At 45.8% G+C, this 57,095-nt stretch overlaps 1 protein-coding gene across 3 annotated transcripts; it reads left to right on the top strand.

The window, feature by feature from the left end:
• The first annotated feature begins 12,194 nt into the window (after nt 1–12,194).
• On the top strand, nt 12,195–56,329 carry LOC146009808 (uncharacterized). Of its 3 annotated transcripts, none has more exons than XM_083150296.1 (7): nt 12,195–12,308; nt 17,244–17,396; nt 19,835–20,026; nt 21,771–21,849; nt 23,416–23,513; nt 23,637–24,204; nt 54,583–56,329. In XM_083150296.1, the coding sequence occupies exons 2-7, from the start codon at nt 17,292–17,294 to the stop codon at nt 55,983–55,985; spliced, it is 2,445 nt and encodes an 814-aa protein (XP_083006422.1). In that variant the 5' UTR covers nt 12,195–12,308; nt 17,244–17,291; the 3' UTR covers nt 55,986–56,329. The 3 variants fall into 3 exon arrangements, with proteins under 3 accessions (XP_083006422.1, XP_083006420.1, XP_083006421.1); XM_083150294.1 differs by having other exon boundaries at nt 54,580–56,328; XM_083150295.1 differs by lacking the exon at nt 12,195–12,308 and having other exon boundaries at nt 17,116–17,396; nt 54,580–56,328.
• Nucleotides 56,330–57,095: the final 766 nt, after the last annotated feature.

Here is a 57,095-nt window from a genome sequence, read left to right as displayed (position 1 = left end):
ATCCCCAGCATCTAAGCTGCACCTGCCCTCAGCTTCCAGGCCGCAACCGCCCCTGGTGTCTAAGCCGCATCTGCTACCAGCTCCAAGGCTGCTTCTGCGCTCGGCTTCCAGGCCGCAACCATCCCCAGCATCTAAGATGCACCTGCCCTCAGCTTCCAGGCCGCAACCGTCCCTGGTGTCTAAGCCGCATCTGCTACCAGCTCCAAGGCTGCTTCTGCGCTCGGCTTCCAGGCCGCAACCATCCCCAGCATCTAAGCTGCACCTGCCCTCAGCTTCCATGCTGCAACTGCCCCTGGTGTCTAAGCTGCTCCTGCTACCAGCTCCCAGGCTGCTTCTGCCCTCTGCTTCCAGGCCGCAACCATCTCCAGCATCTAAGCTGCACCTGCCCTCAGCTTCCAGGCTGCAACCGCCCCCGGTGTCTAAGCTGCTCCTGCTACCAGCTCCCAGGCTGCTTCTGCCCTCTGCTTCCAGGCCACAACCATCTCCAGCATCTAAGCTGCACCTGCCCTCAGCTTCCAGGCTGCAACCGCCCCTGGTGTCTAAGCTGCTCCTGCTACCAGCTCCCAGGCTGCATCTGCCCTCAGATTCCAGGCCGCAACCATCCCCAGCATCTAAGCCACATCTGCTACCAGCTTCCAGGCTGCTTCTGCCCTTGGTTCCCTGGCCATACAGTATCTTTTACCAGCTCTCAAACTGCATATGCCCTCGACTCCCTGGCCGCATTGCTCCCCGGGCCGCATCAAGCTTCTAAAGGGGTGTACACACGGGCTGTTGCTGGGAGATTTTCACTAAGCAATTTTGCTTAGTGAAAATCTCCCCGTCACTGCCGGAGATAAGCCGACGGCCATTCCCAGCAGCAGCCCGTGCGTACAGCCAAATAGACACCGCAGCATCTAGCAGGAATATTCTTGCCTGCAGTGTCTCTTCAGCCAGGCGATAGTGGCGCTGCGTGGTCGCACATCACTATTGCCAGTTGTGTACACATGGGGCAATTTAGATGATGGTGCAGCTGAATCAACCATAAAAAAGTGTCCTCTGTATAAGTCCTGTCACATTCAGCTTTATATAGCAATTGTCGGGGAAAGAGCTAAATAAAATATCTTTGGCATCTTCATGAAGCAATGGGGATAACAGGTTTCCTTCTCAGAAGACCAAATCCGCCATAAACTGCAATTCTTCATTGCACCAACTATCATGCGGCTGGGGCTTACCGCGAAGCCGGCCGTCAGCAGTTCTTCCAGGACCTAATAGGCATCTTCTTACTTCTTAAGGAATTTACAATATTTTCATGGCAACCTCTCAGCCCAATCTCATTCAGAATACCCAGCACCATTGCCATGTCGGCTTGCTTGCCGTTTTGGTCCCACCAAGCCTTGAACAGCTGGTAAGTCTGCTCTAAAGAATGTTTGTGATTGTCCCTAATAATTTCTATTTTGTTCCCATTCAGACATAGATGTCTCATGAGTCAGACAATGTCGCCGGGGCGCACGTTCTCATCGACCTTGTAGATGAACATGCCGCGCTCTCTTCGCCTACCTTGTCTTCACAATCTTCAGTCGCCGCCTGGCTGGGAATCTTTATAACCGCCGTGACTGCTCCCGGCTACTTGTGCAGTAGGTTCTGCTACCTGAGCCGCGATGCATTCCGGCTGCGCAGGTTTATCATGTGCGTGTGTCACAAGCTGTTCCTGCTCTGTGGCTTGATCTCCAGGGACCGCTCCTGTATATTAATGGCGTAGTCAGTGTGTGTAGAGGAGTCTGCAGCATCGAGTGAAGTCTTACTCCCATTGTCCAGTCTTTTCCCTGGATTACTGCCGGAAGATAAGGCTGAGAGACACAACAATGTATCTCTACTGAGAGTCAGCACGGACATCAGTGTATCCTCGACGCTGAAAGAGTAAAAGCAGAACCCCAAAAAATAGGAATGATTGCAGCTAAAGCTCCAACTATGATGAGTACCCGGAACGGATCTCTTCCGTTGTTCTCATCCCTGGATCGGATCCAGTCTGATGACCCGGAGAAGGTGCTGGTTCAGTCTGCTCCGTATCCTCAGAGTTTACTGGCGGTCGTCTCTGTCTGGGGGACGTCTTCGCACATGGTGTCTGTGGTGGCGGTACAGTGTTCTCTACGTACAGCGTGTGCAGGCCTCGGTCAGACAGTAGTAGCCGCTCTTGCACTGACACACTGCATCCTTTATTATTGTACACTCCTGTACTAGGACTTGGTCTTTCCTTCAACCTCAGCATACGATACCTTGTTCCAGTCCATTGCTTCCGGCGGTAAAATCCTTCCCTGGAGTGCAAGGCTGACAAATTCCATGTGTGTGGTTCACGGTGCAGTGCTCAGACACAACAACACAATATAGTAGAAATAACCAGCGCTGTCCTATCTGGGGTACCAAAGGTTTTCTTATGGTTCTATCAAATGTTCCAGAGGGGAACCTTGCCACCACACTGACCTAGTGGAAGTGCCCTATGTGCTCATAAAGGTATCTTTTGATAGCTGTCTGTGCACAGCAGTCTTCTTCTTATGCCAGTAATGGATAGCAAGAAAACGACGGTCCGGCCTGACACTGTGCGTTCCAATGAGCGGAAGCTGACCCTTACAACTTCCGGTCAGTATTCCGGAGAGACGCTGATTAACAACAGCTGTAAACACAGTGCCGTGGTAAAAATCTGGCTTGGATTGGAATTCGGCAGTTTGCACATATTCTATTATGGGGTCTTGTTTAATGAGTTATATTGTAATTTATTTTGCAGATATATGAATGGGGTTTTGTTAGATAGGAGGGATTTATGCTGTATTAGAGAGGAAGTATTTGGATTCATGTTCTTACAGAGAGAGATTCTCCATGTTTTATGTTTAGCCAATTTATACACAGGTATAAATACCTGGATAAATCACACACCCTCTACACCTTGAAAAAGGGCACCGAGGTGCCAGAAACATGTTGGTGAGTGAGGGGGACACCTGTTGATGTGCGAGACTTCTTTTGATTTTTACCATCTGTTTTCAAACCACCTTCCACCTAATCCGGATGGGAGAAGGTTGGCTAGTCTCCACATTCAGGTGTAGCTTTTTTTAGATGTTTTTTTATCATTTTTATCTATTTTATGTACCGTTCTGTGATGTCTTCTGGAATAAATATATTTTTGCACAAGTCTTCTGCCTGACCTGGAAAATCCTTGAAACAAATCCATCACTGGAAGTGTACAAAGATACCTTTTGAGGCATATAGGGCCTCTGTTGGAGGTGAGTCCTTTATTTAAGGGGACGTGGTGCGGATGATTGAGTGATATCCTAAGAGAGCGCAAAGATTGACATTTTGTGGCCAAAGAAACCTTTACAGAAAAATAGGGCCTGTGTTCAAGGTCAGTATTGTTCTAAGTAACCTTGGGCATTATTCTGCTCGGAGCGGCCAAACGTGCGTACGTTCGCCATTACCGCACGCTAGCCGTACGCGGCCGTTAGGGTTAAGTCCACCCACAAATCAGCCGCTTACGTACGGGCAGAAATAACGTAGAAGGGGAGTGCCGTACAAATGAGCGTACGGCAACGTACGCGGCCGGCCCAGCCCTTACACTCCGACAACTGGCGTACAACTGAGCGTACGGCACCGTCTACGGCCGTCTTTCCTCCGTCTCCCCACCGACTTCTTGCGGAGATCTGAGCGTACGCCAGTTTGCACGGACGGGTCCCTATTGTTTTCAATGGAAAACTCAGCTTATGTCACCGCTCGTGAGAGTGAGCGTACGTCCGTGCACGCTGGCATACCCTTCACATATATGGACCTGCAAATCTTGCCTCTCAACTACTAATCTGACAATTGATTAATTAATCTATTTGTTATTCAATTATTGTTTTCTATTAACTCAATTGTCTACCTTAATAAAGACCTAATAAAACTACATTTTAACCCACATTACATGTATATTTGTGATGTTCTAATGTGGCATTTTAATCACTATCTATGTGTCCCCATATTGCTGTTATTTTTACATCAAGTAATGTTGGTGTTTCTGTATATGTACTAAATTATGTCCATAATTACTTTGTCCACAATGTGTAACATGTATACCTACCCTGATGTTATGTGTGATGTTGTAATCGAACAACATTAAAAATTCATGCATTTTTACTATGTGTTATTTTATTCAAAAACACACACATTCACACATCAATCATTACCCCTCACCTCAAATTACAAGTATAACTTACAGTACACATCTGTATGTACCTACCCTTACAAGCCCTCTAACATATTTCTGATTAAAAACAAAGGCAATTTCGAACTGTACATAAACGTTTATTTGGCACAAAAATAATAAGGGGGGGGGGGGGGGATAAAAAAAAATTAAATTCGGGCCTCCAGAAGGCCAAACAGGATCTGGAGGTACAGGAGGGTGAGGACAATCTCCCGCATTAGGGCTGCCACCTCCTCCTGCTGCTGTCCAGTGTCTGTAGGGAAGGGATAAAAATAAAAAATTAATATATAACATACACAAATGTTTGTTGTATTTGTACCTAAAAATAAGTTGAGAGTTATGTGTGAAGGCCACATACATTTTTAAACTACATTGAAGATGGGTCTGCTGTAAACACAGTACTACAAAATAATATACTTAATTAACTGCAGGGGATATATATATATATATATATATATACACACACACACACACCACATGAAAAGCCTGTGTTTGTCCCTCTGCCCCTTACTCTGGTGGAGACCTCACAGTCCTAGTGCTGCCTCTGATTAAAATCCCTCCCATGACTAAGCTGCTGCTGCTGTTCTCCATGGACCTGAGAAGCATGTAATGAGCTCCACCAATCAGAGCTCAGCACAAACTTCTCAGCCTCTGTCCTCTGGTGCAAAGTGTCATGGGACTTAGTCAACTCCCAGAAATGCACTGCACACTTGTGCAATCAGTGTGCCTTGGCTCCCGATGCTCAGCACCATAAATCATTGTCACATTGGCAGATAGGTGAAGCTGCAGCACTACCCCACCCATGCACAAAACATTTAGCTAAAAAAGAAAAAAAACAACTTACACATTTTTTTGGTCAAAAATACATGACAACCACAGGGGGCCCCTAGCTAGAGGGGGGCCCAGGGGCACTGACCCCTTGTGCCTCCATTATAATCCGGCCCTGTGTTGCACATCATGCTGGGAACTGGAGTTACCCAACACCTGGAGCCACATAACTACCACACCACTAATGTCGGATATCTCATTGGATGTACTGTTATGTCAATTATTCAAGGGGTGAGGCATGGCCACACTCAAAAAAACCACCAAGGGGACCCTTGTTCCTGGAGAAGGACAGGACACACCTCATGGTCGCCCTGCAGTGATATGTTGCAACTAATGTTGATGTTGGATACACATATGTGGTTGTTGTGATTGTTGATGTGTAGAAATGTGTAGGTAAACATTAGACAAATTATTTACTTACGGCTACTTGAGCCATCCTCGTCACCGCTGGTTGGCTGTGCGGTGGTTGGGGGGGTCTGGAGCAACGACAATGATGGTCCCGGAGTCTGGACCACGGTAGTGGCTGTTACTGGGGAGTGGAGAGGTTTGGGGGTGGGTGGTGGAGAGGTATAGGGGGGTTGGAAATGGGGTGGGGAGGGGGGGGGGTGGGGGTTGGGGAGGTGGTGGGGGTGGGGGTTGTGGAGGGGGAAGGGGATGGGGAAATTGTGTGGGTCCAAACAGCACCCTGTGTCTCTTCCTCTTCCTCCTCCTCCTCTTCCTCCTCCTCCTCTTTCTTCTCCTCCTCTTCCTCCTCCTCCTCTTCCTCCTCCTCCTCTTTCTTCTCCTCCTCTTCCTCTTCCTCCTCCTCCTCTTTCTTCTCCTCCTCTTCCTCTTCATCCTCCTCCTCCTCCTCCTCTTCCTCCTCTTCCTCTTCCTCCTCCTCTGGCTGCTCTGGGGCTGCCTGGTCCCGGCGTGCCTGCTCCCGGGCTTCTCTGGCGGCTCTTGCCCGTGCTGCAATGTTCATGTTGATGGCATAGAAATCGAAGATTGGGATTCATAAAAAAGGGGGAAAGAAAAATTCACATTAGTCATGCTCATAACCTTCCAAATGATCATTGCTGTGATATTTCAGACATTTATCATGCTAACTATTTGATATCCTACACCAAAAAACTGAGCAACTACTTAAACCCCCCCCTATACCCCCCATATACACCCATATACACCCCCCTATACCCCCCATATACACCCCATATACACCCATATACACCCCCCTATACCCCCCATATACACCCATATACACCCCCCTATACCCCCCATATACACCCCATATACACCCATATACACCCCCATATACACCCCATATACACCCATATACACCCCCCTATACCCCCCATATACACCCCCCTATACACCCCATATACACCCATATACACCCCCATACTCAGCAACCTATTTTTAAAAAAAAGTACACACAACATTGCTAAAAAACGCAGACATACTAGTAATCAAAACTTACATCGGGCAATATGGCGGCGAAGGCTGCACAGTAGAACGGGCTGCCGCCGGCGCAGGTCTGACCAGCGCCGCTCAACCTGCCCCAGGCTTCTGCGGACGCCGGTCGTGGAAAATATCAGGCGGCGGGCAGCATTATACGCCCGCCGCTTGTCCGCATTCGAAACATATGGGCCCCTGGGCCCCAGGTGACGGTCCATGACGTGGACCAGGGCCAACAGCTCAGAGTTCGAGAATGGCCTAGCTCTGTTTGCTGTCATGGTGGCAATGGCGCAGTTATTAATTGCAGGTACATATATCACTTTTGGTGCTTGCTGATTGGTTGAAAAAATTGTTTGTTTGGTATTAACTTTATTAATCCCTCTTACATTAACAAACTGGATGCGAATAGAAACTTACGCGGACCGTTCCGATATACACACCACAACCAACAGCATGCATTCAATGTATAGAGAGGAACTGTATATATACAGTGTGCGGAAAATAATACACGCACCCCGTCTACTCATAACTACGCTACTTAAAGGGGGCTCAATACACCGATTGCCATGAAGAGAAAAGTACTGTATATATAGTATGCGGAAATTAATACACGCAACCGTCTACTTAGAACTACGCTGCTTAAAGGGCCACAATGCAACATGTTGCTGTATGACAATTGCATAGACATTACATATGCAAGGCAAGCATTATAACGTGATGTTTTGAAATGTGACTCACAAAGCATACACGAACTCCAACAGATACCAGCTGACAACACTCATCATTGGAATGACAGGTGCACACATTTCACGATGTAGCCCACAATGCTCCACAACCTGTGTATATACATATACGGGTGATTGATCAGGTGCATTGAGACCTGCGTAATTTAAGCGGCAATTATCGGCGGGAAATATCGGCGTAAATTTGCATCTACCTTGCGGGGAAAAATATACGCCCCCTTGTTCGTGGCGGGAGATTAACATATAAATATTCAGTCAGATGCAGCCCACAATTGCTGCAAACATGTCTGACTCTGACGATTCAGCAGCAGAGGACGCTCTGCAGAGAGCACAAGCAGAATCCCTGCTTGAAGCATTACAGAAGAGGGAACAGGAGCGGAGAAGGAGGGCCCAAGAGAGGAGTCGCCTGCAAGATCAAGCGGGCCCCTCAGTAACAGGCCCTGGTGAACCTCCACCAGCTCCACAAGGGCCAAGCAACCAGCCAGAACAAGAGGTTGCATCTCTCCAAACAGGTGTGACCCAGCAGGTGCATGGTGAGAGAACTGGGGCCACCAGAAAACGTGCTGCAACATCTAGGGTGATGACTGAGCAGGATACCACCACCAGAAGGAGAAACCCTGCATTTGTAGAGGCCGAAATGCGAATTCTAGTGCCCAGGGCACGCGAATGGATTGAATTGGCAACCAGGAAGCCGGGTGCCAGTGCAAGGAGAAACCTTTGGGACAAGATCACAGAGGAAGTGAACCAGGTGTCACCAGTGGTCAGAACTTGGGACGCGGTGAAGAAAAGGTTAGTGTGTTTGTCAGGTCAATTTTTCAGCAGTCTCCAGCAGGAACTGAGGCCCTTATTCTAGTTCACTCTTTCTGCCCAAATATTTCTTAGATGGACAAAACCATGTGCACTGCAGGTGAGGCAGGTGTTACTTGTGCAGAGATAATCAGATTTGGGTGGGGTTTTACACCTGCCTCACCTGCAGTGCACATGGTTTTGTCCATCAAAGAAATATTTGGCCACACATGGCAAAAAAACATAAGATCACCCACACTAGGAAATGTCACGTAGCTAGGGGTACCACATAGTCCCTTTAATTCCGGACACATATTAATTACACAGGTTCTGTGGCTGGCTGACTTCAAGACTCCACTTCACCTAATTTTAAACTGCCACAGAACCTGTGGAAGTAACATGTGTCCGGAATTAAAGGGACTAGGTGGTAACCCTACACGTAGCACAGTGGTGCACATATCTCATGGTGATATTTGTATTTTTAAACTTGTAGGTGGACTGACTTCAAAAGTGCCCTGAAGAGGAAGATGACTGACCGGTACAACCACAGCATGTCCACCGGGAGCGGTCCTATGCCTGACCATTTGGAGTATACCCCCCTGGAGCTGGACTCCTGTGACGTCATCGATGTGGGGGAGATCAGGGGGATCTCCAATATGGACAGTGAGCTCCCGGCGGAGGTCTTTGCTGCTGCTTTTGATGGTAAGTCACAGTAATGCATTGTATTTAGAAAGATATTTTTTATTGCGTATGTGATGGTGACATTGTTTTCAATTCTTATCCTAGCAGAAGCAGAAAGTCAGGATGTACCGGCAGCATCTTCCTCTGCAGAGCCACAGGTGGAGCAGGTGGTCCAGCCTCCACCAAGACGTCGCCCCCAGCCCCAGCCACAGGAGACATTGAGTGAGAGCCTGTTGGTGACGCTGGACAGGATCGAGCAGCAAGGGGTGGATGCTGCGATCCGTCAGCAGCAGGTGGCGGATTTTCTGGCGGAGTGGAAGGCCACAAACCAGCTGCAGGTTGAGGCGTTGAACCGCATTAATGAAACTCTGGCGGCTGGCATGCTAAGCATTGGCCAACACCTCGGCCGCCAGAATGAACTTCTTGCGGAGCAGCTGTCCACCGCCAGGTCCCTAAGGGACAATCCCCCATCTGCTGCCCCACCCCAAGCTGCTCCCCAACCTTCCACCTCGGCTGACCCTCCTGTGTCGACTAGGGGAAGACGCCGAAAGCCAGCTGAGCCAAAGGCCCCTGTCCCCAAGGCCCCATCTAAAAGGGGCAAAAAAGGGCCCAAATGAGACCTGGTTCACTTCCTCTGTGGTTGGAGGCCAAAGGTTTAAATTGCACTGGACATCCGCTTCCTGAGTTGCCCATCGATACATTTGCGTGCCATGGGCATGAAAGTTCGTATTTTGACCTCTACAAATGCAGGATATTTTTTTTTGGTGGTGTGTATCTTGCTTAGTATTCACCCTGGTTGTTGCAGTACGTATTCTGGTGTCCCCATTTCTTTCACCATTGCATTTGCAGGGTAACACATGTTTGGAGATATGCAACCTCTTGTTCTGGCTGTTTTATTATTTGTGTGTCTATTTTATTTGTTTATTTGATTTCTCACATTAAAGTGTCAAGCTGTGATGCTGAACAGCAAATAAATTTATTTTACAAATTAAAACAAAATTGTGGTATGTGTCATTTCTTGTGTGAAACAAATACTACATTTATGTGTACTTACTGACCAGGGTATTTTTGAACATTTGTTGAAGTGTGGTCGAAGTTTCCCATGTGTAACCCTCTCCATGGCCATTCCCATGTTCCTATCCAACTTTTCCCTGCTAATTAGTTTGTGTCAGCACATGTGCAGAGCAACTTAATAGGTGAGAAAGCAGTTTGTGTGCAGGTGAGGTAGCTCCTACAGTAGTAGGTAAAAGCAGGTCCAGAACAATGCTTTCCTCATGGAGTGGGTGAGGCAGACAAATAAGGGTGAAAAGGTAAATTTGTGTAGGAATGCATATGTGTCCTCCCTAAAAAAAGATGTGTGAATGGGCCAAACATGATAAATTAGCTTGTGAACAAACATGCATAACTTTTAAAATATATATGATTTGACAGTGTCATAAGCAGATGTAGGAATCCTTTGTTAGAGAGATGAGAGTGCAATAATGTGATTGGTGGCATCTTACATCCAGAGTGTAGTGAAATCCAAATCATAGCAGATGAGATAGTGGTACAGGTCATAATTTTGGGTACTATACAAAGATTGTGTGGAAAATAGTGGTCATGGGCTTCAAACATTGCTGAAACATCCTTTGTAGGTGTTAGATGTGGTTTATGTTATTGTATCCTAAATACAAAACCTATGTTAGTATTAGAGCGAACACGTTGACACATGTCGACTTGTTTAGATTGAGTGTGCTACTGCGTAAAGTCTATGAAAGCACGTAGTGAATGTGTCTGTTTAGCAAATACCTACCTTAGCGTATAAAAAGATTCTTACCTTAAATTAAACAAACCTTTAAATGTCGAGAAGTATAGAAAGATAAGCTTCCAATGTGTTTGCGTGCTGCATGTGTGGCTTGCAGGCAGTGAAATCATGGTTTGGAGTTAATAGACTGCAGCATTGCTTATTACATTCAGGTGTATGTGTTTGAGTAGTAATCAGCGTTAATTAGCCAACTCAGGCGCACGCTGGCATGCGGTATCTGTAGGGGTGGTTTTAGCTGGCGGTTGGCGGCCGCCTGTTTGGTGTCCGAAACGAACGGTGCCTTAGTCGATCGTGCGGTAGTAGCACCGCTCATTTTTGGTGCACACCCCCGTGTACGCCCATATTTACGCCCATTTTCCCTCATTATTTCGGCCGCTCCCATCAACACGCCCCTATGCCGCCCCATTACCCGTACGCTCGCGTACAGGTTTTTCGCACGTTGAGACACCGGCCGTAAGCGTTGTGGAGTGTTCGCGCCGGCGCATTAGCGTATCTGCACATGCGCAGATCGTAAAAAACCCCGGGACGTACGCGTACGGCCCGGACGCTCCAACCAGAATAAGGCCCCTTATCACAGAGCCAAGGGAGAAGAGGGAAGGGCCGTCGTTTTCTTGCTATCCATTACTGGCATAAGAAGAAGACAGATGTGCACAGACGGCTATTAAAAGATACCTTTATGTGCACATAGGGCACTTCCACTAGGTCAGTGTGGTGGCAAGAGTCCCCTCTGGAACATTTGATAGAACCATAAGAAAACCTTTGGTACCCCAGATAGGACAGCGCTGGTTATTTCTACTATACTGTATTGTGTTGTATATTGTTTCGGAGTCTGGTAGTCTCCTAAGTAGAAGTTCCAGCTGCAGTCAATTTGTGGCGCAGTTGTTGTTTGGTGGAACATATATTTTTTGCATTCAGTGCTCAGACACAGCCTGCAGCAATTCCCTTTTAGCGGGTACTCGTCTTCATAGCAATCCATGTTCCGCAGCGTTCTGTTGTGGGCGACATGGTTATCCGGTTCCTCTGGGATATAAAGTCCAACCAGAACCGTCACAGCCGCCAGCACGCACACACCCCCGGCTGCATGCCCAGAGACCTCAGTACAGTCAGGGGCGGGCACCGGAAGCCGCTACTAGTGTAATATTCCATGATATACGTCTGCTGGCTCCGGGGACTGCGGGGTTCTGATGCGCGATGTGCCCAGCCCGCACCGTCACCTGACACAGTAACCGTGTAACACTGAATGTTCAGCCTCGTGTAGGAAACCATGTTATTACCAGGCCTGGCCATCCTGTTGGGAACTACACATCCCAGCATGCTTTGCCACAGTTCTAGTGTTACAAACTAGCAATATGGTGGCAATGCATGCTGGGACTTACAGTACTTACAGTATTCAGACAAATGGTAATTATGGATCCCTCACAGCTATCTGTTCTATTATACATATATATATATATATATATATATATATATATATATATATATATATATATATATATAATGCTGTTACTATACAGAGAGGCGAGGTAATTGCGTCACAAGGCAAACAGGAAATGTAATCACCAGGCAATGACGTCACGTACACAATGGTATCACCACCGTGACCTGGAGGAGCGGGGACTGCAGCCTGTGTCCCCTCCTCATCATTATTATATCCCCTCACCCGGAGGCCGCCATACTCCACTTCCGGCCTGTGCGGTCCAAGTAACTTCCGGGATGTGCGTTCCAGGATACTTCCGGTCTGTGTGACCAACCACCGGAAGTATCATGACGTCACCTGTAGAGTGCGCTTTCTTTGTGGATTTTTAGGAACCGGTACCAGCTACAGGTAATAGACGAGGATCAGCATGTAGTGTCCTACTATACAGGGGAGCAGCATGTGGTGTCCTACTGTACAGGGGGAGCGGCCTGTGGTGTCCTACTATACAGGGGGAGCAGCATGTGGTGTCCTACTATACAGGGGAGCAGCATGTGGTGTCCTACTGTACAGGGGGAGCGGCCTGTGGTGTCCTACTATACAGGGGGAGCAGCATGTGGTGTCCTACTATACAGGGGAGCAGCATGTGGTGTCCTACTGTACAGGGGGAGCGGCCTGTGGTGTCCTACTATACAGGGGGAGCAGCATGTGGTGTCCTACTATACAGGGGAGCAGCATGTAGTGTCCTACTATACAGGGGAGCAGCATGTGGTGTCCTACTGTACAGGGGGAGCGGCCTGTGGTGTCCTACTATACAGGGGGAGCAGCATGTGGTGTCCTACTATACAGGGGGAGCGGCCTGTGGTGTCCTACTCTACAGGGGGGGAGCAGCCTGTGGTGTCATACTATACGGGGGAGCAGCATGTAGTGTCCTACTATACAGGGGAGCAGCATGTGGTGTCCTACTGTACAGGGGAGCGGCCTGTGGTGTCCTGCTGTACAGGGGGAGCAGCATGTGGTGTTCTACTATACAGGGGGAGCAGCATGTGGTGTTCTACTATACAGGGGGAGCAGCATGTGGTGTCCTACTATACAGGGGGAGCGGCCTGTGGTGTCCTACTATACAGGGGGAGCAGCTTGTACTAGTGTCCTACTGTACAGGGGGAGCGGCATGTGGTGTCCTACTGTACAGGGGGAGCAGCCTGTGGTGTCCTACTATACAGGGGGAGCAGCATGTGGTGTCCTACTATACAGGGGGAGCGGCCTGTGGTGTCCTACTATACAGGGGGAGCAGCTTGTACTAGTGTCCTACTGTACAGGGGGAGCGGCATGTACTAGTGTCCTACTGTACAGGGGGAGCGGCATGTACTAGTGTCCTACTGTACAGGGGGAGCGGCATGTACTAGTGTCCTACTGTACAGGGGGAGCGGCATGTGGTGTCCTACTATACAGGGGAGCCGCATGTGGTTTCCTAGTGTACAGGGGGAGCAGCATGTAGTGTCCTACTGTACAGGGGGAGCAGCATATAGTGTCCTACTGTACAGGGGGAGCAGCATATAGTGTCCTACTGTACAGGGGGACCAGCATGTGGTGTCCTACTATACAAGGGGAACAGCTTCTGGTTTCCTCCTATACAGGTGGAGCAGCCTGGGGTGTCCTACTATACAGGAGGAATAGCATGTAGTGTCCTACTGTACAGGGGGAGTGGCCTGTGGTGTCCTACTGTACAGGGGGAGCAGCATGTGGTGTCCTACTGTACAGGGGGAGCAGCATGTGGTGTCCTACTATACAGGGGGAGCAGCATGTGGTGTCCTACTATACAGGGGGAGCGGCCTGTGGTGTCCTACTGTACAGGGGGAGCGGCATGTACTAGTGTCCTACTGTACAGGGGGAGCAGCATGTGGTATCCTACTATACAGGGGGAACAGCATGTAGTGTCCTACTATACAGGGGGAGCAGGCTGTGGTATCCTGTTATTAATATACAGGGGGAGCAGCCTGTGGTGCCCTGTTATTATTGTTGTTGTTATTATAATACAGTGGGAGCAGCCTGCAGTGTCCTCCTGTTATTATACAGGGCGAGCAGCCTGTGGTGTCTTGTTGTTATTATTATACACTGGGAGTAGACTGTGGTGTGCTGTTGTTATTATTATTATTATTATTATACAGGGGGAGCAGCCTGTGGTGTCCTGTTATTATTATACAGGGGGATCAGACTGTGGTGTCCTGTTATTATTATACTGGGAGAGCATCCTGTGGTGTCCTGTTGTTGTTGTTGTTATTATACAGGAGGAGCAGCCTGTGGTGTCCTGTTGTTGTTATTATTATTATTATTATACAGGAGGAGCAGCCTGTGGTGTCCTATTATTTTTACACAGGGGGAGCAGCCTGTGGTGTCCTGTTATTATTATTATTATACAGGGAGAGCAGCCTGTGGTGTCTTGTTGTTGTTGTTGTTGTTATTATTATTATTATACAGGGGGAGCAGCCTGTGGTGTCTTGTTGTTGTTGTTGTTATTATACAGGAGGAGCAGCCTGCGGTGTCCTGTTACTATTGTTATACAGGGGGAGCAGCCTGTGGTGTCCTGTCATTATTATTATTCAGTGGAAGTGGCCAGTTGTGTCCTGTCATTATTAACCCCTTCCTGACAGAGCTAGTTTTTGCGTTCCTGACAGAGCCATTTTTTTCAAATCTGACATGTCTCACTTAAGTGGGGATAACTTTTTTTTGCTTTTACTTATCCCAGTGATTTTGAGATTGTTTTTTCGTGACACATTGTACTTCAAATTAGTGGTAAATTTGGGTCGATACAGTCTGTGTTTTTTTGTGAAAAATACCAAAATGTCGTGAAAAAATGGAAAATTTAGCGATTTGCAAAATGTTAAATTTTCTGCTTGTGAGACAAATAATCATACCACTCAAAATAGTTAATAACTAACATAGACCATATGTCTACTTTATGTTTCCATCATTATTTCAACTTCCTTTTAATTTTTTTGGACACTAGGAGGCTTACAATATGAATAGCAAATTCTCAAATTTTCAAGAAAATTTCAAACACTGATTTTTTTAGGGACCAGTTCAGTTCTGATGTGACTTTGAGGGACTTGTATGTGAGACACCCCCATAAATGATGCCATTTCAAAAACTGCACCCCTCACAGTATTCAAAACAGCATTTTGGAAGTTTGTTAACCCTTTAGGTGTTTCACAGGAATTAAAACAAAGTGTAGGTGAAATTTCAAAATTTCATTTTTTTTGCAGAGTTTCAATTTTAATACATTTTTCTAACGAATACAGTAGATTTTACTAGAGAAATGTGACTAAAAATTGATTCCCCCAATTCTTTTGTTTTCATAAATATCCTATATGTGGCCCTAGTGTGCACGGTGACCAAACCACAGGCTTCATAATAGAAGGAGCACCTACTTGATTTTGGAGCCTCCTTTTTATGAGATTATTTTTTAGGCACCATGTAGGTTTCTAGGCACCATAAGATGCTAAAAGTTAGGAACCCCCCCACAAGTGACCCCATTTTGCAAACTACACCCTTCAGGGAATTCATCTAGGGGTATAGTGTACATTTCAAACCCCCAGGGGTTTCACCAATTGTGGTACAACTGGGCAGTGAAAATAAAAAAAATTAATTTTTCATTTTCACAGCTCAGTTGTATCAAAATTGGTGAAACCCCGGGGGGTTTGAAATGTACACTATACCCCTTGATGAATTCCCTGAAGGGTGTAGTTTGCAAAATGGGGTCACTTGTGGGGGGGTTCCACTGTATGGGTGTTTCGGGGGTCATTCAACCAGAATCTGTGCTGCAAAATCCAAAAATCACTCCTTCCCTTCTGAGTCCAGCCATGCACCCAACTGGTATTTTTTGGTCACACATGAGGCATTGCCGTACTCGGGAGAAATTGGGGCACAGATTTTGGGGTGCTTTGTCTCCTTCATTCCTTGTGAAAATGAAAAATTTTGAGCCAGATCTGCATTTTTGTGTAAAAAAATGTAATTTTTTACACAAAAATGCAGTTCTGGCTCAAAATTTTTTATTTTCACAAGGAATGAAGGAGACAAAGCACCCCAAAATCTGTGCCCCAATTTCTCCCGAGTACGGCAATGCCTCACGTGTGACCAAAAAATACCAGTTGGGTGCATGGCAGGACTCAGAAGGGAAGGAGTGATTTTTGGTGGCGGAATGAATGGTGGGTGCTATGTCGCATTAGCAAGACCCCCGAAGCACCAATACAGTGGAACCCCCCCACAAGTGACCCCATTTTAGTCACCAGCTTTGGGAGGGGGGCTGGCGCTGCGGCTGGCGGGGGGGTGGGAGGGGTGCTGGCGCTGCGGCAGCCGGGTGGGTGGGAGGGAGGGGGGCTGCCGGGTGGGAGGGGGGGGGGGGGGGGGGGCTGGCGATCGGTGGGGTATATACACACACACACACACACACACACACACACACATATATATATATATATATATATATATATATATATGTGTGTATATATGTATATATATATATATTTATATATATACATATATATACACACACACATATATATATATATATATATATGTGTGTGTGTATGTGTATATATATATATATATATATATATATATATATATACATATATTTTCAGTGCATATATTTTATTGTACACCTTTTTCAGCAGCTTGATGCTGCTGCTGCTGCTGCGGGGGGGAGGGGGGAGGAGGGCAGCGCTGCGTGCGCTCCAGACGCTCCGGGGGAGCCGTTGGAGCCGCTGCTGCTGCCGGGTGAGTGCCCGGCGGGTGCGAGGGGTGGGCTGCACATCGGTGGTGATCGGTGCTGTACCTGACAGCACCGATCACCACCGATCCCTGTGTTACCGAGCGGCTTAGCCGCCGGTAACACAGGAAACGCTGTGAATGGCTGTTCAGATTTGAACAGCCAATCACAGCGATCGCCGACCGGGGGGGGCACCCCTGCCCCCCCTGGGCGGCGAGGGGGGATGTCTGCTGTCAGGGACAGCAGACATCACCTAACTGTCACTGCGTCTCTAGACGCAGTGACAGTTAGAAGTCATGACGTACATGTACGTCAAATGTCGGGAAGTACTTCCCGACCATGACGTACATGTACGTCAAATGTCGGGAAGGGGTTAATATACAGGGGGAGCAGCATGTGGTGTCCAGGCCATGAGCACAGTAACCTATTACCAATACAGCATTGTGTGACTGGCACTGGGGTGTCTTATGTGTGACCAGGGCTGTGTGACATGGGGGATAGAGGAGGACTCAGTGCTTCATATCTATGTTACATGTGTGCTCTGTGCTGTGTATTATAATTATTATACTTACTCCTAGACCACTGAGCTGTGAGGATCCAGAGAGTTTACTACACGTCACGTGAGGATGAGACGCGTCACTGATTCCCTGAGGATGGAGACGGACGGGAGTCACATGTCTGAGAGGATACTAAGTCTCACCCTGGAGATCATCTACCTGCTGACCGGGGAGGTGACAGTGACATCACTTATTTCTATAGTAATAATACAGGAACGTGACCGGGGAGGTGACAGTGACATCACTTATATCTATAGTAATAATACAGGGACGTGACCGGGGAGGTGACAGTGACATCACTTATATCTATAGTAATAATACAGGGATGTGACCGTGACATCACTTATATCTATAGTAATAATACAGGGATGTGACCGGGCAGGTGACAGTGACATCACTTATATCTATAGTAATAATACAGGGACGTGACCGGGGAGGTGACAGTGACATCACTTATATCTATAGTAATAATACAGGGAGGTGACCGGGGAGGTGACAGTGACATCACTTATATCTATAGTAATAATACAGGGACATGACAGGGGAGGTGACAGTGACATCACTTATATCTATAGTAATATTACAGGGACGTGACAGTGACATCACTTATATCTATAGTAATAATACAGGGATGTGACCGGGGAGGTGACAGTGACATCACTTATATCTATAGTAATAATACAGGGACGTGACCGGGGAGGTGACAGTGACATCACTTATATCTATAGTAATAATACAGGGACGTGACAGTGACATCACTTATATCTATAGTAATAATACAGGGACGTGACCGGGGAGGTGACAGTGACATCACATATATCTATAGTAATAATACAGGGACGTGACTGGGGAGGTGACAGTGACGTCACTTATATCTATAGTAATAATACAGGGACGTGACCGGGGAGGTGACAGTGACATCACTTATATCTATAGTAATAATACAGGGACGTGACTGGGGAGGTGACAGTGACGTCACTTATATCTATAGTAATAATACAGGGACGTGACCGGGGAGGTGACAGTGACATCACTTATACCTATAGTAATAATACAGGGACGTGACCGATGAGGTGACAGTGACATCACTTATATCTATAGTAGTAATACAATGATGTAACCGGGGAGGTGACAGTGACATCACTTATCTCTATAGTAATAATACAGGGACGTGACCGGGGAGGGGGCAGTGACATCACTTATATCTATAGTAATAATACAGGGATGTGACCGGGGAGGTGACAGTGACATCACTTATATCTATAGTAATACAGGGATGTGACCGGGGAGGTGACAGTGACATCACTTATATCTATAGTAATAATACAATGATGTAACCGGGGAGGTGACAGTGACATCACTTATCTCTATAGTAATAATACAGGGAGGTGACCGGGGAGGTGACAGTGACATCACTTATATCTATAGTAATAACACAGGGATGTGACCGGGGAGGTGACAGTGACATCACTTATATCTATAGTAATAATACAGGGACATGACCGGGGAGGGGGCAGTGACATCACTTATATCTATAGTAATAATACAGGGACATGACCGGGGAGGGGGCAGTGACATCACTTATATCTATAGTAATAATACAGGGATGTGACCGGGGAGGTGACAGTGACATCATTTATATCTATAGTAATACAGGGACGTGACCAGGGAGGTGACAGTGACATCACTTATATCTATAGTAATAATACAGGGAGGTGACCGGGGAGGTGACCGTGACATCACTTATATCTATAGTAATAATACAGGGAGGTGACAGTGACATCACTTATATCTATAGTAATACAGGGATGTTACCGGGGAGGTGACAGTGACATCACTTATATCTATAGTAATAATACAGGGACGTGACCGGGTAGGTGACGGTGACATCACTTATATCTATAGTAATAATACAGGGAGGTGACCGGGGAGGTGACAGTGACATCACTTATATCTATAGTAATAATACAGGGACTTGACCGGGGAGGTGACAGTGACATCACTTATATATATATAGTAATAATACAGGGATGTGACCGGGGAGGTGACAATGACATCACTTATATCTATAGTAATAATACAGGGAGGTGACAGTGACATCACTTATATCTATAGTAATAATACAGGGAGGTGACATCACTTATATCTATAGTAATAATACAGGGACGTGTCCGGGGAGGTGACATCACTTATATCTATAGTAATAATACAGGGAGGTGACCAAGGAGGTGACAGTGACATCACTTATATCTATTGTAATAATACAGGGACGTGACCGAGGAGGTGACAGTGACATCACTTATATCTATAGTAATAATACAGGGAGGTGACCGGTGAGGTGACAGTGACATCACTTATATCTATAGTAATAATACAGGGAGGTGACCGGGGAGGTGACAGTGACATCACTTATATCTATAGTAATAATACAGTGACGTGCCGGAGAGGTGCCAGTGACATCACTTATATCTATTGTAATAATACAGGGAGGTGACCGGGGAGGTGACAGTGACATCACTTATATCTATAGTAATAATACAGGGACGTAACCGGGAGGTGAGGGGGATCTGGGATTGTATATAATGATATTTGATGTCTCCCCCAATACACAGGATTACACAGTAGTGAAGAAGACATCCGGTGAGTGTGAGACACCCAGCAGCCATCCCCGTGTGTCAGGAGGACTGAGCAGGACCCAGAGCCCCATCACGGTGCCTCCACCTCACTCACTGATACATGAGAGGCACAATGACCAGAAGATCCTGGAACTCACCAACAAGATCATTCAGCTGCTGACTGGAGAGGTGACTGCTGGGAATGGGACATTATACAGTAACACCGGGGGATGTGACCGGAGAGGTGACTGCTGGGAATGGGACGTTATACAGTAACACCGGGGGATGTGACCGGAGAGGTGACTGCTGGGAATGGGACGTTATACAGTAACAACGGGGGATGTGACCGGAGAGGTGACTGCTGGGAATGGGACGTTATACAGTAACACTGGGGGTTGTGACCGGAGAGGTGACTGCTGGGAATGGGTGTTATACAGTAACACCGGGGGATGTGACCGGAGAGGTGACTGCTGGGAATGGGACGTTACACAGTAACACCGGGGGTGTGACCGGAGAGGTGACTGCTGGGAATGGGACGTTATACAGTAACACCGGGGAGGTGACTGCTGGGAATGGGACGTTATACAGTAACACCAGGGGATGAGACCGGAGAGGTGACTGCTGGGAATGGGTGTTATACAGTAACACCGGGGGATGTGACCGGAGAGGTGACTGCTGGGAATGGGACGTTATACAGTAACACCGGGGAGGTGACTGCTGGGAATGGGACGTTATACAGTAACACCAGGGGATGAGACCGGAGAGGTGACTGCTGGGAATGGGACGTTATACAGTAACACCGGGGGATGTGACCGGAGAGGTGACTGCTGGGAATGGGATGTTATACAGTAACACCGGGGATGTGACCGGAGAGGTGACTGCTGGGAATGGGACGTTATACAGTAACAGCGGAAATGTGACCGGAGAGGTGACTGCTGGGAATGGGACGTTATACAGTAACACCGGGGGATGTGACCGGAGAGGTGACTGCTGGGAATGGGACGTTATACAGTAACACCGGGGGATGTGACCGGAGAGGTGACTGCTGGGAATGGGACGTTATACAGTAACACCGGGGGATGTGACCGGAGAGGTGACTGCTGGGAATGGGACATTATACAGTAACACCGGGGGATGGGACAGGAGAGGTGACTGCTGGGAATGGGACATTATACAGTAACACCGGGGGATGTGACCGGAGAGGTGACTGCTGGGAATGGGACGTTATACAGTAACACCGGGGGATGTGACCGGAGAGGTGACTGCTGGGAATGGGACATTATACAGTAACACCGGGGGATGGGACAGGAGAGGTGACTGCTGGGAATGGGACGTTATACAGTAACACCGGGGGATGTGACCGGAGAGGTGACTGCTGGGAATGGGACGTTCTACAGTAACACCGGGGGATGTGACCGGAGAGGTGACTGCTGGGAATGGGACGTTATACATTAACACCGGGGGGTTGTGACCGGAGAGGTGACAGCTGGGAATGGGACATTATACAGTAACACCGGGGGATGGGACAGGAGAGGTGACTGCTGGGAATGGGACGTTATACAGTAACACCGGGGGATGTGACCGGAGAGGTGACTGCTGGGAATGGGACCTTATACAGTAACACCGGGGGGATGTGACCGGAGAGGTGACTGCTGGGAATGGGACGTTATACAGTAACACCGGGGGATGTGAACGGAGAGGTGACTGCTGGGAATGGGACGTTATACAGTAACACCGGGGATGTGACCGGAGAGGTGACTGCTGGGAATGGGACGTTATACAGTATCACCGGGGGATGTGACCGGAGAGGTGACTGCTGGGAATGGGACGTTATACAGTAACACCGGGGGATATGTCTGGGTGATGACTGTATCATTGTGTGTGTCAGGTGCCTATAAGGTGTCAGGATGTCACTGTCTATCTCTCCATGCAGGAGGGGGAGTATATAGAGGAACACAGGGGTCTGTACAAGGACGTGATGATGGAGAATCACCGGCCCCTCACATCACTGAGTAAGAAGAGACATTTATTGTACAGGGGAGAGCAGGTATGGGGGTCCCCTATATACACCCAGTATCTGATAATCACATATATACCATGTCCTCAGTCACTGTGTGTCTCCTACAGATGGGCCCAGTAACAGGAATACCCCAGAGAGATGTCCCCATCCTCTGTATTCCCAGGATAATCACATATATACCATGTCCTCAGTCACTGTGTGTCTCCTACAGATGGCGCCAGTAACAGGAATACCCCAGAGAGATGTCCCCGTCCTCTGTATTCCCAGGATAATCACATATATACAAAGTCCTCAGTCACTGCGTGTCTCCTACAGATGGGCACAGTAACAGGAATACCCCAGAGAGATGTCCCCGTCCTCTGTATTCCCAGGATAATCACATATATACAATGTCCTCAGTCATTGTGTGTCTCCTACAGATGGGCCAGTAACAGGAATACCCCAGAGAGATGTCCCCGTCCTCTGTATTCCCAGGATAATCACATATATACCATGTCCTCAGTCACTGCGTGTCTCCTACAGATGGGGCCAGTAACAGGAATACCCCAGATAGATGTCCCCGTCCTCTGTATTCCCAGGATAATCACATATATATCATGTCCTCAGTCACTGCGTGTCTCCTACAGATGGGCCCAGTAACAGGAATACCCCAGAGAGATGTCCCCGTCCTCTGTATTCCCAGGATAATCACATATATACCATGTACTAAGTCACTGCGTGTCTCCTACAGATGGGCCCAGTAACAGAGATACCCCAGAGAGATGTCCCCGTCCTCTGTATTCCCAGGATAATCACATATATACAATGTCCTCAGTCATTGTGTGTCTCCTACAGATGGGCCAGTAACAGGAATACCCCAGAGAGATGTCCCCATCCTCTGTATTCCCAGGATAATCACATATATACAATGTACTCAGTCACTGCGTGTCTCCTACAGATGGGCACAGTAACAGAGATACCCCAGAGAGATGTCCCCGTCCTCTGTATACCCAGGATAATCACATATATACCATGTCCTCAGTCACTGCGTGTCTCCTACAGATGGGCCCAGTAACAGGAATACCCCAGAGAGATGTCCCCGTCCTCTGTATTCCCAGGATAATCACATATATACCATGTACTCAGTCACTGTGTGTCTCCTACAGATGGCCCAGTAACAGGAATACCCCAGAGATGTCCCCGTCCTCTGTATTCCCAGGATAATCACATATATACCATGTACTCAGTCACTGCGTGTCTCCTACAGATAGGCCCAGTAACAGAAATACCCCAGAGAGATGTCCCCGTCCTCTGTATTCCCAGGATAATCACATATATACCATGTCCTCAGTCACTGCGTGTCTCCTACAGATGGGCCCAGTAACAGGAATACCCCAGAGAGATGTCCCCATCCTCTGTATTCCCAGGATAATCACATATATACCATGTACTCAGTCACTGCGTGTCTCCTACAGATGGGCCCAGTAACAGAGATACCCCAGAGAGATGTCCCCATCCTCTGTATTCCCAGGATAATCACAAATATACCATGTACTCAGTCACTGCGTGTCTCCTACAGATGGGCCCAGTAACAGGAATACCCCAGAGAGATGTCCCTGTCCTCTGTATTCCCAGGATTTTACAGAGGAGAATCACAGGACCGCACAGGAGGATCAGGTAGGTGGGATTTAGGGTGTCGCCAATATACCACAGTGACTGTGACTATATGATCTGTACAGAAGCTGTGTGTCTTATACACTGATATTATACTGTTTAATGTTATTGTCTTCATTTATCAAGATAGAAGATACAGAGGGAGAAGAAGAGACTTATGTGACCGATATGAAGGCAGAAGATACAGAGGGAGAAGAAGAGACGTATGTGACTGATATGAAGACAGAAGATACAGAGGGAGAAGAAGAGACGTATGTGACTGATATGAAGGCAGAAGATACAGAGGGAGAAGAAGAGACGTATGTGAATGATATGAAGGCAGAAGATACAGAGGGAGAAGAAGAGACATATGTGACTGATATGAAGGCAGAAGATACAGAGGGAGAAGAAGAGACTTATGTGACTGATATGAAGGCAGAAGATACAGAGGGAGAAGAAGAGACGTATGTGACTGATATGAAGGAAGAAGATACAGAGGGAGAAGAAGAGACGTATGTGACTGATATGAAGGCAGAAGACACAGAGGGAGGAGAAAAGACATATGTGACTGATATGAAGGCAGAAGGTACAGAGGGAGAAGAAGAGACGTATGTGACTGATATGAAGGCAGAAGACACAGAGGGAGGAGAAAAGACTTATATAAGGAGGGATCAGCAGTGTAAGGAGGAGGAAATCCCTACAGATATCAGCACAGGTGAGTAATAAATACATATTACAGAAAATAATCAACTTTTCTCCTTGCTCAGTCACTACAGCAATCTCTTATCCTACACCCTCCTATGTAAGTACAGACTAATGAGGGAAATGTATCTGCCCAGTGGGGTTGTCAGGAGCCATCAGCCTCTATTATACTCCTGGTCTCACCCTCACTTCATGTCACTGTGTGTTACCAGCCCAGAGATCTGACCAGTCTCCTCCCCGCACTCTCTGGTGTATCTCATACATCAGCAGCCATCAGCCCCTATTATACTCCTGCTCTCCCCCTCACATCATGTCACTGTGTGTTACCAGCCCAGAGATCTGACCAGTCTCCTCCCCGCACTCTCTGGTGTATCTCCTACATCAGGTGCCATCAGCCCCTATTATACTCCTGCTCTCCCCCTCACATCATGTCACTGTGTGTTACCAGCCCAGAGATCTGACCAGTCTCCTCCCCGCACTCTCTGGTGTATCTCATACATCAGCAGCCATCAGCCCCTATTATACCCCTGCTCTCCCCTCACATCATGTCACTGTGTGCTACCAGCCCAGAGATCTGACCAGTCTCCTCCCCACACTCTCTGGTGTATCTCATACATCAGGAGCCATCAGCCCCTATTATACTCCTGCTCTCCCCCTCACATCATGTCACTGTGTGTTACCAGCCCAGAGATCTGACCAGTCTCCTCCCCGCACTCTCTGGTGTATCTCATACATCAGCAGCCATCAGCCCCTATTATACTCCTGCTCTCCCCCTCACATCATGTCACTGTGTGTTACCAGCCCAGAGATCTGACCAGTCTCCTCCCCACACTCTCTGGTGTATCTCATACATCAGCAGCCATCAGCCCCTATTATACTCCTGCTCTCCCCCTCACATCATGTCACTGTGTTACCAGCCCAGAGATCTGACCAGTCTCCTCCCGCACTCTCTGGTGTATCTCATACATCAGGAGCCATCAGCCCCTATTATACTCCTGCTCTCCCCTCACATCATGTCACTGTGTGTTACCAGCCCAGAGATCTGACCAGTCTCCTCCCCACACTCTCTGGTATATCTCATACATCAGCAGCCATCAGCCCCTATTATACTTCTGCTCTCCCCTCACATCATGTCACTGTATGTTACCAGCCCAGAGATCTGACCAGTCTCCTCCCCGCACTCTCTGGTGTATCTCATACATCAGGAGCCATCAGCCCCTATTATACTCCTGCTCTCCCCCTCACATCATGTCACTGTGTGTTACCAGCCCAGAGATCTGACCAGTCTCCTCCCCGCACTCTCTGGTGTATCTCATACATCAGGAGCCATCAGCCCCTATTATACTCCTGCTCTCCCCCTCACATCATGTCACTGTTTGTTACCAGTCCAGAGATCTGACCAGTCTCCTCCCCGCACTCTCTGGTGTATCTCATACATCAGGAGCCATCAGCCCCTATTATACTCCTGCTCTCCCCCTCACATCATGTCACTGTGTGTTACCAGCCCAGAGATCTGACCAGTCTCCTCCCCGCGCTCTCTGGTGTATCCCATACATCAGGAGCCATCATCCCCTATTATACTCCTGCTCTCCCCTCACATCATGTCACTGTGTGTTACCAGCCCAGAGATCTGACCAGTCTCCTCCCCGCACTCTCTGGTGTATCTCATACATCAGCAGCCATCAGCCCCTATTATACTCCTGCTCTCCCCCTCACATCATGTCACTGTGTGTTACCAGCCCAGAGATCTGACCAGTCTCCTCCCCGCACTCTCTGGTGTATCTCATACATCAGGAGCCATCAGCCCCTATTATACTCCTGCTCTCCCCCTCACATCATGTCACTGTGTGTTACCATCCCAGAGATCTGACCAGTCTCCTCCCCGCACTCTATGGTGTATCTCATACATCAGGAGCCATCAGCCCCTATTATACTCCTGCTCTCTCCCTCACATCATGTCACTGTGTGTTACCAGCCCAGAGATCTGACCAGTCTCCTCCCCGCACTCTCTGGTGTATCTCATACATCAGCAGACATCAGACCCTATTATACTCCTGCTCTCTCCCTCACATCATGTCACTGTGTGTCACCAGCCCAGAGATCTGACCAGTCTCCTCCCCGCACTCTCTGGTGTATCTCATACATCAGGTGCCATCAGCCCCTATTATACTCCTGCTCTCCCCCTCACATCATGTCACTGTGTGTTACCAGCCCAGAGATCTGACCAGTCTCCTCCCCGCACTCTCTGGTGTATCTCATACATCAGGTGCCATCAGCCCCTATTATACTCCTGCTCCCCCTCACATCATGTCACTGTGTGTTACCAGCCCAGAGATCTGACCAGTCTCTTCCCCGCACTCTCTGGTGTATCTCATACATCAGGAGCTATCAGCCCCTATTATACTCCTGCTCCCCCCCTCACATCATGTCACTGTGTGTTACCAGCCCAGAGATCTGACCAGTCTCCTCCCCGCACTCTCTGATGTATCTCATACATCAGGAGCCATCAGCCCCTATTATACCCCTGCTCTCCCCTCACATCATGTCACTGTGTGTTACCAGCCCAGAGATCTGACCAGTCTCCTCCCCGCACTCTCTGGTGTACTAGGAAATGTAAAAAATATGTATAGGACCCCATAGAACAAGTAAATCTTTTTTTTAAGATTCTGTCATTTCCCTGAGCTGGGTTACCTCTGCTGGGATGGTCTACTCAGGGAATGGTGTCTTCTCGTGCCCTCTGGACAGGTCTGTGGCACTGCACTTCCTCTGGCAGCAGGGAGGAGTCGGGTGATTGTGGTGTTTGCTGCGTGCAGCCATGTTGCTGTTGAGCAGCTGGCCCTATGAGAGACCGATTCTGGGCTTGATGCTCTGCACCAATCACAGTCCTTCTGTAGGTATAAAGCTGGTCTCCCAATTCAGGAAGTTGCCTGAAAAACGATAGGCCTTTCTTTCTCCAGGTTGATGTGTTTAATGTGGGTGTTGGTGCTGTGCTCTCCCAAACCACCGATGATGGGAAACCACATCCTTGTGCGTTCTTATCCTGCTGAGAAGAATTATTCCATTGGTGATCAAGAGCTTTTGGCAATCAAATATCTATCATGGTTATGAGTTTTGTGAACCCAGCGTGTGTGTGAAGTCTGTGCGAGAGGGTGGAAACAGGTGAAGAGACAGAGAGCAATCCCTGACTGGGAATCGAACCCTGGCTTCAGCAGAGAGAGCCGTATCCTGACCATTGGATCACCAGGGAGTTGGTATTGAAAGCAGAATAATGAATGTATAGTTGTATGACTGAATTGTACAGGTTATTAGTGTTCTATGGATGAGACAAGATATTGAATAGGACTGTACCGGACTGGACGACTGGAATGAATAGGAGTGGACTGGTTGGATACAGGATATGACTGTAGGCCAGAATGATTCAACAGGAGTACTGGACCGGATGTCAGGAGGTGCACAGGTGCTGGTAGCTGGAGGTGCACAGGTGCTGGTAGCTGGAGGTGCACAGGTGCTGGTAGCAGAAGGTGCACAGGTGCTGGTAGCAGAAGGTGCACAGGTGCTGGTAGCAGGAGGTGCACAGGTGCTGGTAGCAGGAGGTGCACAGGTGTTGGTAGCAGGAGGTGCACAGGTGCTGGTAGCAGGAGGTGCACAGGTGCTGGTAGCAGGAGGTGCACAGGTGCTGGTAGCAGGAGGTGCACAGGTGCTGGTAGCAGGAGGTGCACAGGTGCTGGAGGTGCACAGGTGCTGGAGGTGCACAGGTGCTGGAGGTGCACAGGTGCTGGAGGTGCACAGGTGCTGGTAGTGCACAGGTGCTGGTAGCTGGAGGTGCACAGGTGCTGGTAGCAGGAGGTGCACAGGTGCTGGTAGCAGGAGGTGCACAGGTGCTGGTAGCAGGAGGTGCACAGGTGCTGGTAGCAGGAGGTGCACAGGTGCTGGTAGCAGGAGGTGCACAGGTGCTGGTAGCTGGAGGTGCACAGGTGCTGGTAGCTGGAGGTGCACAGGTGCTGGTAGCTGGAGGTGCACAGGTGCTGGTAGCTGGAGGTGCACAGGTGCTGGTAGCTGGAGGTGCACAGGTGCTGGTAGCAGGAGGTGCACAGGTGCTGGTAGCTGGAGGTGCACAGGTGCTGGTAGCAGGAGGTGCACAGGTGCTGGTAGCAGGAGGTGCACAGGTGCTGGTAGCTGGAGGTTGATAACGCTTAGATTTGTTTGATAACGATTAGATATGATTGATAACCCAAACTTGTATATATTTACTTTTTCTCTTTCAATGGTCCTGGTGACACAGCTCAACACTGGGATGTAGGAGGGTCCGAAGGAGCCAGGCACCTATCCTAAAGTTTTAGAGGGTAGGCTCCTCCCCTACTGCATCCCTGGACTCTTCAGTTCGTGTTAGGTGCCCACTGGAGTGGGTGCTATTCTAAAGGGCTGCTGGAGCAGCCGAAGAATTAGAGTAGTTAGGGGATTTTTATTGTTTTATTAACTTTCACCCTAGCTAGGTAGGCACAGTGTGAGGATTCTCATAGTGAATCCTCACACTGCTAGCGCAGCAGGAGCTGACAGAAGCGCGTCCTGTCAGCTCACTGTGCACAGGGGAGACACTGTCTGGTCTCCCTGTGCAGCGCTTATAGCCTTTTCTAAAAGGCTGCCTGGGCTCCGGAGTATCCTGAAACCGGCTCCACGTTTAGGTGGGGATCATGGGGGACAGGCGCTCCGTGATGGCGGCGGCCATTTTATGCGGAGCTTACACGCTGAGCTCCTAGATGAGAGGACAGCAGCGTTGTGACAGGCATGTTCCAAGTGATCCCCATTTGAGGGGGAGACACTGGAACTAGGAAATCCTACCTAAGGAGCGGCTTGCTGGGGGTGGTTGGCGCCAAAAGGTCACGGACCCCGCAGCAGCAGGGACCTGTGGTCTCTTCCTTCACTCTGACTTTGGCGCCTTTCAGAACGCTTGCAGCGGAGCTGAGCTGGCTTACTGATCCTGGCAGAGTGACTTGGATTTCCTGGGCATCGCTTCCCCGCAGTTGAAACCAACAGACAGATAAGTGACTGGGTGCATTGCTCTGTATAAACGCTTGTACATTGTTTGCACTGTGTATACTGATAGATATACATTATCACTTGCATCATGTCTGAGCATCAGGCTGTGGTTTTGGGGGAGGGAGCCCTTAATGCACTGAGCGCGTGCAATGTTTGCACACAAAAGTTTGTCCCTGAGCAGATGGCCAAGGGGGGCTTATGTATTACTTGCGCTGATGTGAGACCCATGGGCAGTGAACCCCATAGGGCAGAGCAGATGGAACCTGCGTGGGCCAGGGCCCTAGGCAGGTCAGTAAACGCTTTGGTGCAGCTTCTGGACAGGCAGAGTGATGGGCTGGTAGAATCACAGAGACCTATGCCATCATCTCAGCAGTCGTCTGGCTCCTTGCCTCTTACCCAGGCAGATCCTGCACTTATCCAGGTGATGCAGGATACTGCAAAAGGGATTAACAGGTTCAGTGAAATGCTGGACAAAATGGATGATGTGGCAGGGACCCCTAGAAGGTCTTATGCTTTAACTACTGTGGTAGATGAAGAGGAAGGAGAATATACTGACATCCCCTGGGATCAGGGTGATGATTTGGAAGAGAACTCTGCTGCTGGTATAGAGGATCTCATTGTAGCTGTGAAGCAGGCTTTAAAGCTGTCTGTGGAGGATAAGACTCCTGTTAAAGGTGTTTTTAAGCGACAGCGAAAAGAGGCTGTTACTTTTCCTTCAGATGAGGGGTTACAGGAATTATTAGAAGGGGCTTGGAAGACTCCTGATAAGAGGCTTCAGATGCCTAAGCGATTCCTTACTCTGTACCCCATGCCAGAGTCTCATGCGGAGCTCTGGGAAAAGGTCCCAGTTGTGGACGCTTCAGTGGCACGTTTGTCCAAGGCTACTGTATTGCCAGTACAGGGCGGTGCAGCTTTTAAAGATTCTGTGGATAAAAAGCTGGAGGGAAACCTCAAAGCTATCTTTGAAGGGGTGGGGTTTACCTTACGGCCCCTTATTGCTTCAGCCGGGGTCTCTAAGGCCATGATAGAGTGGGCTGGTGAATTATGCACCATGCTGCAGGCTGACCCTGGAGCATTACTGCTTGCAGAAAAGATTAAGGCAGCGGCAGAATATGCAGTGGAAGCAGAGGAGGAAGCTATTAAAATGGCAACCAGAGTGTCCACAGTCTCCATTAATGCCAGGAGAGTGCTTTGGCTTAAAGCCTGGGAAGCAGACAATGAGTCCAAGAAGGCTCTGGAAACATTAGCCTTCAAAGGAAAGGTACTCTTTGGTACCGAATTAGAGGAGATTATAAAACAGGCCACGGGCGGCAAAAGTACATTCCTGCCGGCCTCCTCAGCAAAGCAGACGTCCAGATTTTCTGCTTTTAAGCCGTCCTTTCGGCCCTCCCCTAGAGGTGGTGCGTCCTTTCGAGGACAGTCTTTCAGGGGAAGGTTTCAGTCCTCTAGAGGCAAGACACAAAAATCAAAATTTGGCTCTTTTCACAAGAAGCCTGCCACAAAAGGAGAGGATAAACCCTCTGCATGACTGTCAGGGGCTTCGCCCGACAGTGACAAAAGTGGGGGGGCGTCTCACACTCTTCAGGGACGCTTGGGCTTCTCTAGGCCAGGATGCCTGGGTGTTAGATATTATAACACAGGGTTACAAAATCCCTTGCAGAGGGCCGCCTCCGAAGAGGTTCATCCCCACATCCTTACCAAAGGAGGCACGGCTGCGTACAGCTCTTGTGAGAGCAGCTCACTCCCTTTTGGAAAAAGGGGTGGTTACACCAGTCCCCAAGGCAGAGTGGAAGAAAGGCTTTTACTCCACGCTGTTCCTGGTGCCCAAACCAGACGGGTCTTTCAGACCAATACTAAATTTGAAATCCCTAAATGTTCATTTATGGGTAGACCATTTCAAAATGGAGTCCCTACGGTCAGTACTCCTGAGTCTGGACCAGGGAGAATTTTTGGCGTCCATGGATGTCCAGGACGCGTATTTGCACGTTCCTATACACCCGGAGCATCAGACCTTGTTGAGGTTTGCCATAGGAGACCTGCATTTACAATTCCGGGCGTTACCCTTTGGGCTAGCAACCGCGCCAAGGGTATTCACAAAGATAATGTCTGTAATGGCGGCGGTGCTGAGGCTCAGGGGAATCACAGTAATACCCTATTTGGACGATCTCCTGTTCAAAGCAGAGTCAGCAGCCATGCTGCAGAGTCACTTGGCAGAGGCCATCAGTTTTTTGCAGGCTCACGGCTGGATTTTAAATTTGCAAAAATCTCAGTTGGTACCGTCACAAAGGCTCCAATTCTTGGAAGTCATACTGGACACCCATCTTCATCGGGTATTCCTCCCGGAGGTAAAGGCCAGGGATCTGGTCACCCTAGTCCAGGAGATTCTCAGGGCTCAGAGCATTTCAGTATGGAGGTGCCTCAAGCTCCTGGGGAAGATGGTGGCGTCATTCGAGACGCTTCAATTTGCCAGGTTCCACTCTCGGACGTTCCAATGGAACATTTTGTCAGCCTGGTCAGGAAACACTTTGACCATGAAATCCGAGATGATAGTGCTGTCCTCGGACACCCGAGAATCCTTGAAATGGTGGACAGAAGTAGATTCCCTTCAGTGGGGTCGGTCATTACAGACCTGGGACTGGTTGATAGTAACTACCGACGCCAGTCTCAGGGGCTGGGGGGCAATAGTCCTGGATCTCAGGCTTCAGGGCCTGTGGACGACAGAGGAATCAGCGTTACCAATCAACATCTTGGAGCTGAGAGCTGTCTGGAAAGTGATTTCCTTGGCGGGAGACAGGTTACAGAACCTCCCTTTGAGGATTCAGACCGACAATGCCACAGCTGTGGCGTATCTGAATCACCAGGGAGGTACACGCAGCAGATTGGCCATGTGGGAGGTATCTCGAATCTTCCTATGGGCGGAACAGAATGTTCCAGCTGTATCGGCTATATTCATCCCAGGAATAGAGAATATAGAAGCCGACTTCCTGAGCAGGGAGGAGCTCAAGGAAGGGGAATGGAGCTTACACCCTCAGGTGTTTCAACAAATCACTTTGATGTGGGGAACTCCGGATGTGGACCTGATGGCATCCAGGATCAACCGTCAAGTGCCCAGGTTCTATGCCAGAACAAGGGATCCACTAGCGGAGGCAGTGGATGCCATGACTATTCACTGGCAGGGAGATCTCCTTTATGCATTCCCACCAGTACCAATGTTACCGAGACTTCTGAAGAAGATACAAGGGCAGAAGGTTCCAGTGATCTTAGTGGCCCCAGATTGGCCAAGGAGATCCTGGTACTCGAGGCTTCAGAGGTTGTCTGTGGACTCATGGCGTCTACCTCTGAGACCAGACCTTCTAAAACAAGGCCCATTCAATCACCTGGATTCAGATCGATTGATTTTGACGGCCTGGCTATTGAAACCACCATTTTGAAAAGAAAAGGGTTTTCTGAGGCAGTAGTACAGACGATGATAAAAGCCAGAAAAGCTGTATCTTCGGCAAATTATTATAGAGTCTGGAAGACTTACATTCGATGGTGTGAGAGAAGAAAGGCTCATACATCTCATTTTAAGCTATCAAGAATGATGGAATTTTTACAAGATGGTTTTTCATCGGGCCTAAGCCTTCAGTCACTGAAGGTGCAGATTTCGGCCTTGTCCATCTATTTCCAGAAAAAGATAGCCATTTTGCCGGAAATTCAAACCTTTTTACAAGGAGTATCCAGGTTGAAACCTCCATACAAGCAACCAGTAGCACCTTGGGATCTATCACTGGTTTTGGAATGCCTTCAAAAGGCACCTTTTGAACCTTTAAGGTCGGCTGACTTTAAGTTTCTCACATGGAAGCTAGTGTTTTTGTTAGCAGTAGCATCTGCTAAAAGAGTTTCAGAATTGGGAGCTTTGTCATGTAAATCTCCCTTCTTAATTTTTCATGATGACAGGGCTGTTTTAAGAACAGTGCCTCAGTTTTTACCGAAGGTGGTATCTACCTTCCATTTAAATCAGGAGATTGTTCTACCTGTGTTTCAACCCCCAGAGGGTTCTAAGAAAAGGGACAAGTTGAGAACTTTGGATGTTGTGCGTGCCTTACGCATATATGTGGACAGAGTGAAGAGTGTCAGGAAAACTGACACATTGTTGGTATTGTATGACGTACACAAAATTGGTTGGCCTGCATCTAAGCAGACTATTGCTAGGTGGTTGCGGTCTGTGATAGCCTTTGCATACACCAAAGTGGGTAGACCAGTACCGGCCAAAATAAATGCGCATACCACCAGGTCAGTTGCCACCTCTTGGGCGGTTCGACACGGGGCCACAGCTGAGCAGGTTTGCAGAGCTGCCACTTGGTCATCTGTTCACACATTTGCCAAATTCTATAGATTCCATGAGTTCGCGTCGGAGGACGCATCATTCGGGCGAGCAGTGCTGAGAGCTGCAGACCTGAGCGTACCCTCCCAAAGGACCGGCTCTGGAACGTCCCAGTGTTGAGCTGTGTCACCAGGACCATTGAAAGAGAAAAAGGGATTTTTGTAAGAACTTACCGTTCGAATCCCTTTCTCTGATATGGTCCTGGTGACACAGCGATCCCTCCCTTACGCTCAGTAAGTATGCCAGAAGTTTCATGATGTTCATGTTAAAATGGTTAAAAGTTAACAGTTTTCTGTTATAAAATGTGCATATAATATGTGCAGGCGTTTGTACTGAGTTATGTATTCCAGTGGCTTTGAAAGATTGAACTGAAGAGTCCAGGGATGCAGTAGGGGAGGAGCCTACCCTCTAAAACTTTAGGATAGGTGCCTGGCTCCTTCGGACCCTCCTACATCCCAGTGTTGAGCTGTGTCACCAGGACCATATCAGAGAAAGGGATTCGAACGGTAAGTTCTTACAAAAATCCCTTTATTACCTTTAAATATAACGGCAACGCTGAAATGATTGCACACCCACACAACCTTGTTAGAAAATGTATGACAATGCTTTACTTAAAGAATAGCTTCATTACAGGTATTTGCAAATGCAGACTAACACAAGAAACATAAAACTGATTAGCTAATACTTGAACAGTAATTCTAAATCAAATCAAAATGGACACCTTTCAAGGATAGTGATCAGCCATGATTAAACATCCTTCATAATTACCTCCAGCCCCCCGTGCCTGCTTGTTCTTCCTCAACTGCCTTTTCTCCTCCTTCTCAATGCCCAATATTTATACTTTATTCAGCTCAGTTACTTCATTATTCATATGGACTAAAATGTGATTGGACCAGTCAGTATTGAATTAATGATATTATAATGATTCACGTCATTTAAGTCTGGTAACTAGTCAGAGAACTTTCGAGGTCTCTTTGACCTGGAGGCCTTGGGGTCTACACATGCCTACCCCGTTATCTGGTTAGTTCTCATTACTTGTATACAAAACTGTGCAGACTGACTGTCTGCCCTTGTCTTCTGTTCTATCAATACTGCATTCTTAAACCCAGAAAACCAAAACAATTATTCATAAGAAATCGCAGTATTCTGTATTTCTGACAAACACATGCTGCTTAGCGCAAAGGGAAGGCCTCATACGCCATGGCTAGTACCTTGTGCAACAAGCTAACGCCACCTGCAGCAATAATAATGAAAACAGAGTATAATAAAAAAAGAAAGTATAATGTAGGTGCACTGAAGGTCCTTTAATGTTATATAAAATTTAACTTTTAATAATTTTGCAATAAAATTCGGTGAAATTTTAAAAATTAGAAAGAAATAAGATTAAAATAATATGGCCACTGCTCAACTCCGTTCTATATTTGCAGGGTTAGAATCTCCCTGTATGTTCCTTTTTTATCCTGTTAGGATACTAAGTCTCAGATTATTTGTCTGCGATATGTGTTATTTTGTAGTGTATTGTTGCGAAAAACGGGTGACAGTATTTACAGTTTCTGGCAACTGTCAATATTTGCGATAGACAGGTGACAGTGCCTATAGTTTCCAATAACTGTCACTCGGGCTTAAATAACCCTCAATTATGTGGTTTTTTTGTATGTTGTCACAATTTGTTGTGGTTCAGAAGTGTTTTCACTTTTATTATATAACCGTGATATTTCACTAGTGTTGTATAAGTATATGCAGATATAGTTTAGCAGAGCGGTTCAGCGAGAAGACATCTGTCAATATATGTACATTTTGTACTGTCTGATGATTGGACAGTGTGTACTGGTACCATCAATCGTCCAATTGCTGATTTAGATAAAGCTTGTGAATATATACACACCCTCCTATGTTTTAGATTATTGAGGACAAGATATTCTGACTTGTACCAAGGAGAAAACTGTTTTGACTAAGGGAGATAAGATTTGTCTGCTGCTTAATACTTTTCAGCAATTACCCCACTTCAAACAGTGTTCTCATATGTATCTGTCACTGATTATAGGACAGTGCTTTTTTTTAAATTCTCTGAGCTGTTCAAGTTCCACATTAATGACTACTGCTGAATTAGGGGATATCAATTTGTCAGCCCGTTAGTCTTAATTAGCTGTTACCCCATTCAAACAGTGTTAGTGTGAAGCTGTTATATAACCGAGTTATTCAATGCTGTTGAGCTAAGGGACATATAATGTAGCGCTTTATATTTATCAGCTGTTACCCCACTCAAAACAGCATATTTATGTAATTATCACTCCTTTATTGGACAGTGTGTATGAAAACCACCAATTCTCCAATCTGCTTTTGTCAGAATTTGTACACACAAAATCAAGATGTATGAATAGCTTGGATTGCACCTCAGTGTACTGTTGTCAGGGTTTGAACAGTTTATAGCCTCTTCACTTGTGCTGGGCTACTGTTCCATATATAACATTATCACTTTGTGCAATTATCGTGATTTATTGGACAGTGTGTATATATCTAATCTGCCAATCATCCAATCTATGCTATTCCCACATCTCTAGTATGTTTTCATTATGATACCTAGATACAGATTCACTGTGAGAAGTGATAGGTGTATTTATTTCGCTGAAAGAATGTTATAATAAACCTGCTATAAATGCGGTTTTTTATCTGAAATGCCAGCTTCCACCCCCGCTAGTTATAAGGCTTTTAAATAACTGCCGTTTGGATATAATTAGGTTTCTGTCCGTTAATACGGACTTGCAGCGGTTCTTATTGTCCGCACTGTGAGTTCTGCCCACTTCACCACCATTTGGGTCACGGTCGATCGATTTAGCAAAATGGCGCATTTTATACCATTGCGCAAGCTTCCCACGGCCAGGGAGTTAGCCCAATTGTTCATTACTCACATTTTTAGACTTCATGGTCTCCCCAGGGACATAGTTTCGGACAGGGGTTCTCAGTTTGTGGCCAGGTTTTGGAGAAGCTTTTGTTCCAGTTTGGGGATTCAGCTCAGTTTGTCCTCCGGGTATCACCCACAATCCAATGGACAAACCGAAAGGACCAACCAGGCCTTAGAGCAATATTTACGCTGCTTCGTATCCAAGTGTCAGAGCAATTGGGCAGAGCTGGTACCTTTAGCCGAGTTCTCTTATAACAACGCTTACCATGTGTCATCCAATAGGTCGCCTTTTCTCTGTAATTTTGGGTTTCATCCTAAATGTAATTCCTTCGACATTCCCATGAATGCAGCTCAGTCTTCCTCCTCTGCAGTCTTTCTTCTCAGAGAGTCTTGGAAGAAGGTTTGTCTCGCCCTTAAACAGTCCTCTGCACGGTCCAAAGTCTTTTTCGATAGGCACAGGAGGCCATGTTTGTTTAGGATTGGTCAAAAGGTTTAGTTGTCAACTCAGAATATCAAGCTTCGTCAAAAGGTGTCTGAAACTGGGCCCCAAATTCATCGGACCATTCCTCATTACTGAACAAATCAACCCAGTAGCGTTCAGGTTGCAGTTACCCAGGTCTTTGAGAATTAATAATGTCTTCCATTGCTCGCTCTTCAAGCCGGTCTCTACACTTTTTCACCTGAAGCAACGCGGTAGACCAGTCTTTGTCAAAGGCCATAAGGAATTTGCGGTAGAACGCATTTTAGATTCCAAGGTCATTCGGGGGCAGCTTAAGTTTCTGGTTCATTGGCGTGCTTTCGGGGATGAAGAAAGGTCTTGGGTTCCTGACAGGTTGCTACACGCTCCCAGATTAAGGGCGGAATTTTTTAACAGATTTCCTTTGAAGCCTGGCAGTAAGGGTTCGGTGACCCCTCCTCAAGGGGGGGTACTGTCAGGGCTCGCGCGGGTAGCTCCGGCGCTAGCCCGGCGGTTTCACTGCTGCACGTCCCGGCCGTTGCTAGGCAGCTGGGACGTCGTCGCGTCACTGGACTCGGCCGCGTCATCGTGCCGCGACATCCGGCAGACGCTGCCGTGCACCCAGGACCGCTACCTCAGCCTCTTCCCCCACGGCCGCAGCGGTTGCCTAGGCGACGGGGGACGCCAAGCAACCAGGCGGAAGGGGAGGACTCCGGCTCAGCCGCCCGCACAGGTAATCAGCCGCAGCTGCTCACCATTGGCCGGCTGTCTATTTAAACCTTATCACTGGGACACTCAGATGCCGGTTATAGTTCTGACCCTGCGTCCTGAGTGTTCCCGGTTCCTGGCTGTCTTGCTCTATTCCTGCCCGTCTGTGGGTTCCCAGTTGCAGCATCCAGTGTTTCTATCCACCTCCTGGCTACTATCCTGGTGGTAGCCTGCCTTGCCTGCAGCAGTCACATTTCTCAGATAAGTTGGGATTTCTCCCTTACCTTCTTGCTCTGAGATCGTGGTGTGTTTATCAGAATCAGAATCATCTTTATTGGCCAGGTATACTTGCGTATGCTTGGAATTTTTTGTGGTAACAGTGCAGCATCAATCAGGGAACACAAAGGGGGTGGGAAGAGAGGCATAAACATACATCACATACATTTCACATGTATCTAGAAAAGTTCGAGTTAGTATTTGGTATGTTCAATACGGTTTAGTTGGTGGACAGCTATTGGGAAGAAGCCTTTTGTAGTTCTTGTCGTCTTTGCTGGGATGGACCTAAAACGTCTGCCTGACGGAAGGGGTTCAAACAGGTTGTGGCCAGGGTGTAGCTTGTCCACCAAGATCTTTCCTGCACGCTTATTGACCCTGGCTAGGTATAGTTCTTGGACAGTGGGGAGCTCCGCCCCAATGATCTTTTCTGCCATCCTCACCACTCTTTGCAACTTTCGTCTGTCATTCTCGTTTGCTCCTCCGAACCAGATTGTGATCGAGGAGCAAAGGACAGACTCTACTATGGCAGTGTAGAAGATGAGCAGCAGCTCCTGCGGGATGTTGAATTTCTTGAGTTGCCTCAGGAAGAACAACCGCTGCTGAGCCTTCTTGACAGTTGTAATGATGTTGGGACCCCATTTGAGGTCGCAGGAAATCTTTGTTCCTAGGAATTTGAAGGAGTCGACCCTCGACACTACTCTGTCAGATATTATGAGTGGGTGCATGGCATTTGGTTTCCTTCTAAAGTCCACCACCATCTCCACCATTTTGAGGGGGTTGAGGTCAAGGTTGTTTCCGCTACACCATTTAGTTAGCCGATCCACCTCCCGTCTGTATGCCGACTCGTTTCCATCCATGATTAGGCCGATAACCGTTGTGTCGTCTGCAAATTTTATAATTTTTACTGACTGTTCTGCTGAGGTGCAGTCGTTTGTGTAGAGGGAGAAGAGCAGGGGGGAGAGGACACATCCTTGAGGGGCACCGGTGCTAATTGTGCATGTGTTTGAAATGAATGCGCCTGCTTTCACCGCCTGTTTCCTTTCAGTCAGGAAGTCAGTGATCCAGGAGCATGTAGGTTCTGGGACTCCTAGTGAACAGAGTTTTGGCTCCAGGATGTGAGGGATGATAGTGTTGAATGCCGAGCTGAAATCAACAAATAGTATCTTTGCATAGGTGCCTGGACTGTCCAGGTGCTGTAGAATGTGGTGCAGCCCTAGGTTGACTGCATCCTCGACACTTCTGTTTGCTCGGTAGGCAAACTGCAGGGGGTCGAGGTGAGCATTTGTAACAACTCTCAGGTGGTTCAGCACCATACGTTCAAGCACTTTCATGACCACCGATGTTAGTGCAATCGGCCTGTAGTCATTGAGGTCTTTCGCAGTTGAGCTCTTGGGAACCGGGACGATAATTGAGCCTTTGAAGCAGGTGGGGACCTTGCACATTTCTAGTGAAGTGTTGAAAATCCTGGTAAAGATAGGGGTGAGCTGTGTTGCACAGGTCTTGAGGGCAGATGGAGACACTCCGTCTGGGCCTCCAGCTTTCCTAGGGTTGACCCTCTTGAACATTCCTTCTACCTCTGTTTGGTCCACCTGGAGAGTCTGGGGGTGGCAGTTTTGGAAGGAGGGTGGGCAAGCCATTTTGCCCCAGTCAGGGGTAGGACTGATGCAAATAGCTTCCTTCTCGAACCTGCAGTAGAAATCGTTCAGCTCGTTCACTAGTTTCTGGTGCATGGTGGAGGGGGTTCGAGAGATCTTGTAGTTGGTTATAGCTTGCATGCCTCTCCAAGCTGACGCGGGGTCGTTGGTTGACAGGTTGTTTGCCAGCTTGTCTGAGAATCTTTTTTTTGCCAGCTTGATTTCCCTTGTTAGGGAGTTCCCGGGCCTGTTTGTACAGGACAATATCCCCACTGCGATAGGCTTCTTCCTTTGCCCGACGGAGCTTCCTGAGTTGACCGCTGAACCATGGCTTGTTGTTGTTGAAGGTGCGTGCTGTTTTGATTGGCACGCACAGGTCCTCGCAGAAACTGATGTAGGCTGTCACTGTGTCGGTCAGATCGTCTAGGTTTGTAGCGGAGGATTCAAAGACTCCCCAGTCTGTGCATTCGAGACAGGCCTGAAGCTTCATTTTTGCCTCGTTTGTCCAGCTTTTGACTGATTTGACCACTGGTTTAGCTGACCTTAGCTTCTGGGTGTAAGTTGGTAGAAGGTGGACTATGCAATGGTCAGAGAGGCCCAGAGCTGCCCGGGGGATAGCCCGGTAAGTAGACTTGATAGTGGTGTAGCAGTGGTCTAAGGTACGTCCTTCCCTGGTGTGGCATCTGATTTGCTGTCTGTACTTCGGTAGCTCTTGGGACAGGTTGGCACTGTTGAAGTCGCCCATCACTATAAGCAGTGCTTCCGGATGTTTGAGTTCTGTGTCTGTTATCCTGGTGGCCAGTTGGAGTTGGGCTTCTTTCGCATTTCCTTGGGGAGGTATATACACCCCCACCAGGACTATTGAGGCAAATTCCCGGGGGGAGTAGAATGGGTTGCATTTAATGATGAGTGTCTCTAGTTGAGGGCTGCTTGATTTACTCAGAGTTTTTACGTCGGTGCACCACCCTTCATTTATGAAGAAGCAGATACCTCCTCCCTTGGTTTTTCCGGTGAGCTCCTTGTCGGGGTCAGCCCTGAGGAGACCGCGACAAGGATATATATAGGATATATATATATATATATATATATAGCTTAGATTTGATATCGCACCAGCTTCACTCAGAGTAAATGGTGACCGTGCCAGGTCCACAATAGATAAACTCACAGTAATCCAAGAATTGGAAAAACCAGCACCAGTCCAAATAAGAAAAATAATCAATGTAAATTTATTGTCCAAAGACAAACGATAAGATCAGCCATGATCATGTCAAAAAATATTTCATAAACACCCAACAGGCATAATTGAGGCTATACTTAGCATTCTCAGCAAAGTTTTCACAACAGCGTCTCCTCGACGGCCGTTTCGGTGCCTCTGCACCTTCATCAAGAGGGGTGACAACTGGTACATACATGTCACGCTATACTTATAGGGCCCCAGGTGTCAACTCACCTGTGTTGATCAGCGCTAGCTTCCCGCCACAGGGATCCCTGCTCTCCACGCCGCATCTCGCCGCACCATCGGTGACGCCAGACCGGAAATTCCCGTCAGGCGGAACTAATGTGCAGGCAGATATGCAAGGGGAAGACAGTTCAGTTCCCGAGCGCCGGAAGTGCGTCATCGGAACGAGCGTTGCCACGGCAACCAAAATACAACTATCTGTATTGAAAACACCGCTGGAATACCGCATATGCCTAACACTCTGTTGTATCAAAACAACAACCAACACACAAATATCTACGTAAAAAGACATACATACAAAAAGAGTGAGGAAAAAAGTAACATATAAATACAAGAAATACGCTATTAAATGACGGGGCATCAGCTACAATAAATGAATAGTCTGGCAAAAATAGTGCAACATGTCGAAATACACTATCTAATTATAAGAAATGAGCAAGACTAAACTCCTCATTGAGGCCATTAGGTCGCATTGTACATAATTCATAAATCCAAAAGCTTTCCTTTTTCAAAAGGATATTGTGTCGATCGCCACCCCTTCTCAGAGGCGGCACATGTTCGATTGGCATGAACATGAATTCATTGATAGTATGTCCACACTGGACAAAGTGACGAGCCACAGGTGGCGTATTTGTGTCCATTTTTATATACGCCTTCTTGATGGACGATCTATGTGCTCCAATTCGCTCTTTCAACATGCGCAGAGTTTTGCCAACATAAATCATGTTGCATGGACAACGGATGATATATACAACAAATTTCGTTTCACAGTCCATATGATGTTTTATGGTGTATAGCCTGCCTGTTAATGGGTGTGAAAAGTTATCTGACACAATCACGTGTCGACAGTTGACGCATCTCTGGCATTTGTATGCTCCCGCTTGTCTTACCAGCCAATGTCTGGGCTGATCAACTTTAGGACTTATATCCGAGAATGTAATTTGTTGCTTCAGATTCTTGCTTTTCTTAAAGCAAAAGAGTGGTGGACTTTGACAAACACCTCCAAGCACTGGGTCAGTGTTAAGTATGTGCCAATGATTCAAGATTGAGGCCTTGATGGCACTTGAGGCCACAGAGTATGTGCTGGCAAAGTGTAACCTTTCGGTCGATGTTAACTTTGATTTTGGAGTTAATAACTCCTCTCTGCTTAGAGACTTACACTTATTCCTTGCTTCTTGCACATCTCTGGGATCATATTTTCGATCCAGAAAATCTTGGCACATTCTGTCTAGCACCACATCAAGATCATCTGAGCATGAGGTAATACGGACTGCTCTTACAAGTTGCGAATAAGGCAACCCTCGCTTTAGTGGCTGAGGGTGGAAGCTTGTTGCTAAAAGTAGCGTGTTTTTATCGGTGGCTTTTTTGTACAGCGTGGTTTTGAATTCATTATTAACAACTGCGACATTTACATCTAAGTAGTTGATGTTATTCTTACTCATATTCATAGTAAATCGTATGTTGCCAGGAATAGTATTTAAGTATACAAGCAAATCATTAAGCAAATCCTCAGATCCAGTCCAAATAAAAAACAGATCATCGATAAATCTAACGTAACAATTGATAAATTTGGAAAAAACTGAATGGGACAAAATGTGTGTAGTTTCAAATTGGTACATAAACAGGTTGGCATACGATGGGGCCATGTTTGACCCCATCGCAGTACCGCGACGCTGTAGAAAAAAGGTATTATCAAATAAAAAATAATTCTTATTTAAAACCAAACCCATCAGCTGTAACAAAAATTCAATTGGAGGACCAACATATAACGGACTGGACCTGAGGATACTGCGTACTGCACTGATGCCCTCGTCATTAGCAATATTGGTGTATAAACTGGTGACATCCAAGGTCACCAGTATACACTCTTTGATTGGTTGACCAAACTGTCTAAGCTTTAACAGGAAGTCTGTAGTATCTCTCAAAAAGTAGGGACTGGCCTGCACAACCGGCTGTAAAAAGTAATCGATATACTGTGATACCGGTTGGCTCAAAGAACCCATCGATGAAATTATGGGCCGGCCAGGCGGAGCCACCAGTGACTTGTGCACCTTAGGTAAACAATATATCAGAGGAATTACAAGAAAGTCTTGTGTGAGGAAATTGGAAGTAGTTTCATCAAGCCAGGTATTGACCAACCCCATCTGGATCATAGCATCAAATTCTTTCTTATATCTCTGGGTGGGGTCAAAGGTCAATCTGAGATAACAATCAGTATCGGCAAGCTGGCTCTCAATTTCCTTCACATATGCGTGCCTATCCAGTATCACAATGCCCCCACCTTTGTCGGCGGGGCGCACTATGATACTGGTATTCTCACGAAGGGATTTAACCGCCCTAGTCTCCTGTTTGGAGAGATTAGAATATATTTTAGGGGTTTTTTTCAAAATAGGCATAATATCCTGTCTCACCAACCTCATAAATGTCTCTATCGAGGCATTAGGCGAAGGAGGGTCAAAGTCACCTTTCTTTTTAAAAGGTAATGGAGTCACATTGGTAGACGTTTGGGGATGTCTCTGAAAGTAATCTTTCAATCGTAATTGTCTATGAAAGCGAAATAATTCAGTCTCGCAATCAAAGGGTCTCTGTCTGTGCGTCTGCACAAAGGAAAGGCCCCTGTTGAGTACGGACATCTCATCCTCATTGGGCACATATTTAGACAAATTAATGACAACTATTTCTGTTGTCCCTTCCGTCCTCCCCCTCTTATATTTGTGGTGCCTGACCCCCCCTCTCCTGCAGCCCCTTTTGGGACTCTTGTAGGATACCGAGGGCCAGGCTTTCCTCCTAAAAAAGAAGTAGACTTTTTGTTGTGACCCTGATCCGAATCACTCTGTGACGTCTGTGAGTCAATATCAGTAAAATTAACCTCACGTCTTTTTCTATTAGGTACATATTGTTCCCTCCATGGTCTCCTGGTATTTTGGCCAGTAAGCCAGGGGTATACCCTGAGCTCACGATAGTCTTCCTTAACTTTTTTATATTTTGTTTTTTTAAAAGATAACAAATCAGTTTTAAATGTCAAAACAGTCTCCTCTAGTCTGGTCAACCAATCAACAGAGCTATCCGCTTTCAAGGTAGCGGTACCCTCACTCTCACATAATGCAATATCCCTTTTTACAATTTCGATGTCAGCATTGACCTGCTGCACAACTAGAACTAGTAGATCAAAGCTACACTGATTCAGTATTGCACACCAGTTTTTACAAAACTCCTTATTCGAACGACCGAGGGTTGGCTGATTTTTAATCCTGAAGCCTCTCGGTACCAGCCCCTCCTTATGGTATTGCGATAAAGTGCGTCCATGGAGCTCCAGCTCCACCAATCTCTTTTTCAGACGCAGCAAATCAGCATATATCTCGGTAGGGCTGTCAATGTCAAAGGCTAGGTCACTGGTGTCCGCAAATAGAATTTTGTTCACATCTTTGTCTAAAAATCTCTTAGTGCCAGTCAATTCAGTAGCATCGAAATCCATATTGAAGATGACAATAGGGAACCACACAATGTAGAAAAAAATATAGAAAAAAATATTCCAAAGAAAGAATAAAGTCCCAAATTTTCCAATAATCGATAATATCGGCTGTGCAATCATAATAGAATTCGATAGCTTAGATTTGATATCGCACCAGCTTCACTCAGAGTAAATGGTGACCGTGCCAGGTCCACAATAGATAAACTCACAGTAATCCAAGAATTGGAAAAACCAGCACCAGTCCAAATAAGAAAAATAATCAATGTAAATTTATTGTCCAAAGACAAACGATAAGATCAGCCATGATCATGTCAAAAAATATTTCATAAACACCCAACAGGCATAATTGAGGCTATACTTAGCATTCTCAGCAAAGTTTTCACAACAGCGTCTCCTCGACGGCCGTTTCGGTGCCTCTGCACCTTCATCAAGAGGGGTGACAACTGGTACATACATGTCACGCTATACTTATAGGGCCCCAGGTGTCAACTCACCTGTGTTGATCAGCGCTAGCTTCCCGCCACAGGGATCCCTGCTCTCCACGCCGCATCTCGCCACACCATCGGTGACGCCAGACCGGAAATTCCCGTCAGGCGGAACTAATGTGCAGGCAGATTTGCAAGGGGAAGACAGTTCAGTTCCCGAGCGCCGGAAGTGCGTCATCGGAACGAGCGTTGCCACGGCAACCAAAATACAACTATCTGTATTGAAAACACCGCTGGAATACCGCATATGCCTAACACTCTGTTGTATCAAAACAACAACCAACACACAAATATCTACGTAAAAAGACATACATACAAAAAGAGTGAGGAAAAAAGTAACATATAAATATATATATATATATATATTGTGTCATCTTCATAGTGTATTGTTACACCCGAATCCCACGATACTACCCCGTGGGGTCCGCACTCATTTTCTTATATTGTGTCACCTTAAGTGTATTGTTACACCGGTACCCCCCTGGGTTCACAAGCATTCTTTTCTTATTGTGTCAACTTATGTGTATTGTTACATCCACTGGTAATCGCATTACCCCAGAAGTTTCCTAGTCACGGGGTGTTCCTCACCCCCGCCCTTAGGGCTGGGTTGTCCTCGCCGGTTAGTTCAGTTAGCTTTACCCTTGTTCTCTCCTGGCCTCGGCGGACGGGTTGTCCATACTTAAGGCCTGCCTGTAGCGGAGTGGGGCGGACCTAATTCGCCCTTCAGCCGAGATGGGCCCAGGTGAAGCCTAGCTCTGCACCCGTCCGTCGATTCCAGGTGGAGGCAACGGAGTTAGGGTCGGCGAGGACACCCGTGTCCCTAACAATCTCACTATTATACTAACACTCTGATATCTCACTATTATACAGACACTCTGATATCTCACTATTATACTGACACTCTGATATCTCACTATTATACTGACACTCTGATATCTCACTATTATACTGACACTCTGATATCTCACTATTATACTGACACTCTGATATCTCACTATTATACTGACACTCTGATATCTCACTATTATACAGACACTCTGATATCTCACTATTATACTAACACTCTGATATCTCACTATTATACTAACACTCTGATATCTCACTATTATACCAGCACTCTGATATCTTACTATTATACCGACACTCTGGTATCTCACTATTATACAGACACTCTGATATCTCACTATTATACCAGCACTCTGATATCTCACTATTATACCGACACTCTGATATCTCACTATAATACAGACACTCTGATATCTCACTATTACACTAACACTCTGATATCTCACTATTACACTAACACTCTGATATCTCACTATTATACCAGCACTCTGATATCTCACTATTATACCAGCACTCTGATATCTCACTATTATACCGACACTCTGATAGCTCACTATTATACCGACACTCTGATATCTCACTATTATACAGACACTCTGATATCTCACTATTATACCGACACTCTGGTATCTCACTATTACACTAACACTCTGATATCTCACTATTATACCAGCACTCTGATATCTCACTATTATACCGACACTCTGATATCTCACTATTATACTGACACTCTGGTATCTCACTATTATACTGACACTCTGGTATCTCACTATTATACTGACACTCTGGTATCTCACTATTATACTAACACTCTGATATCTCACTATTATACCAGCACTCTGATATCTCACTATTATACTGACACTGATATCTCACTATTATACTAACACTCTGATATCTCACTATTATACCGACACTGATATCTCACTATTATACTAACACTCTGATATCTCACTATTATACCGACACTGATATCTCACTATATACTAACACTCTGGTATCTCACTATTATACTGACACTCTGGTATCTCACTATTATACTGACACTCTGATATCTCACTATTATACCAGCACTCTGATATCTCACTATTATACTGACACTGATATCTCACTATTATACTGACACTGATATCTCACTATTATACTAACACTCTGATATCTCACTATTATACTGACACTGATATCTCACTATTATACTAACACTCTGATAGCTCACTATTATACTAACACTCTGATATCTCACTATTATACCGACACTCTGGTATCTCACTATTACACTAACACTCTGATATCTCACTATTATTTTAACACTCTGGTATCTCACTATTATACAGACACTCTGATATCTCACTATTATACTGACACTCTGGTATCTCACTATTATACTGACACTGGTATCTCACTATTATACTGACACTCTGATATCTCACTATTATACAGACACTCTGATATCTCACTATTATACGAACACTCTGGTATCTCACTATTATACAGACACTCTGGTATCTCACTATTATACAGACACTCTGATATCTCACTATTATACCGACACTCTGATATCTCACTATTATACCGACACTCTGGTATCTCACTATTATACTGACACTCTGATATCTCACTATTATACTGACACTCTGGTATCTCACTATTATACTGACACTGGTATCTCACTATTATACTGACACTCTGATATCTCACTATTATACAGACACTCTGATATCTCACTATTATACTAACACTCTGGTATCTCACTATTATACAGACACTCTGATATCTCACTATTATACAGACACTCTGATATCTCACTATTATACCGACACTCTGATATCTCACTATTATACTGACACTCTGGTATCTCACTATTATACTGACACTCTGGTATCTCACTATTATACTGACACTCTGATACCTCACTATTATACTGACACTCTGATATCTCACTATTATACTGACACTCTGATATCTCACTATTATACGACATTCTGATATCTCACTATTATACAGACACTGATATCTCACTATTATACCGACACTCTGATATCTCACTGTTATACCGACACTCTGATATCTCACTATTATACCGACACTCTGATATCTCACTATTATACCGACACTCTGATATCTCACTATTATACCGACACTCTGATATCTCACTATTATACCGACACTCTGATATCTCACTATTATACTGACACTCTGATATCTCACTATTATACTGACACTGATATCTCACTATAATACAGACACTCTGATATCTCACTATAATACAGACACTCTGATATCTCACTATAATACAGACACTCTGATATCTCACTATAATACAGACACTCTGATATCTCACTATTATACTGACACTGATATCTCACTATTATACTGACACTTTGATATCTCACTATTATACCGACACTCTGATATCTCACTATTATACCGACACTCTGATATCTCACTAATATACCGACACTCTGATATCTCACTATTATACCAACACTCTGGTATCTCACTATTACACTAACACTCTGATATCTCACTATTATACCAGCACTCTGATATCTCACTATTATACCGACACTCTGATATCTCACTATTACACTAACACTCTGATATCTCACTATTATACCGACACTGATATCTCACTATTATACTAACACTCTGATATCTCACTATTATACCGACACTGATATCTCACTATTATACTAACACTCTGGTATCTCACTATTATACTGACACTCTGATATCTCACTAATCTCACTATTATACCGACACTGATATCTCACTATTATACTAACACTCTGGTATCTCACTATTATACCGACACTCTGATATCTCACTATTATACCAGCACTCTGATATCTCACTATTATACCGACACTCTGGTATCTCACTATTATACAGACACTCTGATATCTCACTATTATACTAACACTCTGATATCTCACTATTATACTAACACTCTGATATCTCACTATTATACCAGCACTCTGATATCTCACTATTATACAGACACTCTGATATCTCACTATAATACAGACACTCTGATATCTCACTATTACACTAACACTCTGATATCTCACTATTACACTAACACTCTGATATCTCACTATTATACCAGCACTCTGATATCTCACTATTATACCGACACTCTGATATCTCACTATTATACCGACACTCTGATATCTCACTATTATACCGACACTCTGGTATCTCACTATTACACTAACACTCTGATATCTCACTATTATACCAGCACTCTGATATCTCACTATTATACCGACACTCTGATATCTCACTATTATACCGACACTCTGGTATCTCACTATTACACTAACACTCTGATATCTCACTATTATTTTAACACTCTGGTATCTCACTATTATACTGACACTCTGATATCTCACTATTATACCGACACTCTGATATCTCACTATTATACTAACACTCTGATATCTCACTATTATACCAGCACTCTGATATCTCACTATTATACTGACACTGTGATATCTCACTATTATACCAGCACTCTGATATCTCACTATAATACAGACACTCTGATATCTCACTATTATACTGACACTCTGGTATCTCACTATTATACTGACACTCTGATATCTCACTATTATACTGACACTCTGATATCTCACTATTATACAGACACTCTGATATCTCACTATTATACTAACACTCTGGTATCTCACTATTATACAGACACTCTGATATCTCACTATTATACCGACACTCTGATATCTCACTATTATACCGACACTCTGGTATCTCACTATTATACTGACACTCTGGTATCTCACTATTATACTGACACTCTGGTATCTCACTATTATACTGACACTCTGATATCTCACTATTATACTGACACTCTGATATCTCACTATTATACTAACACTCTGATATCTCACTATTATACGACACTCTGATATCTCACTATTATACAGACACTGATATCTCACTATTATACCGACACTCTGATATCTCACTATTATACCGACACTCTGATATCTCACTATTATACTGACACTCTGATATCTCACTATTATACCGACACTCTGATATCTCACTATTATACCGACACTCTGATATCTCACTATTATACTGACACTCTGATATCTCACTATTATACTGACACTCTGATATCTCACTATTATACTGACACTCTGATATCTCACTATAATACAGACACTCTGATATCTCACTATTATACTGACACTGATATCTCACTATTATACTGACACTCTGATATCTCACTATTATACTGACACTGATATCTCACTATTATACTGACACTGATATCTCACTATTATACCGACACTCTGATATCTCACTATTATACCGACACTCTGATATCTCACTAATATACCGACACTCTGATATCTCACTATTATACCGACACTCTGGTATCTCACTATTACACTAACACTCTGATATCTCACTATTATACTGACACTCTGGTATCTCACTATTACACTAACACTCTGATATCTCTGCTGTATACTCTCTGTAGTGCGGAGTTATGTTTGTACACTGTATAATATTAGTTATATTATCTCCAGCAGGGGGAGACACAAGCAGGGACTGATGGGAATTGCTGTATACTCTCTGGAGTGCGGAGTTATGTGTGTACACTGTATAATAATAGTTATATTATCTCCAGCAGGGGGAGACACAAGCAGGGACTGATGGGAATTGCTGTATACTCTCTGTAGTGTGGAGTTATGTGTGTACACTGTATAATAATAATAGTTATATTATCTCCAGCAGGGGGAGACACAAGCAGGTACTGCTAGGAATTGCTGTATACTCTCTATAGTGCAAAGTTATGTGTGTACACTGTATAATAATAATAGTTATATTATCTCCAGCAGGGGGAGACACAAGCAGGGACTGATGGGAATTGCTGTATACTCTCTGTAGTGTGGAGTTATGTGTGTACATTGTATAATAATAGTTATATTATCTCCAGCAGGGGGAGACACAAGCAGGGACTGATGGGAATTGCTGTATACTCTCTGTAGTGTGGAGTTATGTGTGTACACTGTATAATAATAATTATATTATCTCCAGCAGGGGGAGACACAAGCAGGGACTGATGGGAATTGCTGTATACTCTCTGTACTGCGGAGTTATGTGTGTACACTGTATAATAATAATAGTTATATTATCTCCAGCAGGGGAGACACAAGCAGGGACTGATGGGAATTGCTGTATACTCTCTGTAGTGCGGAGTTATGTGTGTACACTGTATAATAATAATAGTTATATTATCTCCAGCAGGGGGAGACACAAGCAGGGACTGATGGGAATTGCTGTATACTCTTTGTAGTGCGGAGTTATGTGTGTACACTGTATAATAATAATAGTTATATTATCTCCAGCAGGGGGAGACACAAGCAGGGACTGATGGGAATTGCTGTATACTCTCTGTAGTGCGGAGTTATGTGTGTACGCTGTATAATAATAATAGTTATATTATCTCCAGCAGGGGGAGACACAAGCAGGTACTGATAGGAATTGCTGTATACTCTCTATAGTGCGATGTTATGTGTGTACACTGTATAATAATAGTTATATTATCTCCAGCAGGAGGAAACACAAGCAGGGATTGATGGGAATTGCTGTATACTCTCTGTAGTGAGGAGTTATGTGTGTACATTGTATAATAATAGTTATATTATCTCCAGCAGGGGAGACACAAGCAGGGACTGATGGGAATTGCTGTATACTCTCTGTAGTGCGGAGTTATGTGTGTACACTGTATAATAACAGTTATATTATCTCCAGCAGGGGGAGACACAAGCAGGGACTGATGGGAATTGCTGTATACTCTCTGTAGTGCGGAGTTATGTGTGTACACTGTATAATAATAGTTATTTTATCTCCAGCAGGGGGAGACACAAGCAGGGACTGATGGGAATTGCTGTATACTCTCTGTAGTGCGGAGTTATGTGTGTACACTGTATAATAATAGTTATATTATCTCCAGCAGGAGGAGACACAAGCAGGGACTGATGGGAATTGCTGTATACTCTCTGTAGTGCGGAGTTATGTGTGTACACTGTATAATAATAGTTATTTTATCTCCAGCAGGGGGAGACACAAGCAGGGACTGATGGGAATTGCTGTATACTCTCTGTAGTGCGGAGTTATGTGTGTACACTGTATAATAATAGTTATATTATCTCCAGCAGGGGGAGACACAAGCAGGGACTGATGGGAATTGCTGTATACTCTCTGTAGTGCGGAGTTATGTGTGTACACTGTATAATAATAGTTATATTATCTCCAGCAGGGGGAGACACAAGCAGGGACTGATGGGAATTGCTGTATACTCTCTGTAGTGTGGAGTTATGTGTGTACACTGTATAATAATAATAGTTATATTATCTCCAGCAGGGGGAGACACAAGCAGGTACTGATAGGAATTGCTGTATACTCTCTATAGTGCAAAGTTATGTGTGTACACTGTATAATAATAATAGTTATATTATCTCCAGCAGGGGGAGACACAAGCAGGGACTGATGGGAATTGCTGTATACTCTCTGTAGTGCGGAGTTATGTGTGTACACTGTATAATAATAGTTATTTTATCTCCAGCAGGGGGAGACACAAGCAGGGACTGATGGGAATTGCTGTATACTCTCTGTAGTGTGGAGTTATGTGTGTACATTGTATAATAATAGTTATATTATCTCCAGCAGGGGAGACACAAGCAGGGACTGATGGGAATTGCTGTATACTCTCTGTAGTGTGGAGTTATGTGTGTACACTGTATAATAATAGTTATTTTATCTCCAGCAGGGGGAGACACAAGCAGGGACTGATGGGAATTGCTGTATACTCTCTGTAGTGCGGAGTTATGTGTGTACACTGTATAATAATAGTTATATTATCTCCAGCAGGGGGAGACACAAGCAGGGACTGATGGGAATTGCTGTATACTCTCTGTAGTGCGGAGTTATGTGTGTACACTGTATAATAATAATAGTTATATTATCTCCAGCAGGGGGAGACACAAGCAGGGACTGATGGGAATTGCTGTATACTCTCTGTAGTGCGGAGTTATGTGTGTACACTGTATAATAATAATAGTTATATTATCTCCAGCAGGGGGAGACACAAGCAGGGACTGATGGGAATTGCTGTATACTCTCTGTAGTGCGGAGTTATGTGTGTACGTTGTATAATATTAGTTATATTATCTCCAGCAGGGGGAGACACAAGCAGGGACTGATGAGAATTGCTGTATACTCTCTGTAGTGCGGAGTTATGTGTGTGCACTGTATAATAATAATAGTTATATTATCTCCAGCAGGGGGAGACACAAGCAGGGACTGATGGGAATTGCTGTATACTCTCTGTAGTGCGGAGTTATGTGTGTACACTGTATAATATTAGTTATATTATCTCCAGCAGGGGGAGACACAAGCAGGGACTGATGGGAATTGCTGTATACTCTCTGTAGTGCGGAGTTATGTGTGTACACTGTATAATAATAGTTATATTATCTCCAGCAGGGGAGACACAAGCAGGGACTGATGGGAATTGCTGTATACTCTCTGTAGTGCGGAGTTATGTGTGTACGCTGTATAATAATAATAGTTATATTATCTCCAGCAGGATGAGACACAAGCAGGGACTGATGGGAATTGCTGTATACTCTCTGTAGTGCGGAGTTATGTGTGTACACTGTATAATAATAGTTATATTATCTCCAGCAGGGGAGACACAAGCAGGGACTGATGGGAATTGCTGTATACTCTCTGTAGTGCGGAGTTATGTGTGTACACTGTATAATAATAGTTATATTATCTCCAGCAGGGGGAGACACAAGCAGGGACTGATGGGAATTGCTGTATACCCTCTGTAGTGCGGAGTTATGTGTGTACACTGTATAATAATAATAGTTATATTATCTCCAGCAGGGGGAGACACAAGCAGGGACTGATGGGAATTGCTGTATACCCTTTGTAGTGCGGAATTATGTGTGTACACTGTATAATAATAATAGTTATATTATCTCCAGCAGGGGAGACACAAGCAGGGACTGATGGGAATTGCTGTATACTCTCTGTAATGCGGAGTTATGTGTGTACACTGTATAATAATAATAGTTATATTATCTCCAGCAGGGGGAGACACAAGCAGGGACTGATGGGAATTGCTGTATACTCTCTGTAGTGCGGAGTTATGTGTGTACACTGTATAATAATAGTTATATTATCTCCAGCAGGGGAGACACAAGCAGGGACTGATGGGAATTGCTGTATACCCTCTGTAGTGCGGAGTTATGTGTGTACACTGTATAATAATAATAGTTATATTATCTCCAGCAGGGGGAGACACAAGCAGGGACTGATGGGAATTGCTGTATACTCTCTGTAGTGCGGAGTTATGTGTGTACACTGTATAATAATAATAGTTATATTATCTCCAGCAGGGGAGACACAAACAGAGACTGATGGGAATTGCTGTATACTCTCTGTAGTGCGGAGTTATGTGTGTACACTGTATAATAATAATAGTTATATTATCTCCAGCAGGGGGAGACACAAGCAGGGACTGATGGGAATTGCTGTATACTCTCTGTAGTGCGGAGTTATGTGTGTACACTGTATAATAATAGTTATATTATCTCCAGCAGGGGGAGACACAAGCAGGGACAGATGGGAATTGCTGTATACTCTCTGTAGTGCGGAGTTATGTGTGTACACTGTATAATAAAAGTTATATTATCTCCAGCAGGGGGAGACACAAGCAGAGATGCCCTGGAGGAAGATCGCATCTTGGCTACAGATACTAAACTAGAAAATGACATCACACAGGACTCTCCAGGAGACATCCCCATTACTGTGTATATACCCACAGTACCTGACAGCGCTGATATACCATCTGATCCCTCTAACCGTGATGCCTGTTCTTCTAATACCCACCATGCAGCTCATACATGTGATACACAGTGTCCCTGTTCTGGGGGTGGGAAATGTGTAATATCTAACCTACATGTGGTTACACATCAGAGACGTCACACAGGTGAGCGGCCGTATCACTGCTCTGAGTGTGGGAAATGTTTTACAAAGAAATCACTTCTTGTTATACATCAAACAATCCACACAGGTGAGAAACCATATCCATGTTCTGAATGTGGGAAAAGGTTTGGACGCAAATCAGCTATTTATCAACATCAGCGAACTCACTCAGATGAGAGGCGATTTCCATGTTCTGAGTGTGGGAAATGTTTTAAAATTAAATCACATCTTGTTACACATTATAGAAGTCACACAGGTGAGAGGCCATTTCCATGCTCTGAGTGTGGAAAATGTTTTGCACGGATATCCATTCTTCTTAAACATCAGAGAGGTCACACAGGTGAGAAGCCATTTTCATGCTCTGAGTGTGGGAAATGTTTTACAACCAAATCAAGCCTTGTTACACATCAGAGAAGTCACACAGGTGAGAAACCATTTCCATGCTCTGAGTGTGGGAAATGTTTTAAGAGTAAATCAGATCTTGTTACACATCAGAGAAGTCACACAGGTGAGAGGCCATTTCCATGTTCTGAGTGTGGGAAATGTTTTGCAAAGAAATCAAAACTTGTTAGGCATCAGAGAAGTCACACAGGTGAGAAACCATTTCCATGCACTCAGTGTGAGAAATGTTTTACACAGAAATCACAACTTGATAGACATCAGAGCTCTCACACAGGTGAGAGGCCATTTCCATGCTCTGTGTGTGATAAATGTTTTAAGAGTAAAAAAAGTCTCTTGGAACATCACAGAAGTCACACAGGTGAGAAGCCATTTCCATGCTATGAGTGTGGGAAATGTTTTAAGAGTAAAACAAGTCTTGTTACACATCAGAGATGTCACACAGGTGAGAGGCCATTTCCATGTTCTGAGTGTGAGAAATGTTTTACACTGAAATCACAACTTGATAGACATCAGAGACGTCACACAGGTGAGAGGCCATTTCCATGTTCTGAGTGTGGGAAATGTTTTACACTGAAATCACAACTTGATAGACATCAGAGACGTCACACAGGTGAGAGGCCATTTCCATGTTCTGAGTGTGGGAAATGTTTTAAAGAAAAATCGGATCTTACTAGACATGAGAGCGGTCACTTAGATGAGAGGCCATATCCATGTTAACATAGAAACATAGAATTTGACGGCAGATAAGAACCACTTGGCCCATCTAGTCTGCCCCTTTTTTTAAACATGTTACCTCAAACCATATTTGATCCTTATTTTTTTGTAAGGATATCAATATGCGGTACTTATGAGTTATCCGGGCGCCCGATTTTTTGATTGTATGCCTTAAGTTAAGGCATACAATCAGATGCGATGCGATGCGATATCGCATCGCATCGCATGCGACCATCGGATGCGATGACCCGATTTTTCCATAGGAATCAATGTTAAAATGGACTGAGTCCATTTTAACATGGAATTCAATGGGAAAAAGGGGTCCTTTTCATACCCCTACTATCCAAGTGGGCATGGAGTTGGATATAAACCTGTGGCGAGCGTAGCGAGCCACCGAGCCCGAAGCGTGGCGAGCCCGCGAGGTATTCTATGTCCCCTCGCGGGGCTCGCTACGCTCGCCACGCTTCGGGCTCGGTGGCTCGCTACGCTCGCCACAGGTTTATATCCAACTCCATGCCCACTTGGATAGGTCCATTTTAACATTGATTCCTATGGAAAAATCGGGTCATCGCATCGCATCCGATGGTCGCATGCGATGCGATGCGATGTGCCCGATCCGACCCGATTTAGAAATCGGGCGCCCGGATAACTCATATGTACCCAATATGCTTATCCCAAGCATGTTTAAATTGTACTACTGTATTTGCGTCTACCACCTCTGTTGGGAGGCTATTCCACTTATCTACTACTCTTTCTGTGAAAAAATTCTTCCTCGCATTTCCCCTGAATCTTCCTCCCTCTAGTGTCAGTGCATGTCCTCGTGTTCTGCTGCTCCTCTTCCTGTGAAGAATGTCTCCCACCTGCACAGGGCCGGTGCTGGGGTGTCCGGCGCCCTCCTGCAAACCATAAATTTTGCGCCCTTTCACATTGCCTTTCACATTGCCATTGCAGCAAGCGGCAGCTCGTTTGTCGGAGCGTATGCACTGTCCACCGTCCCCGCTGCCTATGGCAGAAGGACGAGATGGAAGAAGAGGGGAGGATAGATAGAGAAGTTTAGATGAGCGCAAGGCACGGCACTGGCTGCGCAGGCTGTACAGAGACTGGGCAGGGGGT

This window comes from Crinia signifera, chromosome 6 (genome assembly GCF_055691185.1).
Source record: "Crinia signifera chromosome 6, ASM5569118v1, whole genome shotgun sequence".
Classification (NCBI taxonomy): Eukaryota; Metazoa; Chordata; class Amphibia; order Anura; family Myobatrachidae; genus Crinia; species Crinia signifera.
The sequence above is the reverse complement of the archived record's forward strand: the minus strand, read 5'-3'. Positions and strand labels throughout refer to the sequence as shown.

What these genes read in the sequence shown, in the direction of transcription:
- LOC146009808 (XM_083150294.1), top strand. Translation starts at nt 17,292, where the DNA reads ATGAGACGCGTCACTGATTCCCTGAGGATGGAGACGGACGGGAGTCAC. An exon ending in TTCAGCTGCTGACTGGAGAG is followed by an intron (nt 20,027 to 21,770) that starts GTGACTGCTGGG and finishes CTCTCCATGCAG; the next exon opens with GAGGGGGAGTATATAGAGGA. An exon ending in CCCTACAGATATCAGCACAG is followed by an intron (nt 24,205 to 54,579) that starts GTGAGTAATAAA and finishes TATTATCTCCAG; the next exon opens with CAGGGGGAGACACAAGCAGA.